This window comes from Dromaius novaehollandiae, chromosome 2 (genome assembly GCF_036370855.1).
Source record: "Dromaius novaehollandiae isolate bDroNov1 chromosome 2, bDroNov1.hap1, whole genome shotgun sequence".
Lineage (NCBI taxonomy): Eukaryota > Metazoa > Chordata > Aves > Casuariiformes > Dromaiidae > Dromaius > Dromaius novaehollandiae.
In genome coordinates this window covers 119,254,400-119,325,749 of record NC_088099.1, presented here as the reverse complement: position 1 = coordinate 119,325,749, position 71,350 = coordinate 119,254,400, and the positions used below count along the sequence as shown (strand labels likewise).

Sequence of the window (71,350 nt, the reverse complement as noted above, 5' to 3'; positions counted from 1 at the left end):
ATTGTATGGAGCTTCATTTCATGGACTGGTATGGCCACTGTTCAAGCTTCTCTTTGCTGGTTGTGCTAAAAACCCCCATGAGCCCTGCAGCAAAGGAAAATCCAGCAGGCATATAAAACAAACAATGCTACAAGATCTCCTCTGCCTAATTTCCAGGCCACAACTCTTTAGGGATTGCTCTGCATTCTTCTGTTGGCCTGCCTCTCTGGTATCCTCCCTGCTCTGCTCATCTTGGGAGAAAGAGGGCTTGTTTCTACACAAGAAAAGCATGTGGGACACACCAAAAGGGGCATTTCCACCAAAGATCTAAGAGCTTTACAGACATCATTCTTTGGTAGAAAAGGGAACCCTTATATTCCTTTCCCAGATTATTGCTCATTTGATTCCTGTGTTTACAAATCATAGGAAACTTATGTTCTAGGCTGAACCAGGAAAGGGTCCAGTTGGTCCTGTGACAGGTCCAATGCCAGAAAACAAGAAAATAGCTTTAATCAGCAAGAAGTTTTGGCGACATCATTTGCAATGAATAGGCCTCTTTCTTGTATTTTTTCCAGGCCAGACTGGGCTCTCAAACAGGTAGGGACACAGATTCAGTAAGGGCTGGGTTAACAGTTTAGGGATGAATAACTGACTGACCCCAGGGACTGTTGCACAAATGACTCTCTGTCAACATGTTGGATGAGAAGACATTAATGTGGTCAAGCTTGGAAGAACAAATAAGAAAAATAGCTTATCGTGTGCTAGCCAGCACCCTGGTACTAGGCTACAGAAAAGAGAAAGCAAACACCTGTCTCTTGGGCCTCAGAAGCACTTAGTTTTCATTGGGAGGTTGCCTTCAAGAAGTTTGAAAGCTCCTTAATCACATACTCCCTGGTTTTAATGCAAGTAGTGTGCATCCAAGGGAGCACTATATTGTACAGTGTGAAGGAGGACATGACCTAGTGATCCTGCTGGGCTACTGTTCCCCATCTATTCGCAAGGCGACCTTCAAACCTGATGATTTTGAGCAGATCATTTGTTTACATCCTGCAGCAATTTCTCAATACATTCCAATTCTTGCACACTTTGAGCTGTCACTCTACACGAGAGCAGCAGGAGACTGAGGAGCTGAAGTGGCTCTTGAGTGGGCAGTTTGCAGGAATTCTCCTCAGTGCTACTTTACTCGCAATTGCTCCTGCTGGAGTGAGTCTGAGAATGTTCCTCGTGGCAAGGCAGGAAAAACTCAGCTTTGCTCTCAGTGCTGAAAAATTTCACAACAAAGAACTCGTAACTGGCTTCTGGCATTTAAAAGAGTTGAGGGATAGGATTTTTCAAAACTAACTAGGCTAATTTGGATGTCCCATGAATGGGTCCTGTCATTCTAGTGTGCTAGCAGACTTTGGCTAGCTCATATTAACTAACCAACTTATTATGTAATACGGTGTTTTGAGCGTTATTGTCTTGTTGCACTGCATGTTGAGATAGAGCTGGGCCCTGTGAATAATCTTAATGAAGCAAATGTCTGAGGTCCTCGTCTGCTTTGTAAACACTTCGCCTATTTTTAATGTATCACAGTATGCTAGTTGGAGCCTCTGGGTTTTGAAGACAAAAGGATAGGTTTCCTAGGAAGAGTTTGGATTTTGCTGGCCTTCTTAAATGATATAAATTCCACATTTCACAACAATCATCACCACTATACTTAGGTGACAAAACAAAAACAAAACCTCAAAATATTCAGAGAAATCCATCAAATCTAAGCAAAAAAAATGGCTGCCATCTAATTGATGAGACAAAGAAGAATGCAGCAAAAGCATTTTCTGGATCTGACCCTTAATCACAATAAATCATTAGTGCCTTATTATACCAGATTATCCCATTGTCTTTTAGCAAGGAAATTATACTGTAGTGGGGTTGGGTTGCTTTTTTACTCTATTACTACTACAATTAAATCCCACACATACCTGAAGACCCTAGACTGCACATCAGAAAATGATCAAGCTGCGGAAAAAGAAGACACAACTGTGGAGAAGGGAGTCATTCTTCCAAGACAAGTCTTCCTCGGTTTTACCCAACAAAACTCCTTGGTTTTCAGAAGTCCCCTGGCAGACCCATCCTCCCTCAATTTCTCTAATCCCTCCCTGGGCCCATGTAGACCTCAGACCTCCATTTCATGCTGAGGGGAACAAGTACCACCATTTCGTTCTGCACGCCTGCAGTAAAAAAGAAGGATCTCCTTTTGTTTGTTCGACACTGGACTTTACACTGGGTTTGTTTTACAGCGGGTTCGTGCTGCCGGCTACCCAGCAATCTCGCTGCCTGCCAGGGAAGGGCAGGTCCCCCCAAGGTTCGAAGGGAGAGGTACCGGGGCTGCACCATCCTGCCACCTGCCTGGCCCGGGCACAGCCTCGCGCTGAGCTGCTTCACGCAGCGAGACCAGCAGATGTTAGTCCCTCGATTTGATTTCCAACCTAGCGGGGGAGGACAGGATGGCCGAGGCCTGCCTTAGATCCACTGCTGTGGAAATGTAACTTTCAGTCTGGTAACGTGATACTTGTTCCCTATTCACTTTCTTCACACTGATCATGATTTTATAGACTGTTTTCATCTCACTTTCAGTTGCCTGTGTTCCCACTGGATGCAAGCCGGTTTCCGAGCAAAATTCTTCTGAGGAGACATTGCTGGTCTAACCTCAGTACTTCCAATTTTTAATGGGCTTTGGTCCCAACAGCTGAAAATAGCCTCCTGAAGTTGGTGGAGTTCCCTGCAGGATTGAGCACAGCCTTCGTCAACATGTCACTCACAAACGCCATGAGCAGCCTCAGAGGTCCGGCTGCATGGCCTCACTGAAGCCGGTGACGCAGGACCAGGGACGAGCCTTGGAGCTTGCTCTGGCCTTTTCTGCCATCAGTGGTAACATGTGGTGAGGCTGCATCACTACTGCTTCGGGGAAAATCTGAAGACCATGGGGTGGCACACGTGTGCAGAAGAAGACTGGCTAGCAGACTCTCCATTTCCAGATGTAGCAGACAGAAAGTGCCCAGCTGGGACTCAAATCTCATTTTGAGCTTGCAATAGCTTTCCCTGCCTCCCCTCCACCTTTAAATTATAAAAAGAGAGAGTCTCCTGTGGAAGTAACCCCTTTCCAAAATCACAGGGTGACACCCCAGACCTCCTAATCTGTCTCTGTAGTTACTTTGCACCCCTGGGCTCACAGCAGCTGGATGGAGAGGAACATCATGAATTCCCAGACACCCTGAGAGCCTCTATGTCCTTACAGTCCAGAACCCGGTATTTTCAGGGGAGTTTTGCCAGCTTTCTGGGCCAGGCCTGTGGCTTTGGGAGAGGAAACATTATTTGTCTCATAATACAGACATCAAATACAAACAAGGGAGCTGCAGTTCCTGGCATGAAAGCTTTTCATAGCAATTTACTATCCAACATCCTTATAATTAATGAGGGCTATAACCACTATTTTTAGTACAGCTAAAATGAGCTGTAAGTTACTGGAGAAAGACATATTGTGTAATATATGACTCATGTATCATTTCACCAAGAATTTGTATTAGATTGCTGAAAATTGCAGGGAAATGATTTCCAGAGTATTCCAAATGCTCTTTGATACGTAAAGTATAAAGCAAGCTACAGCTTAGCTTGCCTGATTGGCTAATTATGTCCGAACCTTTAGAGAACTAAATCACTACAATGCAAATCCAGTTTACATATTGCAAGAGAGATGCGGCCAAATGTACTTCGGGTGTGACAAGATTACAATAATTGGAATTAATTTGGGCATGAGGTGGAAAACGGAGACGTAGAGAAGACTGATGATGGCGGAATTGATGATGTCTTCTTAAATGTGGGATTAGCATAGCTGTTAGAGCATGCTGAAGATTGTTTTAGAAACATGGGGAAGGCAAGGTAATAACGATGGGCCTAGCCTACTGCGAGCTCTGGGCAGGGGGATGGACCCTCGCATGGCAGTGTCATTCATCATCTTTCCTGCCCCAAATGCTGCCAAAACTGAAAACTTTGTGTAAAACTCACTAGCACACCAGGTAGATATTGCAGCCCCCACGTACACGCCTGAGCCTGAGGGAGCAGGGAGCCCCGCTGCCTCTCCCGAGCAACACGTAGGACCCACAACTCACATTTTTCTCTACCGAGGGGGCTTCGCCGGATCTCGCGTGGGGGCACCCAGGCGCTGCAGGCAGCGCGGCCCGCGAGAAGGCGGCGCCTCCCCGCCGCGCCAGCAGGGGGCGCGGGAAAGGCGGGTGGGCGCGGGAAGGCGGTGGCTGGGCGCGGAGGAAGCGCGGAGCTCGCGGCGCCTCCGAGGCAAAGGCAGCAGTGAAGGGCGCTCGTGGGAAAGCCGCGGAGGGGAGGCGACTGAAACGCCGCTTTGGCACCAGGAGAGCGCGACTTTCTCAGCGTGCGTTTAATTCAGGCCGCTGAGGTTTTCATCTGTCCGCCCCTGCTCTGGCAGCTGGATCGCTTCCAGCCGTCCAGGACGAGCCTCGCACCCGCCTTCGCCCGACTGCGCTGCCACACAGTGTTCGCACTGGGTGGCCACTCCGGAAGCTGGAGAACCAGAGTCTGGCTTTCCAGGTCTCTGCCCCATAGTTTCAGCGCTGCCTCCCTAGAGCATAAGAAAAAAAGAATAACTAACACCCTGCTTTTAAGAGATGTAGTGTAAAACTTTGTTGCTCTTCTCTTGAGCTGGGGCACATTCTTCCCCACATAATGATGTTTTCTTCCCTGGCAACAATGTACTCACTGTCACAGCTGTTTGCTATGTAATCCAGTTCGTAAAAATCAGCAGCCTGTTGTAGCGATTAGACGTATTTGCTTAAGAGATGCCCAGTACTGGAATTGCTGGGAGAGTGTTTTACAAGTCAGAATTACAGTATTGGCTAGGATCTGGGAGGAAGCTTGTGTAGTCGTATTAACTTTGGTACTATTAGCTCTTCTCATTTATAACTCTAAGTTAATCTAAAGTCAGATGCTGTTAAGAAATACAGGTGAGAAGTAACTCTATATAAAGTTTATGTGCAGCCAGGTCGAAGATGGGAAGGTGGGGGAGTGGGTCCTTGAGATGCAAGTGACTTAAGCTGCTCTGCAAAGTTGATGGCGCTGGCTGGCGCATTGCACATCCCAGGCCAGACATTAGCAGGTTCTCGAGGGAGCACTCCAGCAAGGCATATACAGTCACCTGCGCTGCCTTGGTACCTCACCATCCAGAGGGAATGTCCATCCGCATCTTCCGGGCACTTCCAGGTGTCACAAAGTGCTGCCAAAGCATATTTTGCGCAAGTGTAAAAGGCAAAACATGCTGGAATGCAGCAGGGAATCAGCATGATTCTTTAGCTTTGCCAGAAAATAAGGGAAGGGTAAAAAGAGCTACTACACTCTATATTCATTATGGGGGGGGGGGTCTCCGTGATGGAGCATAACCCTCCGAACACAAAGTGGACAATGGAATCTGCAATGGGATTTTTCAAAGCCTGAAAGTAGCTTAGCAACATATATTTATTTCCTGTTTTAGAAAAGGTGTTATGAAGACATGAATTCCTAGGAGATGAATCGTATATAAAAGACATTCTTTGTTTTGCTTTGAAATTGCAGACAGAATACAAGTGAGATAATTTAGCATATGCTTTCCTCCATTCATAAAGACCTTGCATATTGATCACCTAACATGCATGCATCCAAACACATTGTAAGGTTGGAAAGTCCTTGCAAGAAGCATTTAATGTCTTTGCCCTCACATTTCCGGCAGCGGCACAATAAGTAGCAGATACAGATGCATCTTCTAGAAAACCAGATCCTGCTCAAGAGATTATGTTGGTACCTGAGAAGGCTGAAATTAGAAATTTCCTCTGTGTTCCTACTTCAGTAAGTAATTATATATTAAGGTACTTCCAGGAGTCAACATCTAAAGAAAATGTGTTTTACAGTGTTATTTCTAAGCACGGAGATTCAAGAATTATGTTCAAGTGAAATCAAAAGAAAAAACAATCAAACTTTATTATCTGCAATTTTTTCTTTACTCAAAAGCCTTTTCTGTTTCATGGTGATCTTCAATTTTCAAAACCAGCAATACTGTTTCTAAAAAAAAGCAAGTCTGAGTGGGCATAGTTCTAAAGGTTGCATTGATGGCATTTATTGTTCATCTATACGCATGAGATCTTTAATAGTCTTGAGCAAGCTAAACTCTATAGCTCTGTCCATAACCATGCAAATACTGTTCCACCTGTGCTGAAAGATATTTATTGACACTTGGCAATTTATATGAGGTCATGGACCTTTCAAACAGGTCTCTTGATGGAAAATTTTATTGCCGTGCTACACTGCTTGACTAAAAATAATTAACTTTCTATAACATTATTTAACGACACTGCCAAACTAGCAATAATAAAGTGAAACAGAAATATGAGACCGTGGAAAACTCTACCTCCTGTCCACTGTGCTTTTTTTTTTTAAAAAAAGTGATTTATTTTAAAATCACGAAGCTATAAAAATGTCCTAGTTCTGTTACTGAGGGATTTATGTGATCCAGTAACTGCAATATCCACACCACCTCCTAATCTATGATATATTTGTCCTCACAACACCTTTGTGAGATGGTAAAAGACATTTTTCCTTTCAATAGATGGATGTCTGAGATGTGGAATAAATAGGTGACTTTCTTGAGATATTATACAGAAGTACTTATATACAGAAGTACTATCAATAAGCAGGAAAACATTCCAGAAAATAGTTCTTCCTTTTTTTCAGCAATATGCCCAGGTATGTTACTATTTGTCCCCCTGACAGGCAATATGAAAAGCAACTCTTGAAAATCGCTGTTACAGTGATTATAAAATAAATTTGTCTACACACACAACTCCATATAGCTGTGTGTATCTTTGCACACCTGTCAGATGCCTTTAGTCCTCTCAAAAACTGCTCTCTGTGACATTGCCTTAATGGAAAACTTTTACGCTTTCACCACCACATGCTGGAGCATTGCTGAAAGAATCAAGTGCTGCAGCCTCCTGAGCCTCTGCAGGAGGGAAGAATAGTCAGCAGTAAGACTACACGCAGGAGTTTTAGCAATTGATCAGGAATAAATGAGAGACAAAAGAGGGTGAGGAATAACATACTTTTTAAAACGCCCCAGGTGGCTCAGCCTCAATACCTGTCTTGAAGCGCATCAGAAAATGGGGTCTTTTTGTCTTTTCCCCTTCCTTATAGTCAGCTTTGGTAAACCTGTGCTTAAAATGAAAATAGTAGTTTAACCAGCCGTCTTTTATAATTCCATCTCACCTGCAGAATTAATACCCTGATCTTAAGTAACAAATGCTAAGTCCCCCCTGGGCACCTTCAGCTCCCTGCGGCCAGTGGAAGGAGGGAGATAGTCGAGTCCAGAGAGAAAGATGCTGGAGAGTGCTAACACTTCCCCTGGATGCTGCGAGCAGGTGCTGGAAGCAAAACTGGACATTATTCTGGTTTCTTTTCTTACCCTAGGACCCATGTCAACCCTGTCTGTCACTAGCTAGGTTTCCAGAGCTCATCACCTACTAAGAAGGTCCATTCGCCATGTTTCTGTCTAGCACAGTTCTCTGCAAATCGATGCGCACACAGTTTCATGGCCAGTTTCCAGCCAAGCCACCAAAGATGGGAATAAATGCCTTCCAGTTGTATTCAATTAGCTCAGTCAGATGTAATCTGTCATTTCAAAGGAATGAGATGAACATGACAGATTAAATCTATGAAAATATGAGACTAAATTGTGCTTTCATTTGTAGCAGCCCCATCTGAGCTTCAGAATTGATGTCTGTATACTACTGATCTTTATATATCAGTAAATCAAATATCTGTGCATGTATGTAATAAACCTTGTTATTTTTTAAAGCAGAGTTTGCCTTGTTCTTGAAGGAAGTGTGAATTCATCACTCTGTTCACACACATCCCAAATGCAGCGGCAAGTACTTTATCTGGGAGGTGTTCCTCGCTCTGGCCACTTTCCGCTCTGTCTGTGCTCATCACTTGGAGAACATTTACAAAATGAAAGTCATTCTCTTTGAATGAGATTAAGGGGAAATAAATCCAAACACAGATTCTGCACATGCTTGCATAAGATGGACAACATTGCTCTGCCTGTAAAGTAGGCTTTGAATGAAAGAGAAGGCAGTGTGTGTGTGTGTGTGTGTGTGTGTGTGTGCGCGCGCGCAGGAAGGGATTTAAAATGGGCTTTTGGATATGGGAAGACACTCTATGCCTCTTCATCCTTCCTATCCATGTGGAGAGCACCTTTCCAGCAACTACACATTATCTACTGGCTACATACTGCAGAAACCCCAACACATGCCTGTCTCCTGAGGAATAAAACATTACAAAAGACAGATGGATGAGACAGGGAAAAAAGAACAAATAAATGTTAACTTTGGGACTGAAAGAATTTTGACTGGAAGTTACAGTGAAACAACACCAGTCACTGAAGTAAAAGCATGAAACATTTATAATATGTTAATAGAAGCGCTACACACAAATAAAGAAATCAAATGATGGGATTGGGATTTAATGGGGTTGACTATTTGGTGGACCATGAAAATATTGATAGCTGTGAAAGCTAAGGTAAAGATAATTTAACCACGTAGTTTGTGACAGAAGCTAATCACATTCAGATGTGAGGAAAGCCCTGCACGGCATATAATGCCCACGTACATTGTGAGAGAGTCACATCCTAGACCCACAGGATCGGCCAGGCTGGAGGGGACCCCGGAGGCTGCCTGGCCCAGCCTCCTGCTCAAAGCAGGGCCACTGAAGCTTTTGCCTGTAGGAAGGAATCAAGATTGGACAAACCAATAGCTTGTTCCACTGAGGAAAATCCCAGGTTCCCTGAAAAACTACAGCATAATCATAAAGCATATCAATTAATAGAATCATTACACAAATTTAAATAAGAAAGTTGGGAACTACTGACTTTAGCAGACTGAAAAGTAAATGGAGCAGTAAGTGTAGCTGTTGCTTGAACTGGGATGCTATTGTGCAGGGCAGCAGAGACCATAGGCTCGCCCGCACAGGCTTCCTGCACAGGTGTGAGTCTCTACTGCCAGGTGAAAAAAACAAGAAAGATGAAAGTGCTCAAGCAAATACCCAGTGTAACTGCTGCGGCAGTCTGCCTGACAGTGAGACAGAGCAACTGCTTTCAGAGGGACTGGCTAGCTCACCTAAAGTTTAATCATAGAAACCTCCATCAAGGTTCTTTAATTTTCAAGACTATGAATTATTTGAGAGAGTGTCAAAAAAGAGAGGCTTGTACAGTGGAATTTAGATCATCCCTTATCAGCTCCATTTTAGTGTCTCAAGTGGGGAGGACTTACTATCACTGTGTTTTCCCTCAAACAAGGACAAAGACTGAAGACTCCCAGTACTGCTCAGCAGGAAATCTGAATGCCTCTATAGGAAACGTCTCAAGGAGTCTGACAGCAGATCAATATCAGATTCTGAGTATCTGCCCAGCTCCTTGTAAGTTTTTATGATTTCAAACATCCACAACTTATCAGAAGAATAGCTAGGAACTGTACAGCTACTTTTTCCACAGTGTTTCATTTTGACCACTGATTTGATGTGGCACATGCACGGATTTGTATTGTTAATGTCCTAGAGCACCTTGATTCATATGGGAGTGGGAGATGAATCCTGCAAGGTTCTGTACTAAATTCAAGCTAGTTAAAATTTTTGCAGTGTGAGGAAAAAAAAATCTGCAAAGTTGAGTGCTTAAAAGACTGAACACTTTGTTCCTCTTCCCCTAGCACGAGCTGCTCTAGCCAGCAACATTAGCATGAGTAACAAAAGGGATGGCTGAAGGGGAAGTGCAAGATGAGGCTTAACATCCTCCATGACTGAACCTAAAGTACTTCATGCAGCTGAAACTGCTGTGATTGCTAACAAGAATATTGTCAGTTCGGGGATACATGAGCAAGCTTGCCTACACTGCTTAAAATTCAGTGATAGTAAATTACTGGAGCAAAAATGTGAAAAAGGCATCATCTTGAAAGACACAGAAGAAGATGATCTTGTATATGTCTGTATCAACATCCGTATTTTCCTAGATGTTAAGGATTCACTCCTTCAAAGCCCTGAAAATGTCAAAAGTGCTTATAGCCAGGCCATTAAACAGCTGAGCTGTCCAGAGGAGTTGGAAGGAGCAAAGTGGCCAGCCTCACTGGCTTGCAGTGCCCTGCTCGCCCCGAATACCCGAGCCTTATGAAACTGCCAAGCAGAGAAAGTGTTCTCAGCACACCCTTCCTCCCCTGAGTGACAGGGGCATCTTTCCATTCCCCATGGAAAAATTCAGAGCCTTTGTTCAGGCCTGGTTATTGCTTTGTCGATATTCCATAAAGTGCCAAGTCACCCACTGGCCAAAGACCTGCCTGATGTAATTTTGCTGACATCAAATCACACAGGTGTCCATCCTGATGTGAGCCCGCTGATGTCCGGGTTGCAGCGCTGAACGCTTCTGGGGATGCTCACGGGCCTGCTGAAATGGGAAAAATTGTAGCTCATGCAAGTAACAGCTGGCCATTCAGTCAGAAAAGCCCAGTGATTACCGTTCACAAGCTGACACTCTCATGCATGCCCTTTTTTTCACTCCCTCCCATGCACTGAAGCAAGTGATATAACATTCAGCTATCCCATTCAGTCTCATTAAGGCAGTGGGAGGTGGGAGGGCAGCGGGGTAGGTTAGTGGCTTCCTTCCTCCTGGGGCTGGACTCAGGCCCGTGTTGAGAGGCTCCATCGGGCAGTGCCGTGGCAGGGAGCGCTCAAGGAAGGAAATGGAGAGCAACCTGCCCTTCTGTGCACACGGAGGGGTGGAGGAAGAGTTAATGGCTGTGAACTGTGAATATCCGGGTTGAAGAATAAAGCCGTGTGACACTGAACTCCACATGGGGCCCAGGCTCCCCCAACATCACAGGCTGCTGGGTCTGTGGGAACCACTCAGGAGTTGAGGCTCTTCTGCATGCCTTGGTCAGCGCCTGCCATACTGTTCCCAATCTCAGCCACAAGCTAATTGATTCAGGTTGGGAAAAAGTATGTAAAGAGCATAGCCCAGGCCAGCAATATGGTCCTGAGAGTCTTTAGCAGACCCCTCGAGGCATTGGGGTGGTTGCTTCATATTGTGTTGTGATGGAAGAAACCTGAGCAGAAGATGGAGGGAGAAACCTCAAAACAGAGCTCATTGGCCAAAAGGTGCCAAAACAAAAAAATCCGGGACTCTAGTCATGTCCAGCCAGCACTGTTTTTTCTCTCTATCTTGTTAAAATTAAAGTCTAGTTAAGGTTAAATATCTATAACTTAACTTGAAAACAAGTGGTGTTGTCAGGTCAATGTACCATATATTATTTTCCACACATAAACTTGCTCCTGTGTTCAGCCTTACTGCTAAAAAAGCAGGAAAGCAAGTGCCACTGGTTTTGATGGGAAGCCTATAGATTCCTTATAGCTTAAAACATTTGTCATGTTTTTTAAATAATACATACAATAAGAAAAATGCAATGCCCAAGATGCAGGGAAAATTACTAACTATCGTTTCAGGATCTAATTATAATGAAGTCAGAAGGAAATGAGATAACACCTGGGTCAGCTGAATTCATCAGCAAGACTCTCGTTCACTCTGGTGGCAGGTCTTTCCCCCAAAATGTAACTGTTTAACTAAAGATGCATCTTAAAAGCAAGGAAGAGGAAGAAAAATAGTGGGTAGAAGTGGCAGCAGATGAACAAAAAAGGAAAGATATTATGGCTTTGTTCCTGAATAAAGCCTTCCACCAAGCCCCAACTTGGTGGGAGGGAGACTGAGAATACTTTTTCTTCATTAGTCATATAGCTCATGGTTGAAAGGTGAAACACTGGGAACATCTGTGCTCTTCCCTACCCTATTTAAATCACTTCAGGACAAATTCAGCCCAGTTATAAGTGGGTGGGTGTAACGGTGTTCAAGCCTGTGGACCTGCACCTGCTTACACTGAGATGAAGTTTGGCTCACTTTGGATCCAAATTAACTCAGCATTTGGAAACAAAAATAAGAAGCTTGGCATATTCCAGTATTTCATCTGGAATCTCATAAAACTTGAGATTAGTTTATCTAATAGATTTACAGCCTTACAAATATTTTATTCTGCTGTCAACTCATTCCAAAGCCTCCCTCTCCCTGCCCCCTCAGCCTTCCTCCCTCCCCAGGCAGGAATATCAGTCCTGCCTTGCCCTGTTTCAACCTACTGCAGCCAGCAGGGAACACAGCTAATAACAGCACATCCTTTTTTGATCCCCAAAGTGCTCCACAATAGGCAAATAGGTTGTTCCTGTTGGCAAAGCTGGCCTTGCCACGTTCATCTGCCCACTTATCCTCAGATTATAAGGATGTGAGTGTCTGAGGATGAGAGATGTTTCCTGTACCAGCACTGCCAAGGACTGAGCTAGCAATGTCTGCCATAGCCGGGGAAGGAGGAAGTCTGGTTTCCTCTCTTAATTACTGAAGAACTGGTACAGAGGGTTGTGGAGGAAAAAGAGTAATTTCTTGATTTTTTTTTTTTTTTTTTGCTACATTGTACACCTACCACATTTCTTTTGAAGACATAAGCAATAAGTAAGCCTTGAAACCAATGTGAGTATCGATGAGTATCTTTCAAAGGAATGAAAGCAGAAGAGAATTTCAAAGACCCTCCACACCAAATTCACCCCTTCAGAAAAAGCCTGAATGGATAGCCCACGCAATGTGTTGGAAAAGTCAACAAACTTGGGCTCTCTTACACAAAGGGGAGAAGTGGATTCCTCAGTCAAGGATTCTCCAGTGAGAAGACCCTGCCCACAACCCTGGAAAGCACAGAATTCCAACCTGTTAGTGCAATTTCTTCATTAGCTCTCCAAAAAGAGCAATCTTAGAAAACACCCTTGAGCCTAAGAGAAGCTGGCTCTACAGAGCAAAGTCACTTGAATTACACTTAGAAATGAGCTACAAGACAGATCAGTCTTCGCATTACATTTTTGTTGTTTGAACATTTTTATATGATATATGCACGATACCCCAGCGATAGCCTGTTGGGGAGAACCAAGGTGAGCACACCATCACAATCCAAGTGGGGCTGAAAAAAACACTAGTAATGATAGCAAAATCAGTAGGTTGTAGGAAAAGCTGCTTAGAGAAGATGAAAAACATATGTGTCTCAGCTGCAAAGGCAGCAGTCTCTTGGATTAAGTACTGCCCAGTGGTTCCTCACAGCCAGCCAGCGTCTCTCTATCTAAATCACAGGATTGTTGTTTCAGCCCTGTCTTAGCCAAGCTATACATGGTATAGGCAGATGGGTCATGTGAAGGGTCAGCAGGGTGCTGGTCCCACCATAGGTCAAATTGTCCCATTATTTCCCTTTGCAGCTTCACATTCATATTAACATGAGGCCTCTGGTGGAGTATATCCATCCAGAGCACAGCACAAACCACACAACTGAAAACTAATCATCTAGATTCTCTTCAAGTGGAAAGAAGGAAGCCACTCACATAAACTTTATCTAGTGTTCATTAATAGACATGTTCTTGTCAGGTTCAAGAGCAGCATCTCTTGATAGATGTTTGAGAATCAGTGTTCCCACCTCATCTTCATCTCTCACCAGAGGGAAATCAAATGTGTGCAACAGCAGGACTCCTTGTCTATCCCAAATCTCCAGCAGAGTACAAGCTGGCCAAATGAACGGAAAGACTCTCTCTGCCTTGTCTTGGCTTGTGTGCTGTTTTTACCACTATATGTTTTTACAGAGACTGCTTTTTAAGTCTTTTTTATTGAGCTGAAGACAGAAGCTTGCTGATAGGATTGCCCATGTCAGGATAAGACCGAACCTAAGCAGACATTATTTGTAAAATGGTGAGGCTTGGCTTTTCTGAAGGAAACTGTCAACAGTTGCCATGAAAGCAGCTTGAATGAAATAGCTATTTGCCTTAACAATTTCATCGGTCAAGAAGAACCTACTTCCAAACCACAAACAACAACCAGTTCACCATCCAGTCCTTTCATGGGTTTTACTATTTAAAGCACACTGGATTATTTTCTAGTAGCTTGCAAATAACAGAGCTTGGGTAAACAATGAGCTACAGAAGAGCACAAGGAAACAGCAAACTATACACCTTAGATAAGGGCAGCAACAACCAAGAAGCCTTTTATTAAAGCAGAAGTAAATTCCTGGTTTGGTGAAGATCAGTGGAGACTTTGCCATTGACTTCAGAATGCTATAATCTGATCCATAAGAGTTTGAATCTAAACTGACATTTTGAACACCTAGGAGAATAAGATAAATTAGACAATCAGCAGAAATGAGAAATTCTTACATCTTTTTTGGCTCTCTTTAGAATCTTTTGGAGAACTTTTGTAAGTAAGTATCTCTTTTAGTCGTCATCAGCTTATCTTTTACTTCTTGCAAGAAACAAGATAGTTCTTCATTTCCCCTTCAAATGTTCAGAAGTGATCTTTACATGCAGTAAGTCTGCACACTTACTAAAGGAGGATGAAAAGTTGAGCCTGTTGTGGTGTGCCTTGTGTAAATGATTAGCCAGGGTGAGCAAAGATTTTTTTAAAGACTATCATCAGATTATGAATGTTATGATAATTCATAACTGGCAGCTAACTTGTGCCACCAAGAAATTAATAACCTCTTATTATCAACGTCTGTAACATCTCTGATCTCTTTCCCTATCATGTGGATTGATGGCAAGATCCAGCCCGCATAACTCATTACACTGACAGTTTGTGTCACACTTAGATACTAATATGTAAAATCTAGTGAAGAATTACATCATCTTGATTTCTGATGACACTTAGATCAGACATGTCATATACCTTGAGTTCAATTTTTTTTTAATCTTTCACCAGCATGTGAAATAGAGCCACCAAATCTCCTTTGTCATTGGAGTCCTGATTCCATTGAAATCAGAGAGACTTTTTACATATAGTCTGCATTTTACCCAGAAAGCAGGAGTAGTATTTTTATCTTTCCCACAGATGGCTGTAAGACAAGCCTATCAATATGTACAATGGCTTGTGATTCTATGTGCTTGTAAAAATGAGTAATTCTCACAGCTGGCTGTTGTAGTTGCTCTCTGTGTTTTGACTTTCTCTATTATTTACTTTCTTTTGTGTCCCATTCAGAGAAAAACAAAATCGCTGATAAAGAATGCTATAGTGCGATATAAAGTATTTGGAATTGTGAATGAAAGAAGCTGGCAGGGGGTGGTGAATTACAGAGAATAATTTTATTATATCTCTCTGACCTGAAGCAGTAATAAACATGAAGTCACTATATGATCATAGGTGATGTTTTTATATACGTGTCATATTTTAGATGGGTTTGGGAGAGAAACACATAAAATTGATTGACTAGTAATGTGGCAGTAATTATGCAAATGGAGCAACTTGACCATAAAACACTTTAAAGAGAAAAAGGTAGCTAAGTAACAAGTAAGCACAAAAAATGTGATTACTGTATCTGTTCTAGTGCCCTAGCATCTCTCCTGCCAAAGCATGAAAGGAATGGATGTTGTGTAACAAAATTAAAACCACATAAAGTATCTGATGAAGGTCATAAATAACTTGTCCTTATAAAAAACATGTCTTTAATTGTCGACTGTGGGTCTTTCTTACAATTTTGTTCAGTCTTGGGCAAAGTTCAGTTTTATGAGACCAACCTTGTGCAGCAAACACACCTTTGCTCTGCTACTTTACTGCAGTGTTAATAGTTCGTTTGCCTGTGGGGGTAGGGGAAGGTAAGTGCTGCTATTCTAGCCTTTAGCTTATGCTGCTCAAAACGGAACCATGAAGCAATGTTAATCAAATAATTCCATGAGTTATTCTCAATTGCAAAATCAGCTGCGATGGCAAGTCCAAGAAGAGTGTCTCTGCATTTCCCACTCTGCAGTCCCTGTATTTTTGCAGCCGCGTGAAATGCAAGTTATGGTGAATGCTTGAGAAGAGGGGGAAAGAAAAGGAATGATGCTCATTTTCATCCCAATCCCAAGCAAAGCCTGAACAATAGTACTGTCTGCTCACTTCTTTCTTTCAACTCACTTTCCTGTGTCTGAGACGTTTTGGCCATACTCCAAGCCATACCTGTCTCCATATCCTATCACCCGCCTAAACAAACACAACCCCTTTCTGCAGTGCCTGCACCAACCCCCCCAGGCCACTCCAGCCCTCCCCAGGGTCAGCCATGCCCTTGGGGAGAAGGGTTTGTCCAGCAGCTGCTGCTTCAGCAAGTGCCTGACGGAGCCGTCTCTTCAGGCAGGCCTAGCATGTGGACCTGATACAGTCCCTGTGTGCCTGTGCTCTTGGCCTGACACTTCCCAGATGTGCGCAAGAGACTTGCCTGTGCATAAGCATGCCAATTCTGCAGCACGGATTTCTTTCTAGAGAAAATGACTTCTCTCCATCGTCTATCAACTAACTTTCCCAGGCAGAAGATAGCTATTATGTGTACTCTCTGGAGCATCATATAACTCTGCATCAAGGCAACAGTACTGCTCTGAAATACCAATAAGCAAAAGCTTCACAGAGCATGAGTGTCAGCATGATGTGGGCTGCAGACTGTCAGGGGACCTGGCTCTGAGACATTAGAAGAGACTTCGCTGGGTATAGGAGAGTGGTTTATCAGGAGCGGCCTGGAGAAGGCAGACAGGGATCAGCTGTCCACAATATCTTCCAAAAGATGACCTACAGACCATCAAATGAAGCTAAGAGGAATGAATTTCAAAACAAACCAGAGGAGGTGGTTCTTTGTGCAACAGATTCTAGATCTGTGGACTTCTTTGTCAAAGGCCACTGTGGATGCACAAAGTTTACTTTGGTTCTAAGGGAGACAGGAGCACTGGGAGAGATGAGCCGAAATGGTTGGAGAGTGGGAGAAATTTACAGGAATTTGCATTTTTCCCTGTTCTCATGCTTCTCAAGGCATCTTTTTGTAGCCAGTATTGGAGACAGAGTATTGGGCTAGGAGGATCTTTGGTCTGAACTCGTACCTTAACTCTGAAGTTCTCCCTCAAGAGAGATCAGCTTGCCAAGTCCTTTTCCCCATCTAGACAGGACATAGTAGTTATCCTCTCAAAATAAAAAAGAAGGATTAAATCTTGAACCTTTTACTCTCTTGACACATGTTTCATACTCCTTTTTCAACAGAAAGTTCGTACCACCCCAGTTATTTCACAACAGCTAGTCTAGAGACTGAAATTAGCTGAAACTGAGACTGAAAAGGTGCAGATAAGGAATCTCAGCTGCTCTCAACAGTGTTTTAAGGCAAGAACATAATAGAACATTAGAAATGGTCATGATCATGTAATCTGATAGTCATCATGAAATCAACAGGTGTTGAAATGAGGATCAGGGTTCACATCCTTTCTCCCATGTGCAGAAACTGTGATTTTCATACTATGTGACAAGATCAATAGGTCATCAAACAGCAAACATCATGTCATGATACATGAAGGTCTGTCTGCTCTGGGAAACCAGAGCTCCTGCCCTGTACAGCTTTAATGGTGACTGTGTACACACACATTTTTTTCTTATTTGGTTATTGTGCGGACTTCAGGAGCCTTGGCCAAGCATCAAATAGAGTTAGCCACAGTGGTGCCAACTTACATAGCTCCAGTAAAGGCAGTAACTTAACATTACAGGGTGAGATGAGTAGGACTGGATAAGGTCACGCTGCTTAGTCCTAGTGTGGTTGTCTGCATCTGCAGCGTCCACTTGGACTAACACAGAATTAGCTAGAGATGGGAAAGACATATTTACTGACTAATGCAAATAGCATACATACCCAGGAGATAGACCCTCAACACGTGACACATAAGACACCAGAAAAAATGCTACATTTCAGCCCATTTCTTGTAGCTAGTCCTAACACAGAAGCAAAGTTCCCACTGGGGTCATTTAGCACTTCAAGGTAACCAGTAGGCAAATGAGAAAAAAAAAGCCCATCCCTGATTTAAAAGCAATGTTTCAACCTGGCATGGCAGAAACAATAGGCTGTTTCCCAAGTGGAGATCAGGTATGTTTATTTTACTGAAATATATGAGTTTGTGACAATCAAAAGCAGATGTTCATTAACAGGCAGAGGTGTAGGTAGGTTTCCGAGGCATAAAGCATAAGGAGGGCAAAGAGGCAAAACATTCAATCTCCTGCCTCACACCTGAATCCACCCAGCCCTTTAAATCAGTTTTCAACAGTGGTTTTCAATTTTCAAGGTTTTTTTAAGTAACAGCTATGGAGGTGCAGTCCCTGATAGCCTTGCAGAACAAGCACTTTGAACAACATTTTGATTCCTATTTCAGGATATTTCCCCTTTGTTTGCCTTTAACTTAACTCAGGATCCAGAACTAATTTGAAATTTGATGCCTGAAGATGTGCAGAGCTGAGAGACTTCTCTCATAAACCCACTGCAATCTTTAGTCTGGAGCTGAATTCCTTCAGCCTGCGTGCACTCGGATCCCATGTTCAGTACAGAGAAGTGCCTGTGGATGTTACTCCTTGTATTGCTCTTACATGTCCCCTAACGGTTTGAAAGTCCATTGCTGAAGGTGAGTGATGTTGCACCAGACCAGGGCAACCTTATTTCAAGCAGTAAGTGTCAGCAGAATCAGTGCAAGGTCAGCCACTCTGGTTGTTCCTTTCAGGAAACTACTCCTCCTACAGACGCGCTTATACTAAACAAACCCCCTTAAATACGTGTGCTGCAGCATATACTTCCATTTGCTGGCGTCATGAAGACTGGCAAAAAAAAAGCCATGGCAGCAAATGTTAGCACAGAGTGCCAGACCAAATCAAACCCCATTTTCCCCTGTACAAGGACAACTCCAAGAAAACTTTGCAGTTGGCTGAGTTTCTTTTTCCAAACAGTGCAGTGGAGTATCAGCAAAAGAAAATTTCAGAAGTGTTTCTGCCAGGGAAGTTGAGCCATGGAACCTGTAACTGCATTCAACACACAGACAGAAGAATTATTCTTATCAGCTGAACCTGAGCATGCTTATAAGATTATGGTTTTTAATTATTGTCTACAAATGTGTCTGAACCACACAGTTCCAAACCAAACTGAGGTCTACACATTGTAGATCAGTCACTTGAGTGCTTTAGAAATGAATAACAAGCAAAAGAAACAGGATGGCTTTTGACTTATGAAAATGCCCCAAATGGCATTCTGCATTAACTTTCCTTTGTCAAACAGCCTGAGATATCTCTATCCACCTGTCCATCTGGTTTATGCTCCCAGAACATATTTGCTCCCAGACCAAGCCCGTTGGTTGCCCAATAGACTCTACAGTCTATGAGTTATCCTCAGTGGAAATGCTCATAAACGAGTCTTGCAAAACAGCTCTGAAGGAAAGGGGACCAGACTCAGCTGCTGCATTTTAGGGGTGCTACTCATAGTAGCAGGACCTGGCCCAAATGCCTGCAAAAATCTTCTAGCTACTATTCTATTGAAATTACACAATATATGATACATTTGACATGAAAGACAACAATATTGTCTATCTCAAGTGATAACAACTAACTAGAGATTAAAGGCTGAGTCCTGGTTCTTCTCTTCCATTTGTAGCCGGGAGTCAGACATCAGCAGAGGCTCCTGGGTGTCTGCCACCCTGAGAGGGAGTTGGAAGATGGAGGACAGTCTGGAGAAAGACTCCAGGGGTGCTACACGGAGCTCCTCAGTGACCCCTTAGACCTGGTGCATTTTGACAAGGTCAGGGAGCAACGGGCACATAGGTTGTGTGTCCCCACCTGGCGCAGACCTTGAGGCCATATGAGCAGCGTATAGGTCTATGGACTGCATCCATGTGGGACACGGCAGCTGGAGTCTGATCTGCAGATAGGTCTCAACAGCCCTGGCCCAGCCCTGCTCCGTTGCTGAATCCCTGCCGCACAGACTGGGCACTGGAGGCTGTGGGATGGGGTAACAAAGTTAAAACAGGTATTTGACACCACAAACCTTATTTCATCGTGTTATGAAAAGTCACACAGGGCAGTCTTTATTCCCCAGGCTCAGCATGCAGAGCAAACATGCTGCTGTAATCTTTAGCAAACACATTTTTGCTTGCACAATAAATCTGTTCAGAAATCACACATTTCCATTCAAACTAGTCACTAAAGAGTCACGTGTTAGGGCCTATCTCTGTTTTGTGCTGACACTGCATTGGCAGAGAATCACGTGCCTTCATGAAAAAATAGCCTCAGTCTTAAGGCAGGACTTGGCTCGGGGTCACATAAGATTCATCCACATTTCATATCATGTTTCCTTTTTTTTTCCTCACTGACCAGTCTTGAACTATGCAACTTCCATGCAAGCAGATGGACACACACTGCAAATACACACCAAGTGGCTATATCTAGACTGGGAAACAAAACAGGCCAAAGAACAGCAAAAGAGGAGTAATGGCAAACCACAGCTTATGTCCATTCAGCTAAACTCTCTTGCCCTCCAAACCAGGGTGGCAGCAAGCCAAACTATCTCCTAGGCACAGTCTGTGGCCTGCGCTATTCCCTAACCCTTCCTGGGGGTTATCTGGGACACTGCTAGTGGACCCTGACCAAAACCATGCCCAGAAATAGGCCAAGAATTTGCCAAAATAAGTTGTCCTATACCATCGCCCGCACCAATGCTCCGACCCTGGGGAGATGCTGCCATGGAGCCTGCCAGCTGGGACATTACCTGGCCCTGGAAGAGCTGTAGTAAAATGTCTTCTCTACTAGGAGATGCCTGTGGAATTTCAGGCAAACCACCGAGTCTTTCTTGTTGTCTCTGTTGATCCATAAAAGGGGAATAATAGCCCTACTGTATTTCTGGGTGGTGGTGGGAGAATAAAGCATTGGCCAGCTTGTATAGTAATAGGAAAGCACTGGAGTACCACAGCCATACAAGTGGGTTTATCCTATTTTGTTTGATAATTTTCATTTTAACAGAGAGCACATACTGGTGTAAGTGGGTCTGCTAACACAAATCAAATTAACAGGATTCGTATTCACAATAGAATTTTGGCTATTGGGCACTGCTTCAAATCATGCATGAAGCCCATCATCTGCACTGAAAACAGGCATATTCAAAATAAGCAGGAACATACACCTTTAAAATATAAAGTTAATATTTTTGGGTCATATTCTGAAATGAAGTATCTTGCATTTTATTTCCTATTGATATATATCTTTTTTCTTCTTTCATTTGTATGAGTGAAAGATGGTTATCCATTCCATTTTTATGACCTATTTGTTTCTTATCTGAAATGATATCACTACCTGAACTTCAGTAAAGATAGGCTACCACTTCCTTATGTAGAGGAATCTAATAAATGGGAGAGAAGAAAATCAGGAAATGGTTTTATTCACTGCTGTGGATTTGAAGATTTTGCTAACTGCTCAATTGTCCAGAAATATAAGAAAGACATAATGATATAGCTTGGAAGAAACAAAACAAAATGCAGAGGATAAGAGGCAGGGAGAGAGAGAAAGGGAGAGAGGAAGAAAGAGAGAGAGGGAGACAGAGACAGAGAGAAAGAAAGACTAGAAGAGAAGGAAAGAAGGAAGAGAAGGAAAGAGAAAGAAAATTAAAGAATATGTACAAATGAGAAAGAACGAACAAACGAATGAATGGAGCCCATTTTGAATGTCCTTGTGCTTTCTCATGCACACACCTGCCAGGGCAGCACTAGAAGCCTGCAGCTCTGTTGGATGCAAAGCACCCCCATTTTCAGACTTCGGTACTAAAGATCCTCCACATTTTGCAGCCCATATGTAGCACTATATAGAGATGGTATGTTTTAAATATTTAGTTTTGCTACAGTTCTTCCAAACTACCTCAGCTGTCCCATGTACGTGCAGTAGAAGATCTGTGACTGAAAACCTGAAAGGCATATACTAGCTGTAGTGTCCAGCCAGGGACTATACATACTGCTTCAGAAAATTCACTTGTAGGTGAAAGGGAAGCATGGTGGAAATCTATTATTTTCCAAAGTCTTCACCACCCCCAGCAAGGCTTTACCTTGGGGTTACATAGGCATAACCTTCTCCTGTGAAACTCATGCACAAGACCCATTCGGAGAAAAAGCTTGTACACAGCAGTGATGCTTTTGCAAAGACTGATATACGAAAGACTTCCAAACACACGTACTCCATGGTCGTGGGAAGCCATCGTCCACTGCTGTGGATTTACAAAACCACAGCGGAGCCAGGGGATGGTGAATCCTTGACACCAGGTAAGGGTCAGCTGCAAAAAATCTGTTTTTCCACGTGGCAGAGTTAACTGCAAAGACAGTCAAAGAACAATATTCCATGACGTCAGTGACATTTATGACATGCCTTTTAATTACCCTTACCAGTAAATCAGTGTGTGCACTTTAGTACAGTAGAGTAGGGCATACTTCAAAGAAAATAATAGCTCTGATGATTAGCTAATGAATATGCTATCAGAGAACTCAAGGAGCTTTTTTACCTTACTACTCACTTTAAATAATAATGCTAATTAAAAACATACTGCATGCCTCAGGTCCTCTGCTCAGTTATTGAAATAATGAAACTCTTATATGATTTTTTTAAAGATCTGTTCTGTATTTATCGATAGACAGATGCTGTCCAGTCCCCGGCTATACATTTAATTCCTAGAAGCACAATAATACACACAGCACAAAGAAATGAATGTAATCATCTCTGTGCTTGGTAAATGAACCCCTTTCCCTGCAAGGCTGGGGAAGCCCTCTGTGCCCCCCTCTCCAGCCAAAACTGCTGGCTGAGAAACAGCACTGGCATTCATGTAACACATCCCAGAGCTGAGGGTGACCCCACAGAAATAAAAATATTTTGGGAGATGCCAGCCCAGCTTCTCCTCTTTGACAGGGATTACCTGGAGCAACCCTGGCCAGGAACCCCGTGGGGTCCCTCCCTGCTCCCAGTGGGACAAGAAGATGCTGCTCCCACGCCGGCAGTGCTCTCCCAGCTGAGCTGGGCTGCCTCGAGACGCGCACCCGACATGGCCTTTGGGGCAAGGGAAAGAGCACATCCACCTAGCGCTGTGATCCCTGCAGACAGCAGTCCTGCATGCAGGATAATGCACCCACAACAGCCTGGGAAACACATGCAATAAAAATAGCAAGGCCAGGGCTTCCTGTGGATCTGAAATCTCTTGGCCCACCATGACATTTTTCAGACCTTTGGAAAAATCATGTACTGGGGACCCTTGTTCAGAAAGGGCTCAGGGCCAGATAGGCACTGAGGTACCCCACAGAGCTTTACTCGCTCCTCAGCTGTAGCTGGGAACGTGGGCTGCGGTGCCTGAAGCCAAGAACTGCAGTTGGCCCACTAACGGTGTCATTTATTTAATGTAAATCAGAATCATCTCCACTGTGGTCATTGTTATTATATCCCTATCTCTGGTGCATGCAAAGGGCAAAACTGGGACCTTTATTTTCTGCTGATATAACCGAGCTCTCGGGGATGGCTGGGATTTGCTCCCCTTGTTGTTCACCTGGGGACTGTTGGGCAGAGCCGGGCTGCAGACAAAGAGATTTTAATAAGGGGATTGCCACTCCTGAAACCTTCAGGAGTTAACACCCAAATCACAAGACTGTCTTCAAAATATTTTCTGAAAATAAGAAATAGATGCCAGGCACATTACCTTTGCTGCCTTGTTTGTAAGCTCTTAGCTTGTGCCTAGATTGCATTTTCTAATTTTCTCCTTTACTGTGAGGGCCATACTGCTTTAGGTTACTTTTTTAAGGAGATGTGACTGGAGCACAGCTAAGGGCAGCAGGCCCCCCAGAGCTAGGAAATTTCTCTGGGACACAGGGTAATATGCATCAGTTAGAGAGGCTTGGGGAATATAAGGGGAATATAGCAGCTTGGCCAGACCCACAGGTCTAATCACAGAAACCTTGTATTTTGCGGGGGGCATTTCTTGTATTTTTTAAATGGCCACAGCAAATGATGATAGTAAACAGGCAGACAGACAGGTGCCCTTTTAAAACAGGCTGATGAAATGCCCAGGGGTCACTCAGAGCCATTCCTATGGGGGCACCAGAGAAGAACACTGATAAAGTCTCAGAGGATTCAAAGAGTCTTATGGAGACCAAGAACTTATTTTTATTTCTAATCCCAAAGACATCGGTTTCCCCCATACTATTTGCTCCAGCACTCAGACTGTGATGCTGACACAGACATGGCTGCAAAACCTCAAGTTACCATTTCCAGGTGTGTTGAAGGCTTCCTTTTTTCCCCCCATTCAACTGCTGATTAGGCTGAAACCAGCCTGGCTAAAGAGATCAAGTGGTCAAGACAGCTCAGTCACTGCTGTCTGTCCCCAATACTTTTATCTGGTCATCTTCCAGAGTGAAGTTCCTTCTCTGCTCAGAGTAAATTTACCTAAAAGATTCATTTAATCAAGGCACTTTTCTCTTTGCGCATCTCAAAACCCTTGTAGATGTTATGGGCCAGGCCTTGCTCTTCTGGAGCCCCCCTCCTCTCTTGGGGGCCACTGTCTTCAGGGCCCCGTGTAGCCACAGTCCCCATCAGTGCCTAGAAGTATTCTCTGATACAAGCAGGGCAAGCGAAGACCATGCTGAAATTACTGCAACGAGTTTGGCAAATTGCAAGTTTCCCTTAGATCCAATAAAATGTTTGCCATCAGAAAATGGAAGGTTTAAAATAGAACCAAAAATTCTAGAACAATTTCTAGGACCAAAAGTGTTGTGCATAACATTCATATTTCTACCAAAGGAGATTGGTTGTGATGAAAATTAAATACAATTGAAAAACAGATAGATTTGACTTATAGATTTAGAACAACAAATAGAACCTCTTTAGGAAGTTTTGCAGAAAAGACTGGGTTTTCTGATCATACTACAGCTTCTAGTTAGTCCTGCTTTTCTCCTGTGCTGCAGCTGTCCTTGATTTTAGGTCTTTTCCTTAAATAGGCATGCAGCCGTTGCCTTCTGTTGTGACAGCTCAGTAATACATTTTATCAGCAGAGCTCCACCCAGACCTACAGTACCTTGCTTCCTTGCCACCCATGCTGAGCAGGTAGCGCACACTCTTTTCTTTCTTCAGTCCTCCATTAAGCAGGCCATTTTTGCTCAAGATAGATTTGCTGGGCCCAACACCGAAGTGCAAATTCTCTCTACAACATCCGAGATCAACACTGCTGTCGTGGCACCATCACTCATGGGTGGAGATGCCACCTGGCATCCCAGCTGCAAGGGGTTAACATGCCTCCCCTGACACAGGTGGTAGCCAGGGCTTTTGATGGCCGAGATTGCCTGATAGCTCCGGCACCTGGCAAGCCTCTGAAACACAGACTGCCCCCTCAAACTGTCTGGAAAAGCTAGCTGAAGCCTGTCTGAATTCCTCTGCATTTTACAAGGCTCCTCCCGATGGCTGGGGTTTGATCTAGGTGGCTGCTTTAGGTGATCTCATTAATTACAAAGGCGTCAAACACATACTCCTCGCCTTTGTAGCTAACACATCTCTCACAGCTAACACAGCCTTGTATTTTGGGGGGGGGGGGAGCATTTCTTGTATTTTTTAAATGGCCACAGCAAATGATGATAGTAAACAGGCAGACAGACAGGTGCCCTTTTAAAACAGGCTGATGAAATGCCCAGCTGTTGTTAAATCTTATGCAAATGATTTAACACATTGCACCCAGACTACTTCCCAGGTGCTTGCCCGCTTTAGCCTACTGTAATGTAGGTCTGGGGCTCGTCCTTCAAAAGGGCTTTATAAACCAGAGCTCACCTCTGTCACTGAACTGAGAGGTGTTTCCCCTTGGCTGTAAGGGGAGTGAGAGCAGGCCTGGTGCTGGCAGAGTCATGGAAGATCTCTGAGTAAACCTTCATGGGCAAAGAGGCAGAGTTAAAATTTCTCAGAGCCTGTGCATGGCTGAAACCTTGGCCTTCGCATTTCCCTTGCGCAGCTTTCCCTACTGGTAAAGAAAACTAAATCACAAGTGAAGCATCCTGACCGTCATTTTAGTTGCCTGGAATAGGAAAAGCATGGTGAACGTAAAGACCACGGTGCCTTGTCTTGGTACGTAACAGGTGTGAAGTTTCTTTAACTTGTTTCTTTTTAATGAGTTTCTTTAAGCTTTACTTTTTTTTTTCAGTGTGGTTCATTTCAGAAGTACTAATCCTTCACTTTAGATAAGGAAGGGTTTCTCAGTGTGACAAATTTGACCCTATCGCACGATCTTGAAGCGAGCAGCACACCTAGCTACTTATACAAGGAAAAATTACTCACATCAGTAAGGGCAGAGGGATCAAGACCAATTTACTTCACAGTAGGGATAGGGTATATAGATGTGAGTGTCTATACACATCTTCCTTGATTAATTCATCCTCAGAGAAATGGTAAGATACTGGTGTCTTGCTTACAAAGCCTGAGTCTGCTGGGATCTGTACTTGAAGTTTTTCTGCTTTTGCTGAAAACTGATCAGGAAGGCTTAGAAAGACAAGCTGTTTTTCCTGAATTTCCTGCTTATACAAAGCTTTCGTTTAGTCCCAGGAATTTTGTCGCTACTCTGAGGAAAGCATGGGATTGGGTCATAAAGTGGGAGCCCTAACTTTAAAGATGCCACTGACCTCCTTCTATTAAGTGCACAGTTAATCCTAACAGTGCTTTAGGAGAAGCTACATTTTTAAATTTTCTAAGAGTCTCTGAATTTCACGGAGAGTATAATTTCTCCATATTTATTTGGACTGTAGCCACGGTGCTTTTTAAGACCTTGAAGGAATCACCTGGTTGTTGCAATGAAAAATAAACCTTTCATTGAACATACTTCCAAGTAACTTTTTTTCTCAATAATGTTATTTTCCAGCCTCCAGGTTCTCATCTTGACCTGAAAAAAAGCATGCAGTTTAGCAAGTCAAAGTTCGTGAAAACTACAGGGCATCATCTTGTCTTAAGGAAGGGAGTATTGCTGTCTTCAGGAGACCATTCCAGGCTGGATGAAATGGTCCTAGTAGTTTCAAATAAAATAAAATAAACCTTATAAAGTACTTAATTTATTCACCAAAGAAAAGAGAGTATAGCACCTTTCTTGTCCAAATCATGGAAGCTCCCCGCGGTGCCCAGTACCCTCAGCCTGTCCCAGTAGGCACAGAGCTGGGACAGGGGAGCAGCTGCCCAGGGTTTACAGGCTCTGCTCCTCCCACCTGCCAGGGAGCCCCCCACATGGCTTGCAATCCCTGCGCTTACTCTTCATAAACTTTCAAGTAAAATGGAACTAATATAGACAGCTGTGAACTTTTGCAGCGAAGTTTGGGCACAGCAGGTCTCGGCTCCACCAGATATCCCTTCCTTTCCAGTCCCCTTGCAAAATATACACACCCTCTCCTAACATCAAGGCAACTCAAAGCCTTTGGGGCAGGAGGCAGGAGAGTCACATCTGCCAAGCATATGCAAAACCCCCTCAGAGCATGAAGTCTCATCAGGATCGGCCCCACTGTTTTAGGGTCACTTGTACTGCTGAGGGGTCAGAGAACTGAGCAGATATACAAGGAACGTCCCCTCCCATTGACTCTTATGCCATAAGATTGGGTCCTGTGCAAGCAAGGCCCAAAAAGCATCAAATTGTGTTTTCTGTTGTTCATCCCCATAAGTAAAACAAGTAGGACTGAGTTCTTGACTGGAGTTCGGTGTGCTAAAGAAACCTACTATTGCTCTCAATTTTTAAAATCCCCATATTTGCAAGATGCTCCATGCACTTCTCTTCATTCTTCAGCCTGTGGTCTTTGTAGCATCAAAAGATCACAGAGTAAAGACCTGCAGGCCACGGTCTTCAGAAAATGTTTCCTTTCCACTTCTCCGAGAACAGCAAACTGCTTAGCAGGCCCTGCCCGTGTGTCCTAGCAGAAGAGGTCAGAGATTTCCAAGTTTTGTTTGCTCACCTTTAAAACATGGCCTTTTCTTCCACGAAACTCGGGACATATTTAACAGGAAACAATAAAGATACAGGACAGTTTTGGACAGGAAGTAGAACATTTTAGGTCGGCAAAAAAAAATTACTTATGCTGAAACTGGGTCAAGACGCCACAGTGTTTACCACGACTCTTAGGAAAAGTGCCATGGGGTTTATAATAATGACAAAAATTCAAGCTCTCAGCATTGGGTCTCATCCCAAAAATTAATGCAGTTTCAGGCCAGATGGAAACTAATCTGGCCTATAAATCACAATGCAGCGGATGTAACCCACTTAGTCCTGAGCCCGGTCACTTTTTTTCGGCTAAAGCGGATATTGGAGCCTTCCAGCCATTCTGATCCAAAGGAGACCAGGCATTTGTCTTCTTCCCTTAACATTGCTCCTAGCGCTAATTATGGTCATTGTTTTCTGGCTTCACCTTCCAGCCACTAGACCTTGTTAGGTCTTCTCTGCAAGTTCAAAAGCCTTTTAGTACCTAGCATTTTCTCCCCATGAAGGGACTCACTAAACCAGTCACCTTTTAGTCTTCTCTTGGATACTGTAAACACACTGTGATCTTTAAATTTCTCAAGGCCATACATTTCCCCCAGTCCTTAAATCATTTCTGTGGTTCTTTTCCCTACCCTCTCCAATTTTTCAATGTCCTTTTCAACTGTGGATGCCAGGTCTGGATGCAGCATCCCAAAGTAAAATTACCTCCTTACTCCTACTCACTATTTTCCTGTTTATTTGTCCAAAGAGTACATTAGCACTTTTGGTTACCACAGTGCTCTGATAGCTCTTATTTGATTGCACGTCCACTTGGGGCACCTAAATCCTACTCCCCTCTCCCACATATTATCCCAACTTTCATGAGGTATCTTTGAGGAAAGAGAGTAAGAAGTGATTCCAAAACACATCATAAACATATAGTGAAGACCTCATGCTTTTTGCAACATATGCAGCAGAGGCCACTTGAAACTGCCCCTCAAGTCCTCAATTTCCTTCTCTCCAGGCCCACTACAATAACCCTTGTCCTATATATTAATAATGAATTCAGTGTGTTTGACACAAGCCTGGAATTTCCAATGTATACAGATTTAGGAACTGACAGATCTGTCAGGAATGAAGTTCAGAACAGCTGGATGAGAAAGATTTGGAGTTCTGAGCACACAGCAAGGCTTGAACTCTGCTTTGGGTTTTTGCATCCTGCATTCAACCAATGCAGGACAGAACATATCTCCTAAATCCCTTCTTTTCTTGGAAAGAAGCAGAAGTGACATTATGTTGACGCGGGAATGGACAGTAGATTACCCAAGTTCTTTATAGCAAATGTCACAGGACTGGCACAAGGTCTGGTTTTGCAGTAAGAACACCAGCTACTTTGGCTCCTCATTTCACACCCAGATGCTGGGCATCTGATCATCCACATGTAACAAAACCCAATTATGAGTCTGGAAATAGCCAGGCACCTCTTTCTTTAGGCAACATGTGCAAGTCGCTACCAAGTCTGGTTGTCTCTGCTTTGCACAGTTCACCAGCCCAGTCCCAGCAGTTGTTACACCCTCAGATGCCTCCACTGCATTCATACACACCTGCTTATGCTCTCAATGCCCTGGTGAAAAATACCACTTTGGATTACAATACTTCTTTCAAGCACTTTGAGTAGAAAAAAACATAATTATGGTTGAGGGTCACAGGAGCACTACTAAGGGAAAGACCCTGGGAGCCAGGGAAGATTGAATCCCAGAGTAAGGCACATGGCCAGGACCAGTCTGCTCTTGAGGGGCCACCTGAGCCACGTGGATGTGAGCCTTTCAGCATTACTTGCCCTGGGAGCCTGAAGCAAATGCCTTGAGCCATTGGCCATTTAATTTTGGTTATTTCAAGAGAAAAGGTGCTAAGGTCACATTGTGCTTTTTTCTCCAAATATCATCTCTGAGCTTCATTCCGGTACTAGAGAGCCACTCTGGGGTCTTCCTGGCTTATCCAGCCTCACAAGTAATCTAGACCAGCAGTCAAACTCTTTCTTTGTTCTCCCTCAGCCCATTCCAGGGGCTGTCACTGAAGAGAAACAGGGCTAAGTAAGGAAAGCATCTGGCTGGGCAGTCTATCAGTATCAGCGCTATTAATGATGTATGAGCCAGAGCAAAGTCCAGCTCGCATACCCAGAGCTGCACCAGCTCAGCAGGACTAAAAGGCAAAATTTAAAAAGGGAAACCTTTATTTTGTCAAGCAGTCACAGCTCTAGCAATCAGTATGCTTGGAGAGCAGTGCTGGTGAGGAGGGAGGTGCTGTCTTTATAAACATTTTTCTGTGTAAAATCATCTTATAACACGGAACCTGGCTTTGAGCTCCTTGGCATCTATAGAGTAAAGCAACATGGTACTGCATTCCCCCTACCTCCTGCAGAGGGATAAAAAGCTTGATTTAGCCCTGCTTCTGGTCCAAGGAGACAAAGCATTTCATCCTGATAAGAATTAATGGGAAACACCTTCTCTGTGAAAGGTTTTGGGTTTTTTTTTTTTTCTGATATCACCTAAAGGAGCATTTTCAGCCTCAGATCCAAGAAGACTATTTTTACATAGGGCATCTTTTTATGTCTTCCAAGACTCAGTATCTGCAAGAACCACCAGAAGTTAGGCCCTAGGTTAAGGTGATGCTGAGAGCTAGGAGGGAGCCTTCTTGGGTTGTGCCACAGAGTGTCAAAGACACGTGGCCTTTCACAGGTTGCTGGCCATGGTGTCAGCATCCAGCTGCCTTGCTCTGTTGGGCCAGCAGCCCAAAACTGGGATACACTGGTCTAAAACTCCAGTTCTAAGGTAACCTCAAACAATGCAGCTCCAAAACATGCAGCCCTCTCCTCCTGCCTGGCAGCAAGTTGTGTGCAACACCTTTCAGAAGTGGCACAGCAAATTTCACCCCTCTCCATAAAAAAAAGAGAGAACTCAGGCCCCAGCTAAGGCTGAGCACTTGTCATCACCAGTGAGCAACAGCTTTTTTATCCATTTAAGTGTCAACAAAGGTTTACCACAAGCAGGGGCATTTCAGCCAACAAATGCCTCAAAGGGAAAGAGATCCACCCTCTTCTCCGCATTGTTTGCTTTTTAAACCCCCTGATTCCCTGCATGTCCCTCTTGGAGCTTGGACAGGGCTTTACATTTGTAAGTCACCAGAGCCAAGCCCACGCGGCCCCCAAGGCTGGTGTGGCGCAGGTACATGGCCCCAACAGCCCCAGGGAGCAAGGACGTGAGATGGCCCAGCACCAAGTCTGGACAAGCAGACACCACTCACGCAAGGCTTGGCCGGACCCCGCGTCCATCCCTCGGTCCTCCCAGTGCCCCCATGGTGCAAGAAGGTGGCCATGACTCTCCCAGTTTTACAGGCTGGAAAATATATGGGCAGATTCTCAGCTGGTGCAAATCAGCAAAGCTTCACTGCAGGCAAAGGAGCTATCCCAATTCATGCCAAATGAAAGTCTGGGTCGAAGAGGCGAAGAGACGAGGCCGCGGACGCTTCACGGGTCGGCAGCAGCACCAGGCACGGAGGTTGGGCGTCCTAGCTTCCTGGTCCGACAGTGCTGCCGACGTGACTGGAAATCACATACAGCATTAAGTCTTTCTCTGGTCAGCAAAGCAATGCGGAGGCCTGGTCCTCAGAGCCAGCAAGAGGTTTTCCACTCCCCTAGGTAGCTAAACATTTACATCTTCCCTTTTTTAGCAGCGGTACCTTCAGTTTTTGCTGCCCTTCACATTTTGCCAGTACACACACCATGGCTCTGCCACACTGTTTGGCTTCAGGCAGCCAAATCTGCAGTGGGTGGCAGGAGGTTTTTGTTTTGTTTTGTTTTTTTAACACAGAGGACCTTTACCTATGGTGTAAAGGCCAACTAAAATTACAACAGTCCGCAAAAGGTGTGAGATCAGTTTCCCAGGCTTTCATCAGAAAAACCTCTTGTGTGCTAAGGAGAGGCTTGTGTTGGTAGGTATGGGGCCCAATTTTTACACACTGCTAGAAGGCCCCATGAGGGCGGCTAGAGAAATGTCATATACAATACAGACTCATCTAGACAGAGTGGACATTTCCACTTGAGAACTTCATTGCAGCCCTCAGGCATGCTGTCTGGATCAGGTACATTTCTATAGCTTTTAATATACCTTAACAACTGCATTTGAGACAAAGGAGAAGGCACAGTGTACAGAAAAAAAAATGATACCCTTTTATTTGTAAAGCTCTGATGAAACAACAACTTTCCAAATGACATCCCATTTAAAAAAAAACAATGGAAACCAACCTAACTATGCGTCAGTCACACTATACAGATTGCATCCTAAATTTTAAAGATGCCTAAATATCTTATGGAGTATTTACATATGTATCAGTTAGGTAGTAAAGTTTCATTGCAATTTGTTTCTTTCCAGCACATACATATTCAATGGCTAAAAAAGCCTGGGGATGCATTTGCATTTTAGTACAAAACTTAGGAGCACATGGCTAGGGCAATTTTCCTGAGAGAAGGCTTGTTCTTTGAAACTCTTGCTTTAACAACTGGAAATACAGAAAGTGGATGGTTTTTGTTGCGCTAAAAAGCCTAAGGATGCCTAGTTAAGTTTTTCTTTTAAATTATTTACGTACCATTAAGTTAAAATGTTTACATTCATTCATTCGTATAAAAACTGTTGTTAAATCTTATGCAAATGATTTAACACTGATTGCTGCAACGCAAATTGCACTTCTTTAAAAAAATTATTGTATATATGGAAGAAAAATATCTGATTGCTACCCTGTTTACAAATTTTGACTGACTCTATACAGTTCAGCCACAAAATATGAACTTTCATAAATCTCAGTCACAGTGTACTTTAAAAGTTATAATGCAGTCTTGCAAAGTGAGTAAATATTTTAAACAACAACAAAAAAAATCTCCTTAACCAGCTCGACCTTGTGAGACTTGTACCAAACATCGTGATTTCCTCCAAAAAGGCATATTTGGGCTCCGACGCAGGAGCGCAGAGCCACGCAGGCACACTGGAGACGGAGGGCGCCCAGCGGGAGAACCGGTGGGGCGAAGGCACCAAACGTTCGGTTTGAGACGTCTGAGCTGGCTCAAGCAGTAGGCACCTCGGACGCGCTTTCAAATGCATCTCACTGTCTCTAATAATTAAAGCCTCTGCTGCCCCCTCCCCAACACTGACTGCTTCAGTCAGATGCTTGGAGGAGAAGGTGGTGAGAGAGTGAAAACAAATATACAATCAGAAAGGCAGCACTGCTGGGTAAATTGAGGATGTATTTCTGGAATCTATCAACAGGTCTAGGTTTCTCTCTTCTTTTTCTCTTTTTTTTTCCTTTTTCTTTTTTTTTCTTTTCTTCTTTTTTTTTTTTTTTTTTTTTTTTTTTGAGTGTCTATGGCTGTATTAGCTTTCCCCCGGTGGGCATTTGCTTTCCCTATATTTTTTTCTTGCATAGATGAGGAACTGGATGCTTCAGCAGAGCCTCTTTTGGGGGTGAAAAAACACCTCTGCCGCCGAGGCACGGAAACGGTGTGAAGGGAATGGTCTTTGCCGGCACGCTCGCTGCCGCCTGGGCCGCTCCGCCGGAGCCACCATGCGCGGGCACCTGCAGGCCGCCGCGCCATGCTGGTGGCCAGCTTCGTCCGCGCCAAATCACGCCAGAGCCAGGGCGCACCAGGAATCCTGTCTCACCGATGCCGTGACTTCGGCTGTGGAGGTCAGGCTGACTCCTGTGTACAGCCCGTCTTGACCCGAATACTTAAGGTTGCTGCTTTCGGGACTGGTGCTCTCTCCTGGGCCGGACATCACTGAAGAGCTCGCCTGGAGAGGGGGGAAAAGAAAAGAGAAATGTAGCTAAGTCTGCCGGCTTTGCACCCCCCTGGTGACGGTCTCCGCGGCGGGGAGGGAGCCACAGGATGCATGCGGGCATCTCTCACGACTCAATATTTGCTAAGTTAACAAAAATCTCATGGGGGCAGCCAGCTCCTCCTCCCCGTTGCTGTGTCGGCATGGTCTAACTACAGTGAGAGCAGTGTTCGGAAAATGTTACGTGACTTTCTTAATAGCAACGGAAAAGAAAAATCTTCAGAAAGATCTGGAAGTGAGACCGGCCGGACTGCGATGACAGAGCTCACGTGCATGTGTCCCACTGCCCCCTAACGGAGGCAAGCAGATGCCAATGCCGTAAACGTGACCCGGCACTGGCAGCACCGATAATTTTGGTTCAGCGGCCACAGAAGCCGGGTGTGTCCCGGTTTTCTGGCAGTGGGTGCTTAGCACCGCCTGGAAATCAGACTTAGTTGGGTCCCTCGAAACTCAAAACCTCTAAAATCGTTCTTCGCCTTGCAAAACGCTAGTCACAGCCATGTCACCTCTGTAAGGCCACTGAATGAGTTTCCCCTCTTATCTCAAGCGGAGAAACGCTGTGCCTTTGAACCAAGAGCGTTTCAGTCCCTCGCGCTGCCACCTACATGCACAAGACACAGTGCAGGGGAGCCTTGGTCGACGTGAAGACGAAATTCTGAAATGTGCTGTAATCAGTCCATGTATTTTAACAGAGAAATGGAGAGTTGCAAAGACAAAGAAACAATCATTTTTTCCATGAGGCTGAGCAGATCCACTAAAGAGGAAAAATTTGCAGTGCCAGACAGAGAAGGGGCAACATTTTCACCTGATAAAGGAAATGTTTAAGAGCTGACTTCATGCAAAATTAACTCTTGGATATGTCAACTTTAAAACCTTAATTTACTTGTTAATGGATAGTCTTCGGACAAGATTCCTTAAAAAGAAAAAAAAAAGAGAGACTATCCTTAAATCGTGACTGCAGAAGTTTCCTGCCTGCTGTTTAAGTGAAAAGTATACATATTTAATCATTTTACAAGAGTAGAGCTCTTGGCTCTGCTGGAGCCATGCCAACCTAGCTGTTCTTACATAGGAAAAGCAGGGCTTCGCTTCTTCAAAGGCAACTCCAAACAGTGCTTTACAGAGCCGTGTTTAACCCAGGTAAAACTTCACCTTCTGAAAACGCAGATACTCATTGCCAGTGATCGTTTTTTTCTGAAATAACCTGGAGTCCAGCATTTCCTTTATCTTTTTTCAAAATGTATGATCTCTACTATTCTCACACCTAGCCATGCACCAGGACCCCGCTTCACCAGTCGCTACCCAAAAACGCAGAGACTGAAGAAACAACAGCTTCCCCAAAAGACAGCCAAAGTAGCTCCATTCCCAAGAAGGATGTTTTATGTCTTATCTCTCTATCAGATACCCAATTATCATCCACTAATGAAAAATCTGTATTTCCTCTTTTTCTGTGACTATGCCCAGAGCATTCATTGAGGCAGATTTCATGCTAACCTTTGGGTCCATTTTTGGTCTTTCACCAGGCTAGGTTTTCAAAGAGGCTTTTTTATTTCTAACGTGTAAAATGGACTCCCATTAATACAAAAGACACAATTTTTAACAGACTGAGTGTCTCCACAGTGGAAAAAAGGTTTAAATTACAGTGGAGCAGTGTTTGCTCAACCTAAGCTAAAAATACTAGAAGCTGCTTTGAAAGGTTCCCGTTTGCCCATATTTGCCCCTGTTGTTCCGGGAGGCAAATATCTTATCACTACCTGTTTTTTTCCTGGCTTGGAAAATGTAATTCGCCCTTTTCCTGAGTCAGTCCCGCGAAGGTGGGGCACAGCGATCTGCCGTTTCCCTGCCAGGCTATCAGCCACCCCTCCCGCCGGCACCCCAGAAGGGAGTCCGCGGCGGCATGTCCCGTTTGCAGCCTGCCAGCCCACGGCCGGAGCTGGGCGCCACCAAGCAGCGCGGGCAGGACCTGGGCAGGACCGCCGGGCCTGGAAACCCCACCCCGGCAATGTCATGACAAAGCCAGTCAGCTTGGGCAGCTCCCAAAGTGAGACATGGAAAACAAACTTGAGCTGGCACAAAGGACACGGCTGAATCAGTCAATTGCTCGGCCCCGCTCACGCGCCTGCCTACCTCCGCCGCGAGGTCTCCGGCTTTCACGGAGGAAAGACGACAGAAGTTACAGTCACTTAGGAGAGGACATTTGTCAGCTGGCATAAGTAAGCTGAACAAGGCTCCTGAAGTCAATGAGCTATTCTAATTCACAACAGCTGGCTCCATCAATAAAAAGGCAATGGATTTATTTTTATTGCCGAAATCTGATAATAAGATAGATAATTAACTGGACCTCAACTTCCTGAGGAAAAAATGAATGAAGTCTGTTAGGAAGGACTTGTGCCCCCAGCAAATAAAGCAAGTTTGGATATATATCTGCAAAGATGGTTTAAGGATTCGACCTTCTTCCTACACCAACCAACAGGAGCATGTCATGGAGCTCAGCCCCGGGGGGTTGTCTGGCTCAAAGGTGCCGTTTCTGCAGTGGACCTGCCCACCACGCTCCCAGGGACATCTCAGCTAAAGGCATAGAGGGATCTGGACCCCTGTCTCCTCCCTAATCCCTATGTCAGCACCCCTGAACCAAAATTGCACCCACTAAAGACTGCCGTGAGGTCAGAGATGGGCTGTTCAGCCTGTGCTGGCCAGTGCTGGGGGAAGAGTACCAGCATCTCTGGCTGAAACACTCCCGCTTTCTTCCACCCACTCCTTCCTCTGCCGCCCGCCTGACACGGAGCCTGGTGCACAAGGAGAGACGCCAGCCCTCTGCCTCACCCCCCCCCGCCTTGGCAAGTGAGATGCAAAAGCTCCAGACAAGAAGTTGCGCTAACAGTTGGAGGTGGTGGCTGAGAGCCTTGATCTAGACCTTTGCTCTGTCAGATGGACCTTTGCTCCATCTGCTTTGAAAGTTCAAAATGCTCCATGAATTTTGGACATAACATTAGGTCTGTAGCAAGCTAAGTCTCAGCTGATAAACTGCTCTCTCCCTTTTCTATTTGCATAATTTAATTTTGCTACACTTAAATGGTAACTGTAGTCGGCTGAAACACACTTGCAAAAAATGCTTTCACATATAACATATTTTGGCAAACCTCAGTGAGGTCCTTAATTTTCCAGCCTCTGTCTCCCTTCAGTAACTGCCATCGCCACTAAGCGCACTGTCTCCAAATACTGTCACTCCCTGTTTTCTTAAGAACAAGTCTCAATACTGCAAAACCAAAGCTTTTTCTCTGATTTAGTGACCATCTTCCTACATAAAGTTGTAATTTCTCACTGGTCCAATTGATCCTTTTGTTTATCTCACAGATGCATAAGTTTATATATCTTCTAATCTCTCCTTTGTATTATAGCAACATAAATCTGTGGATAATACTTCATTAATTTCCTAAGGGAGGCAACTTCCAGCGTGGCTTGGGAAAGCTGATGACCCAACTGCTGTCGAGGGCTGTGTGAGTAATTGACTTTATTGCTTTGGCAATAAAACAAAGCAAAACAAAATGTATGTGTCCATATGCATATATGTTTTGGGTGGAACCAAAAGTACTCTTTTTCCTTGTTTTTCCTTGCTGAAACAAAAAAAAAGTAATTACTTTGTTCCGTTTGATACAAAATGAACTGCTTCCTTTTGGATACATGTATAAGCAGCAAAGCAAATGAATGACTAAATTTATGAAACTGAAGAGGGAGAAGAAAGCAGCATCCTATTTTGTCCAAGATTTGAGACTAGCAGGGAAGAGGTAGGAGACTGAGATTCATTTCCATTCTCTGCCAGAGAGAATTTTAAACTGGCATATCACATCTGCAGGCATAATGCCTTGACTACCAGACTATTTGGTATTTTAGGTTGCCATGTTCCTCATGCCTCCTGTTGATCTTATTCCACCTGGTTTAAATAAATATTTATTCATACCAAGACTGAGGCACCGTGTTCCCATTTTCCAGGTGAAAGTCCTAACACCCGCATTTGGTGAGTCTTTCCCACGGATGCTCTGTCCCGACGACTACTAAATTATTCTATACCAACTGAAATCTTATCATCAGACAGTCTGAAGGACCCTCGGCCATTCAGCTTTCCAGTATCCAGGCGGTTAGGAGGTTTCTTTTCTTTAAGAGGTCAAGCGTATGAGTTTATCCACACTCTGGCAGATACTGTACTGAGGCTGATTACCCTATATCCTGCATGAACATCCTACCAATCCACTGCCTGAAAGGGAGCAAATGGCAACACCTCTGACAATCTCATGAACCTAGTTCAGAAAAAAACAAAACAAATGCACACAAATTCACATATTCAGTGAATTCAACCCAGATCGTCAATAAATTTGGGGACAGATAGAACTGTATTTTCCTCCCAGCTCACCACCTGCCAGGATCATTTCAGTCATCTTTCTCACTTTCCATACTACGCCACTGAAGATCCAGTCCTGAACCACTTCCAAAAGTAAATGTCCAAAGGAAGTAAATACTAGTGTTACCCGCAACACAACTGTCCCAAGTTACTATAGATTATGGTCCTTCTGAGAAAGCTCCAAACTGGAGGCAATGGGCGCAGTATAGCCTTCAGAAGGAAGAGCTCCTCTGGCACTGCTGTGCCCTTACTGACATCAGCTCTGGCTCATGGAGCCTCCATGTCCTGCCATAAAAAGCAGATTTTACAGCAGTTTTCTTACTGCCTTTTAGCCTAATAAGGGAATAAAGCACTTGTGGTAATCACAGCAATTGCAGCCCCTGCATGGAAATGCATGGGTGTGCACCAAAGACTGCGTCCTTCGTTTAGCAAATTTTTCCGCATAGCTTTTTTCTGTACAGTTTCAGCAGCATCAAAGGCAGAGCAGGTATAGATACAGATGCAGGCTATCTGAAACCTTCAAATTTTCTTTTTATGGGGATGTTAAGCAACTTCATATATCACAGAGCTGGACCTTTTCCATATTAGTAACACAGGACACCCAGTACTTATACTGCTTAGGAAAACAGAAATAGGCCAAAATCCTGGATCCAGATGTGAATTTGGCAAATAGCCCTTTTACAATGGGACAACAAAATATCTCCGATCCAAACGCTTCTACATTTTGGGATCTCTGAAATCAACTTTGTGCCCGTAGCAATTCATTAATCATATCTTTTAAATGTTTAAACTTCAGCTGGAACATAAAATCAACATTTAAGGTTCTTGCTAATTTGTCTCAAAATTGGCATCATATAAAATTCCCTTCATAAAATGGACAGTCTCAAAGACATTTCACTGAGTAATTGCTGCCCTTCTCTCTTTCTGCCCTCTCCTCTTTATTTTACTTTTAAGAGAGATAAAAAAGGTAGGGCAAAAAGTGAATATTACTGACACAAATGAATTCTGCTGAATTTCATTTCCATCAGATTTCTACATAACAAGGGACTCTTTTGGCAGCCTCCCATAAAAGGCATAATAAATTACTTTTGTACCAGTAAAGGAATTCGTTTTCTCTGATTCATTTAGTAACAACATTGCTGTGAATTTCAGACAACAGTTTCTAAAACGTCATCATATTTTTTCTGCCTAATGTCAACTTGGCATTTTTCCCCTCCTTACAGAATAAGGACAGGAGAAATAAGAACAAAACCCAACAAAAACAAACTACCCGGCCAGCTGCATGACGCGCAGGGGAAGAGCCAGGGCCGCTCTTCGAGCAGGTGCCCACGTTTCGGGAACATCACCAGCGCCGCTGGTGGGAATCGACACCCTTCTTGTTAAAGCCACCAAAGACTAGAGAGCAGGAGCTCATCCATCCCCCTCGATATGGCCGGGGGAAGTTTGTTTTCCTAGCGCAAAGCCATTGCCTGTTCTAAGAATAAATACAGACCTTCGGGCTATTGACGCGTCAACTTGGAAATCAAGGCAAATAGAAGTCTAGTGTAGTATCTAGTCTAGCGTTTCAGCATGTGACCAGATTAAAGGCTCCATCACTCTAAAACGCTGAAATCCCTTTCGGGGGAAGTCACCGCTCCCGACAACTTCAATGGGCCTCACGAGCACTCGCCTCCCCCCAGCACCGAGGCCCAAAGCGATGATTTCACTTCCTTTGCAGCTAGCGACCGTCTTCCAAAAGGATGTTAGCGGCGACAGCATCGCGTCTTAACGGCTGCCGCTTCCCACCGTCAGCCCCCCGTCTCCCCCTTCCCCATGCCATGGAGCTGGGACGCAAGAGCAGCCTCGGGGTTTCTCTGAGCTGCTCTCAATTGCTAAGTTGTGCTCAGTTGCAACTGTAAAAATTATATTATAAATTGTGTTGCTGCAAATTAAAGATTGTTAATACCAGTTTTGATACAGTCCCCTACGGAGAAGGCAGACAGCAAGGGAGGCAGACTCGAACCGGACAGGAAAGCAATGGGAAGGTCAGGAAAACTGCATCTCCTCTAAACAGCCTCTCCTTCCTTGAGCAACATTGAGCTGTGCTACCTACAGCCCTGCCCCGGGACGTGGTTTGGATTTTGCTTATCATTCTGCCCATTGTACAAATCTCACTACACCCCTCAGATCAGTAGGCCTGTTTAAGGCAATCAAAGAAAAATTTAAGGTGAATTTGGCTGCATTTTTTTCTTTGCAAATACTAGGCAGAGGTTAAAACAGTGAATAGTTGTTCGCTGGGGGGAGCCTGAAACCCAGTAATAGTTCACTTTTTGGTTAATGTTTCTCTTTTTTTGATGTGATCCGTTTATTTTATTGGACTGACAGGATTTTTTCACGTCAAAGACAAGCCCTGTTAATAATATCCTTGCCTGGCAGCATCAGAACCAAAAACCCAGTGCCTCTGAAAGTGGGTGGCCCTGTCAGTCCACGAACAATCACGTTTGCTAAAAATGGTTTTTCTCCCCTCGTACAATGAAACTTTGTAGGTCAGGAATTAAACCAGTGAAAGGAATTTGGATGTGGGAACGCTGAGACATATTGAAAAATAGTTATTATAAACAATGTCTTCTTTTTATTAATAAAGGAGTAAAGAAAGCCACATTAGGAAACCTTTTCAAAGAAATTATGTGGCAGATTAAAGGATACAGAAGGCCAAAGGAGTGAGTGTGGATATGGATATGTACAGGCAAGAGGTCAGAAATTAATCTATATTAAGCTATGCAACCTTAACAGTAGTATTTGTTATCACACATGCTAACTGAGTGAAGAAAGGAAGTTTGCAATGGCGTGAATATGTGGTGTAAAATAAGGGTAAAAGCAAAGCAGGAGATGCCAGGTGCTCCTCTGGAGCTTGATACAGCCAGATGCTGAGCATCTGTAATCAACGGGCTTCCCTCACTTAACTTGCCCTGGGTCTGCATCAGGGTTTAGGCGCAAAACAAAAGCCACTTTGCTTCCCTCAAGGCAGCGGGATAACGTTTTTCTGGTTTTCGCTAGTCATTTGGGATGACGCATGCAAATGCATATATATATGTGTGTGTGTGTGTGTGTGTGTGTGTGTAAAAAAAACAGCTTTTGGAAAACAGGAGAGTGGCAGTGCCTTGAACTACAAATTCTCATCAGAGCATATCTGAAAAAATGAGGTAGGTGCACAATAGTTTCTTTAAATGACCAGTTGGGCATGATATATTATCTTTGCCCCAAAAGAAAACTTCTGAAAGAGAAGAATCTAAACTTTTCAAAACAAAATGTCTTGGGTTAAGCCATGGCTAGCTTAATCATAAAAATTATATAGGTCTTAATTAAGGGGTTTGTAAAGTACTTCAGCTTGTCGTTCTGTTTACAATTATATGTAATATCCTCCGAAAATCTTGTTCCAGTATCAGCTAACAAAACTGAAGTTTGTTTAGATTATTGTTCTGCTAGATAAGATAAAAGCTGTGATAACACTGCACAGTGATCAGCTTGCTTACAAATACAGATACTGTGTTACTACTTACCCCTGAGGCTGCAGTTTGTGTGCTTGGAGAAGCATTTTTGCTACAGTCATCTGAGTTAGTAGACGACGTGGATGTTGGAGTCATAGGAACTGCAGTAGTACTGTTACCTGAAAGATCAGGAACTGACATTAAAAACAAATATTTTCCAGTCAGGAAAAACACTCTCACAGCTCAACTGCCTTATCTTTTTATATTTACCAGAGCATGCCTTTGACTTATTTATGTTCTTAGGTTTTCGCTTCCTGGTCTGAATTCCTTCTTTTTTCATAGCAAGGGGTCGGGGAACCTGAAAAAATTAAATTTCCACAGCAATCATAAGGTTGCATATCTACTCTAATCGACAAAAATCAAAACTATACTGTAAGGTCAAACAGTGATGCTGAAAATGTCCGTTAAGTCATGTATAGCAAGTCATTTTTCCTTTGTGGTGGTCGTGATTCCAAAAAAACCTTCAGATTTTATTTGGGCAAAGCAATGAGTTGCTTCAAGGGGTGTTTAATCTGCATAAAGAAAGCAGGAAAGCTTTTTTCCTGATGCTGGCTAAATAGTTTTTCAAGCACCTCTGTCAGGCCACACGTTAACAACACTTTTACGGAAAAAAAGGCATTGTGTGGCCATAGGACATACGAAATTAAGTTGGATGGCACATATCTGGCCCCTGATTCCTGATTCTGGTGGGTTAGCAATTATCTTCAGTGGCTGCTCCAGGAAAGCAAGAATGCATAAGAGGAAAAAAAAAAGCTCTGCTCTTCTTCCTGTGGGCCAGCTATGCAAACCAGACCAATACCCATAAGCGCTTTAGGACAGAAGCTTTAGGACATGATCAGCTTAATATTTGTTCTTATAAGTAGCTCTGCCCCGATACAGCTTCATAGTGTCCAACTTACATTTATAGAGAAATGCGCTCAAAAATCTGCTTTGTGTTCTGCAACATCACAACTATTATACTGGTTTACTGGTATACTAAAACACTGGTTTAAAATATATTTTAACTTAATGATAACATAAGTTTGGGGAAATACAAGTCAGGTATACGCTCACTACAGTTATAATGTTTACAACTGTGGTATAATTTACTTTTTCCTCAAGGACTAGACCAAGTACCAATCATTTCTAATGCCCGAGCTCTTCAAACACTTGTGCTCGGCTGTAACTTAATCCACAGGGGCATAACAAATTCCAGGTCTCACCCAAAACATATTCCATCATATTCAAGATAGAGTTATTTTCCTCCCATATTATTACCCGTCAAAGGCTGGAATTACATTTAAAGTTTTGCTGCCATAGCTATGTCTGTCTGGACTATGAAAAAATGTCCTTTTGGAGGTCTAGGGCTTTTTTCCTGCTAAAGAGCTGGTTTAAATCGCAGCGGCAAGAAGAGCTCTGCCGCGTTTCCAGGGGCAGCTTCCCAGTGCAGATCCATCGGGGCCGCTGCGACAGCAAACCCACCGTCAGCCCCGCAACTTGCTAAAAAGGTCTAACCGTTTTCTAACGACGGGCATTTTCAGGCATTTTATTGATTTTTCAACCCATTTGTCATTTCCTAGCGCCTCGGTCCCAAACCGCGAGCCGGCACCATGAGAGTCAACAGAAACTTTGCCCCGGCGCTCGGGCCGGCGGGTGCCGCCGGCGCCGCGCATCAACCCGCCGGCGCCGGAGGCTCCCGCGGGCTCGCGCCGCGGCCGCTTACCCCGTGCAGCTTCATGTAGAGGCCGCAGGCGTTGCAGACGGGCTCGCCCTCGGCGTTCCTGCGCCACAGCGTGGTGGTGGTGGTGTGGCAGTTGGCACAGGACAAGCCGAGCCGCCGCGACGAGGGCTAGGGGCAAGCACAGGGACACACCAGCGTCAGCGGGCCGACGGCACCCAGCCGTCCGCAGCGTTAGCGGTCGCGAGCACGAGAAAGGAGCCGAAAACACCGCGGGGGTGAGAGGAGCTTTTTTTACAGCATTTCTCGGCGACGTCCCCGAACTGAAAACTTATCACCCCCATTTCGGAGACAGGAAAACTGACGTTAGGAGGCTGCAACTCTGGACAGCCGTCAAGACCAGCAGGCATTAGCCCTTTCTCCGGTATGAAATATCCTCACCACAATCCCGTCAAACTGGAAAAAGGCAGATTATTTCTGTGCTTCTCCCCTAGACTTTTTAAAGCCCTCTCCCCCTTACACGACACAGCACCGAGCTGCGCCTCAGGGCTGCACGCTTTTCTTCGGACAGGCCATAGGGGCCGAGGACAGCTTTCGGGGCAGAGAGCGCATAAAACGGCGTCAACTTCATAAAACGCTATTTTTTTTTATCATGGCGCAATTTTATCGTCGTGCGAACGCCAGCATGCCCCAGGAATGTGCTTCACCGAGCCGAGCTCTCGCGGCCGTCAGGAAAGCTGGGGTGCGACAGCAAGGGCCGTACTGCAAACACACCGTTTATGACACTCTTCCGTGGAGTTTGGAGCCAAGGTGAAGCAACCTTGTATCAGAAACAACCATATAACCTGGAGCTTTATGGCTGCAAGCTGTATATCATAAGTGAAGGCAGTCCTCATAAACATGTGAAATGAAGGTGACTGGGTTATAAAAGTTCCTGTAACAAGTGATCTCTTTTACGTTCATCTCCAGCAAAGAATTCCAGCTACATCATAAATCTATTATTTTTCAAAGTATCGCAGCGTCAAAAAAGAGTAAAAAACTCGGTCACTAGCTCGGAGTCTGGCAGCCGAACAAGTTTACATGGTGAAGTCAGTTGTGGAGAATTGCGTTAAGCTTACTCTGGCTATAAAGCGCCTGTAACTGAAATTACTGACTTATGGGTACTATGCCCTTCCTCTTGAATCATTTACTGCTGGGCTGTTAGACATACTCGGTCACCTTTGATACCACAGCGCTGACTGCCACTTGGGAAACTGATAAAAATGTTTTAAGAATGAAGAATATTCCAGTGTAATAACCACATTTCTTCAAGCTTATGTGTTCGACTTTCTGTCACAGCAAACTGTCATTTTACACTGCAGCTCAAAAAGAACCCAGGACAAAAAACATTTATTTTAATTTTGAATCAGTAAGTCATTAGTAAGTGCACGGAGATAAAAATGGCCAAATGTAATACAGGCTGAAGTATATGGATTTATTTTTTAATCTTAAAAATCCAATTCATGTTAAAATAGAATGTTTGCTCTCATTAATAAATATACATGCATGCCGTGTCAAAACCGTGCTCCTCAAATCAACACAAGTGTCGTATGGATCAGGTAGAAAAAAGTCGGTCTTAACACATATGCTTCATTTTCTTTCTTTACGAGTAAAATGCTGTCAGATGATTCACTCTGTTAAATCTTTCTTTCTTTTTTATGCAATCTGGTATAAATCTTGATGTATTTTATTTCTACAGCTTTTGTCCGTTCCTGTATCTAAGCAAATTTTTTTTTTCTGGCAAGTTTCGAAGCTGGAATGACTTTTCTGCTGCAGGAATTTTATCAGAAACTTCAGGGAAATCCAAACATGTTTAGCATTTTCAAAACATTTTCCCTTCTCACCTACATATTTGCAACTGTACGAACACTCAGTCATGCTTGATTTATAGTTACAGCCAGTATACTTGGAATGGGTTGTTACACAGGACTATTTCAGATGTATTTAGCCGAGGTGTCAGACCAAAATCAGGCTGCAGTTTGACTGCATTTTAGCCTCCTTATCCCGATTAAAGAAAAGGAAAGGAAACAAGCACGGAGCCGCCAGAGCCGGGTATCAGCTAGCTGAAATCTGCATCGGGCCGAGGTGCTGCAAGCAGTCGAGCTCTGACACTTCCCGCGAGCGGCAGACCTGGCCCGGCTGCGGCATTTGTCCCTGTTAATTAGGTAACACCTAGCGTAATGAAGCTTGCTGGATGGCCGGCTGCAAAAAAAAAGGGGCACCCAGCAGTAATCAGCTTCTGGCTTAAAGTTAAATTAACTCTCGGGCTTGAAGGCACAGCTTGGAGCAGACGCGGGGCTGCCCTGTAGGCGCTTACTGCCTGTCCCGATTATCTGGTGTTTGGTTTTCTCTGCGCCCCCGTAACAAGGCTAAATCCAAACTGTCGTGAAATAAAGGACGGGACATGTCTCAATGCTACGAAAACAGGGCCGGAGCGAAGCAGCCGGCGCGACTGAAAGGGTCTTGAAAGGCTGATCAGCTTGGTACAATGCCTCCGCGCATGAGGGTCCAAACATCAGCTCGGATTATACCGGCATGATTTATTGTAACTCGCTCGGCAACAGCCATTACTGAAGAGGGTATTCTTCTCCTCTGCTGACCTCCTCCCAGATTTGCTAAACATAATGCGCAGTTCCCACTTGTTAAATTTTCCCCTTGCCTATTCAGTGCCAGCCCGAGTTATAAACAGGGGTTCTGGTTTGTACTATTTATTTCCCCCCCTAGTTTTAGGCGTATATTTTTAGACAAATTGCCTCTCGTTTCTTCGGAGTGAAACAAAACAAAGGCTATTATCATTGTTTAAACAATTGGTTTTCTTTGAATTATATACAAAACTTGCTTACATTCCCAAGGATCGAGCTCTCGGCAAACAAAGCAGGTCTGGAGAAATTCCTAGCCCACTGAACAAACAATATCCAACCTTGGATTTTTTTTTTTTTGGAAACTTCCAACATCTGCAGCACGAATCCCTTCAAACCCAGCGACGGGGCCTGCCAGCTCGGCAAGCGAGACCGCGCGTTGCTGACCCACGGGGCAGAGCCCGATTTGGCCAGCCCACACGTGGCCTAGCCGCGAGCCTGGGGCTGAGCACGGCTGGCGGCTCCCTCACCTGCGCTGCGAGCATTTGCTTTTGCAGCCAGGCAGCGGGGAGGATCACCAGGATGCTGCGCCCCGAGCACGTCCGTCGCGGCCCGACCCGCTGCCCCAGCCGGGGGCTGCCTCCTGCACTCAGGCTGCCCCTTTCCTGCACTCACCACTCTCTTCTGGGGCTTGATGAGGGGCCGGCTGAGGCCGTTCATTTTGGTGTACAGCCCGCAGGCGTTGCACAGGTAGTTGCCGGTGCCGTCCCTCCTCCACAGCGGGGTCTGGATGGAGCCGCAGTTGACGCACTCCCGGCTCTCGGACAGGTCCTCCAGCAGCTCTGTGCGGGCAGGGAGCAGAGAGGACGTGGGGTCAGGCAGGGCTGGCACCGCTGCGCCCCGCGCAACACCCCGCGCAGCCCCCGCGCGTCCCTGGCCCCACCGGCACAGGATGCAGGCAAGCGCTGGGAAACTGGCACCAGCTCGAGCAACAGGCACCGACAACCCTGGGAAAAGTCATCCCCCGATGCTGGTCACAGCATATTGATCGTTATTAAAAATCCCCCCCCCTTTTTTTTTTAACCACACCAGGTTCGGTCCTGTTGAAAATCAGAGTGGCACCAGTGCTCTGCCGGCTCCGGAGGGGCTCAGGGAAAGGACTCTGCAGCCCCCCGATCCGCAGCCCCCCGGGCGCCCCTCTTGCTCCCGGCACAGGATTTTGCCCATCGAAAATCTGGCCAAAGTTGCCCCGGGGCAGATCCCCCGGGGCTGTTTCGAGCAGAGCTGGTGGCAATGGCCAGTCCCAGAAAAGAGCAGCAAAGACAAGCAAGGAGTGAAAAGCCCAAGGTGGTGCCCTCCGAGCAGAGGGGGTTTTTTGTACTTTACTGTTTTGGAGGTTACCCCAAAATTCTCAGGTTTCCTGTCAAATTACCCAGTATTTAAAGCCCACCTGGGGGCTGAACTGCACCACCACTGAAAGTGGCCTTTTTGCTAACTATTTCTGCAGGTCAGGGCTGGACAAAGAGTTTTGTTGTATGAGATTCTTATTTTCAATGCTTTGCCACTAGTAAAACTTCAGTTCAAGGAGCATGTTTTGTGAATCTGCCTTTGCTAAGTCAGCAATGGGAACGACCACTTCAGCTCGTTTATTTGTTCAAATTCAACCTCGTTGTTAGGAAGCAGAGGAAATGGAAAAATATGTAGTATTCTACCACCCTGCTCTGATAGCTCCTGGACACTGAAAAAAAGGTCTGCATGTACGGCAAAGAATAAAGAGAACCCACCTATAAAAGCAAACACCTTCCCCCCGCAAATCTTTATATTCTTGTTCTGACTCACCTCTCCATATTTTGGAGGAAAAATAAGTGAGCATTTTACATATACCATTCTAGGCTGTGCAGCAATTTAAAGGGAGTGTTTTAATTTCCACAACAGCCTTCAAGTCGAGGAGGAGAGAGTCTGTTACAGAATTATAGCTTGGCGGTCGCTTTTTGCTTCCTTTATCCCCTCCGCTACCTGACTTAATTCATCATTAGTTTTTCCTTTATGTTTCGCTTATTAGCTTTGGGCGCTGTAAAGTGAAAGAGTTCTTGTAAATGTCAAGCAGCTTTCGCTACAGAAGCCTGATGACAGGGCACGTATTGAGCTCAGAGAGAAACACGGGTTTGTCCGTGCCCGCCAGCATACGCTTCTCTCGTCCCTTCATTTGCAAAATATTACATGCTAAACGGGAATCAGGACACGGCAGAGTCCAGAGAGCACAGTTCAAATTACGTTGTCAGCTTGTAACTCCTAACACATCACTAAGATTTATTAATCTTTGCACTAAAAGCGCCGTTGAATACTGTAATCAGTAAAATGCTTAGGGCTTCAAGGACGCGGGAAGTTAAACAGTTATTTGTCTCGACTATTTACTTTAAAACATTACCTTCGTGCCCACAGAAAGAAATCCTGCCACGGTAATATTTCTCGGGCCTTTTTTAGTATTTTCCCTTGGGGGCGAGAAACATACTTTTCCCAAAGGAAAGCAAAATACAGCGTTAATTTTGGACAAATATTTAGTACTTCTGCGAATACCGTTAAGAGCGCTGCTCAAACCGCCCGACACTTCGCCTTAAAAACCCTGCGGGGGATCGCAGCGATCCGCACCGTCCCTGGCCGCTGACACCGCTACGGAAACCGCGTTAGCGCGGCGCCGGCTCCGCTGCCGCGGTCTCCCTCGCGGAAACGGCGCGGCGGCCGGGGCTGCCCCGACCCCGCGGAGGGTCACGCACCGCGAGCAGCGCCGTCCGCGGACAGCGGCGCCGATACTGGAAAGCGCCGGCACAATAAGCGTCATTATTATTCTTGCAGCGTTACAAACGCGCGTCCACGGGGAACCTCCGCCGGAAACCTCGCAATAAAAGGGCGTTTGTCTCCGAGGGAAAGTCTCCGGGAGAAGCCCTGGGGCTACGCGCGTTATTGTACCCTCGCTTCTGCTTTATCAGGCGAGAGGCACCGTGACAGCGCCCGGGACGGCGCAGGGAGCCGGCGCGGGGCTGGGGGCGGCCGCCCGCGGCTCATGCGACCTCCTGCCCCGGCCTCCGCCAGCGCCGCGCTGTGCCTTCCCGCTGCTCCCCCGCTGCCTTCCGCCAGCCCCTGCAACCGCCTCTCTGCCCCCAGAGCCTTTCTTTTTTCTTTTTCTAACTCGCAGACTCCAGCCTCGACAGTCCGCCTCCTAATTTCACACTCTGACTTTCGGAGGTCGAGTTAAAAACTCGACTTTCCTGCCGCCAGGGCTTCTCAGCTTTGCTCCGCTCTTCCTCAAAAACGGAGCCGTCTTCCCTCCCTCTGTCATGTCAGCAAACGCCAAGTGCCTAAGCACCAACGCCTGCATCAGCCAGGTAGCATCAAGCGACAGCAGGACCGTCGCTTATATTCGTACAGAAAGACGGAAAGAGCCCAGGTAATTTTCTACTACACTATACTGAAGGAGAAAATTACACTGTGTATAAAATATACCTTCCTGGTGGGCAGCTGATGATTAAAGCAAACGTGGACCAAATGCATGTGTGCGCGCTTGTGTGTGTATACACATACACACAAACACATATATACGTGTGTGTGCATATATATACACATATCCCCGCACACATCTATTTCTCGATATATACATACATATTTGTATTTGCACATATTTTCTAAAGCTGAAGAGGCTGCAATAATCGTTAATCTTTCTATATTTTGTTAAAGCATTGCAGACCAGCCTCCACTCCTACCATTAACGCAATGACATGGAGAATTTCCTTAACTAAAAAAAGAATGTGACAACCATAAAGCGAAAGTAAAATTCCATCAGTGGGTGCCCTCTTTTAGCATCGGTTTTTGAACGGGATTTCTCACTCGCATGAGGCGGAAGGGGGGCGGTTTTGCTTTGCTAGGCTTCTTTTCTTTTTTTCTTAAACGAAGCCACGAGCAGGTTTGCATTCGAAATATCAGAAACCGGGGAAGGAACCCCCCGCAATTTTGCTGAGCAGAGAGGAAGGGTTAAATCGCGGCGAATTTCTCCCCGTTTCGTCACCAGATTGTCTTATTTAGGGAAAGCAGAAATGTTCGTTTGGGGAGGCGGGGGGGGGGGGGGGGGTTTAAAGCGAGGCGATGCGTTTTGGAAATGCCGGCTTCGCAACACGGACTGCAATACGGCTAACGACGCCGCTTTGGCGGGTTGGGGATTTTAGTGTCCTCCCAAGGCAGCGCAAACGAGGAGAGCCGCTTCCAGCCCGGAGGAGAGGAGAAAAAGCCGCTTTCGCGAGCGCCCGAGCCGCAGCGCCCCGCGCGCGAAACGCGGCGGCCGAGCCCCCCCGGGCCGCCGCTCCCGCCCCCGCCCGCCGCCGCCTCCCCGGGCCGCGCCGTCGGGGCGCGGGCTCCTACCTGCGCTGGGCGCCCGCACGGGGAGCGGCGCGGCGCGGCTCTGCAGGCAGTGCAGCATGGAGTTCTCGAAGGGCGCCGTGGGCCAGGCCGGGGCCAGCTGCGGCCCCACGTAGGACGTGTAGTGGCCCGGGTAGGATCCGTTCAGCGGCCGCGCCAGCGGGCTGTACTGGTCGCGGGCGCCCAGGGCGTTGCTGTAGCCGCCGGGCTCCCGGGAGGCGCCGTTGGCCACCGGCGGGCTGGGGGAGTAGGGGAAGCGGCCCGAGGGGTGGGAGCCGCCGGCGGCGCTGTACGAGGGGCTCTCGGCGGCCGGCTGGGACCAGACGGCGTGGCCGCCGCCCGGGTGGCTGGGCTGCGCCGCGCCGCTGCCCTGCAGGTAGGGCAGCGTGGGCAGCATGGAGCCCACGCGCGTCGTGGGCACGTAGACGGGCGAGCTGGGCGTGGAGTGCATGAAGCCGCCCGGAGATCCGTCGTAGGGCGTGGGGCCCTGGGCGGCCGAGATGGCCAAGGTCTGGTACATCTCCTCGGGCTGCTCGGCGCCGAAGGCGCTCAGCTTGGCGCCGCGGCTGGACCAGATCAGCTTGTTGGTTTGGTCCAAATCCGTGAAGAGCAGGATGTCCTCCCAGCTGGGCAGGCTGGAGGCGTGGGGGGCTCCGAAGTGCACGTAGGGGGCGAGCAGCGACCTGCCCTCGGCGCCGGCGGGAGGCCGGCGGCCGCCGTCGGGCTCCGGCAGAGGAGTCTTGGAGGAGCCGCGCTCGCCCTGCGAGCAGCCGGAGGAGGAGGACGGCGACGGGGGGGCCGGGCCCGGCGCCCCGGCCGTGAAGGGGCAGGAGGAGCCGCCGGCGTCCGCAGCGCACCGCTTCACCACGCACCAGCCGCCTTCAGCCACGGCCATCCAGGTCCCCTTCTAGCCGCTGGGCGCGGATGGGTCGGGGAGGAGGGCGAGAGGAGGAGGAGGAGGAGGAGGAGTGCGAGAGGGGTCCGCAGGGCAGGGCAGGGCAGGGCGGGGAGGAGGACACAAAAGAGCAGGGCAGAGAAGGGAGGGAGGGGGGGAATAATAATAACAAAGTTAGCAAACGGGACAGCGAGTCTCCCTCCTTTAACGAGATTCATCAGGGCTTATCTGGACCCTCTGAACGCCTAATCAGTCATGTCGCCTCGGCGCTGCTGTCCCTAGCCCCGGCGGGATAGGATCAGGCACCGCAGGTCAGCACGGCCGAGACACCCCGGGCCTGCCCCCCGCGCCCCCCCGCTCCCCTTTCCCTCCTTATCTCGGGCTGCAGATTTGGGAACGAAGCACGCCGGGGGGGGGGGGGGGGAGGCCGCGGGGAGGGAGGGGGCGAGCGGCAGAGAGCCGCGTTTCTCTGTGGTCTCCACCAAAGCCCCTTCCTTAGCTGTAGTTGTTGTTGTTATTATCATTACTATTATTATTATTATTATTATTTCAATGAATGAGTCATCTGACTCGGTTCCACGGCGAAAGCAATCAGCAAGGCGATCTCTTTAAGGTTACTTCTCCGGGGAGAGAGGTTCCCTTTTCCGTGCATCGCCTCGCTTGTTTGCTTGCTTCCAGCCCAAGGTCACGGAAAGGAGGAGCAGGAGAAGGGAAAGGCACCCGCCAGCCGCGGAGATGCACTCGGCCAGGCCGGGCCGGGCCGGGGGGGCTGTGCTTGGGGCCGGGCGGCAGCCCCGAGCACACCTCCCGGGGGGGCGGCAGCCGTCCGCGGCCGGCGCCGGGGCCCCCGGGGAGCGCAGCCGCATCCCGGAGCCGCCAGCGGCAGGGAGGCCCGGCGCGCACACACACACACACACACACACACACACACACACACACACACACACACGCACACAGCCCCGGGACCAGGCCGCCGGGAGAGGCGGCCGAAAGCGAAAGGGACGCAGAGCAGTGACAGCGAGGGAAGCGGGCGCCGAGGGTCTCCCCCGCCGCCCGGGGCTCCGCGGCGCGCACAGGCGTCCGAAGCCCGGCGCGCACACGCGCCGCCGCGCAGCCCCCCGCGGGCAGAGGCAGGGGCAGGCAGGGGGGCGGCTCTGCCTGCGGCCGGCAGCCGGGAGATAAGGCCCCCGCAGATAAGGCTGCAGGCAGAGGGGTCGGGGGGTTGCCTGCAGGGGCTGCCCGGGCTGCCCCAGCGCCGCGCAGCCGCCGCTGCGCTGGTTTCCTCCTAGAGCAGCCGGGGCAGAAAGGCAGAAGCGAAAGAGCTGGGGGGGTGGGGGGGGAGGAAAAAAAGAGCGGCGAAATCGCGGGGAAAAAATAAGAAGCGACGGGCCAAACCTCCTGCCAGCTCCCCGCATCGGGCCGGTCGCGCTGGGTCGCCGCAGGCTTTAATCCAGTGGAGAGGGGGAGAGCGGCGAAGGCGAGTCCAGCGGCTGCTGCGGGCGGCTCATGTATAAAAAGGAGAGAGGAGGCGCCTCTCGCAGCCGTGCCGGAAAACTGCAGGCAGCCGGCCCTGATTGGGCTCGGCGAGCCCTAAACAAACACGGGCGCCGCAGGGGTGCCAGGCCCGGCGGCAGCGCGGCCGCGGCGGGGGCGGGCGCGGGCGCAGCGCGCAGCGGCCGCCGCGCCGCGGGGGTGCGCGCCGGGGGGGGGGGGGGGGGGCGCAGGGCGCCGGGGGGCAGGCGGCCACCCAGACCCACTTTTGGGGGGAGGAGTGGGGGCCCTCGGCCTCCGAGATACCCGTGTTTCTTTTTTTTTTTTTTTGCTCCCCCCCCGCCCAAGGAATGATGCCCCGCTCACCCGAGCTCGGAGCAGACCAGTTTTTTCAGGGGAAATATTCACCTTCTTGCATGCTCGTGCCGTCCGCCCCCGCGGGTGCTGCCCCGCCGCCCGCACCTCCCGGCCTCGCAGCGCGGCGGCCTCTCTCGCGCCCTGCTCTCGCCTCCGAAACTCAGGTGAATGTTCTCTTCCTCCCCCCCCCCCCCCCCCAAGTCTCTTTATTTTTGCTCGTTAAATCAGAGCTATGGGGGGGGGGGGGGGGAAACAGTGCCACCTCCTTGAGTTGCCCCAATCATCAGGTGAAGCCAAAGCAAGCTCTAGGATGAGTCCAGCCCAGCAGCAGGCGGGTAGGCATTTTTCCTCCGTTTCTTTCTTATTCTTCTCTTTTTCTTCCCACCTCCCCCCCCATACACACACACCCCGTCCTCTTATCTCAGCTGTGTACAAACTGATATGGTACTTAGCAGGAAAGTGACTGGAAATTAAAATAACTTCGTTCACCAGAGGTTATCAGCTGGATATCTGTCATCATCAGTTTGTACAGAAAGAGTCCTCCGCGGCAAGGGCTGGACTAGAGCGGGGCCGGGCTCCCCGCCGCCGGCCGCGCTGCGCCCCTGGCAGACGCCGCTCCGCAGCCGCGGGGCTGCTGCGGGGCCCGGAGCCCCTGCCCCGGCTCTCCCCAGGCAAGGCGGGGGGAGCGCTCGCGTTGCGCGGGGGCTGCAAAGCGCTGCCCGGGGGCGTCCGCGCTGCCGGCGCCGGGGAGCCTCTTCCGAGCGCCGCGCTCTCCCGTGCCGGCTCATTTTGCGGCGTGTCGCGGTGGGGGTTTGGGTCGGAAACGGCCAGATACGCGAGGAACCGTTTCTCTTTTGAATCGTATAATTAAAGGCGATACGTTTTTCTTCTCGATACTGCTTAACTAACATTGTTCTTTTTGTGGCTTTGTCAGACTGAAATGATTTTCTTTTTCTTTTCTGTTTTTAGATATATATTAGCGGCGTAATATTAAGTAGAAGAGACGCGGTTGCAAGCGGTAGGCGAGGGCAGTGATTCGTTCGTTGTCTCGAAACGCGCTGAGTTTCTTGCGATCCAAATTTGTAACTTCAACATTTTTTCCGAGATGGTATCTGCGAAAGCGCGACAGGAGCAGGGGAAGCCGCGGCGCAAGGCTGTTTCGCAGACACCGCTTCTTTCCCGCTTGGTTGCTATCACGGGAAATTTCTCTGCTGAAATGCGTCGAGGTACCGGCTTTAAACTGCGTATTTCGTTTGAGTGTTTCAGATGCCCCCCGCCGAGCCAAGCCAGAGAGGCTTTGGGGCGGAGGGAAGGGGCGATCCAGGTGGATGTATCGCGACGTGTGGCAGACGCGTGGGGCGGACTCGGGGGGGATTTAGCGTGCCTTTGGCCCAGGGTCGCTCCAGACCGAGCCTCGCACGGGCCGGGAGCGCGGTCGCCCCGCGCCCCCCCGGCGGCGGCGCTTTCCCCGCGGCGCCGGGGGAGGAGGCGTGCGTGTGCCTGGAGGTGAGGATGGCCGGGAGGAAGGGCAGGCTCCCCGGCCTGGCAGCGCCTCTTGCCGTGGCTCCGAAGTGACCTGTAATTTACACTCCGGGCGCCTTTTTTTTGCCTTTCCCCACCGCTGATGAGTGTGTTCGGTTTGTAACCAGGCTGCAGGTTTCGTTTTATTTCCTCGGGTTGGGACCAGCGTGCAAAACCGTTTCTGAACAACCTTTTCGGATCGAGCTCCCTCTCGCTTCCCCTTTGCCCCCGCACCACTCCACGCGCATAGCCTTCATCGGCTAAAATGACGTCACTGCCTTCCCCAAACGCACACTTCTGACGTAACTTCGGCTCAGGGGCAAAACGAGCGCTTGCGGGGCGGTGGGGCCAGAGGAGCCCGCGGTGCCCCAGGACCCCCTGGGGTGCCTCCTGCCCGGCGGGGGGGGGTGCCCGGGGGCAGGGTGCTCTGGCGCTTTGAAGGCGGGTAGCCGGGCGGGGGGATGCTGCTGGCGGCACCGCCGGGCAGGGGGTGGTTAGCCCACCCTTCCTACCCGGCTCATCAGCAAGGCCACCTTTGCTCCCGCTCGTTGCGGCCGGTCAGAGGAGGAGAGGAATTACAAGCACTGAAAAAAGCGGGTTTGCGTCCAACTGAGGCAAATCTCCGCGTTGAACGCTCCCGACGCCCGGGAGAGATTTGGAGGAAGCCCGTGTGCGGGCGCAGTGCGGACCCGCCTCCCCCTCGGTCTTGCAAATCTGGTGGTTTCGCACGGGGGGATCCGGTGGGGGGGCAGGGGCAGCGAGCTGCGAGGGGGTCACTTTGGTGGCTATCGCGGGATGGAGTGTATTCTTTTCCGAGCCGTGTTTATGTAACTTAATGTACTTTAGGAACTGCCGGAGAGTTTAGGCCAGGCTGATAAGCATAGCGGTTATTACAGGCGACGTGCCGGGCAATTCTCCCCCTCTCTGCTCTCGCTCCCTTATCCGAGCTCCTTAAAATATACTTTTATCAAGGCCACCCCATGATACGGAGTGTTTCCATTCCCCGGCGGCTGTGACATTGAAGCGGACTTATCGATCGGGGCATCAGCGACATTCACGGCGTGTCCAGCCCGGCGGGGGAATGGCTGGGCCGCCCCTGCTGCCCCCCGCTGCCCCCCGCCGCCGGCTGCGCGGGTCCCACCCCTTGCCTGCCGCCCACCACCGCCCCCTCGGGCCTGGCGGGACAGCCGGGAGCAGGGGCGGGACAGCCGGGAGCAGGGGGAGCCTCCGAGGGGCGATCCGCGCAGCTCGGCCCCAAAAGCCGCAGGGTTTTGTCCACAGCAGAGCAAGGAGGGGGGCGCTGGGGCGGGGGGGGGGGGCTGTGCAAGCGGTCACGCGTGTCCCAGGGAGGGCGGCGAGCCGCAAGGACGAGGAGGGCTGTTCTGTCCCTCCCCAAAACTCCTCGCCAAGGGCAGCCGGGCGCTCAGAGGCCGGCCTTTAGCTCCAGCCTCTCTTGACGGCCGCAGCCCGGAGGCCCTGGGGTGGCGCGGCCCCCCGGGTGCCCCCAGCTGGGCAGGACACCCTGCCCCGGCTCCGCCGCCCTCCGCACTCCGCGCCCGCCTCAGCTCCCGCCGGCGACGGCCCTGCCGGGGAGCGGCGGCGGCAGGTTGTCCCCCCCCCCGGCAGCCAGCGGCCTCCCCGGCGCCGGCGACCTGCTGCCGCCGGGCTTTTCGGTGATTTCCACCGTGACTTTCAACCCCGTGCGTCCGAACAGGCTGCAGAATGCCCGCGCGGGCTTTTATGCAGTAGGTGGCTGGGAGTATTTTTTTTTTTTTAAATAATGATCGGCAGCTTCTTTTTATTTGCCCTCCAGTCTCTGAGGTCCGCCTGGTTAATGATTTCAGCGTTAAAAAAAAAGAAAACTGTATTAAAATCAACAGCGCACGCCGAGGAGAGGCTCCTGCTCCTGCGTATCCTGACTCCGGGCGCCGGCGCTGCCCCCGCCGCCCCCGCACCGCGGGCCGGGCCGCGCATCCCGCCTCCGCGGCGGCGCAGGGCGCGGGGACGCCGCCGCCGCCGCCCGGGGCAGCAAACCCGAGCGGGAGCCAGCGCAGAGGCAGCACCCTAAAAAAACGCTGGAAGGTTTTGCTGGAAAAGCGCTGCTAGGATTTTGCTGCTCTCCCCCAACTTTGCTTTTCTGTTTTTTTCCTTCCTTCCTTTTTCTTTTCTTTTTAATTTTAAGGGTGGTTGCTAAAACGGCCTGTTTCGCATCCGTGTTGTACCGAAGCGCTGAGGCATCTCCGTGCCGTCGCTGCGAAGCGGAGGGGCTCGGCGCCACGCACCCCTGGCTGCGACGGTCGTCATTCCCCGCTTCAGGCCGCGGCCGCGCGCGGGGCGCCCGCCGGTGCGGGGCGGCGCGGAGCAGCCCTGGCGCCGCGGCCCCGGGCCCCGCTCGGCAGCGCCGCGGCCGCGGCCGTCGGGGGAGGCTCCCGGGGTCCCGGCTCCGCCGTCGGACACGGGCGAAAGTTGCCCAGGCTTCTCCCTGCGAAAGCTCACGGTTTAGTGAGCTGGGGCTGCAGCTGCACGGAGCACAGGGGAGCTGTGCCCCCCCCCCCCCCACACACACACACACACCGCTTTCTGTAAAAGCATCTTCTCGTCATCTTGCCCCTCTCTCTGTTATCACGTGAAATTTGGTAATATCGCATCCGATCTGCACTTAGTTATCTTGCCTCCGCCTCCATCCACACAGCAGTGGTTGCAGAGACTTAATTCTCTTCTACTTAGGAAAAAAAAAGCCCAAAGCCCCTTTTAATAAGCGTTTTCAGGGTCGTCTGTTGGCGCTGCTGCACGTCATTCAGAAAATACCGTTTTGTGCCTGCCCATCCGTCAGACGAATCCACCGCCGATCACTGCGTTCTTATTTCTCTGCTAGGAAATCCAATAAATCCTCGGAAGTGGTCAGAGCCTTCCAGCGAACTGTTTTCCGTAGGATAATGTTAACTCTTCCACATGGAAGTATTACGCTGGAATAGGTCTGTTTCGCTACATTTTCATTTTGAACGCTATCAGAGCAAAGCACTGCGAGCACGTCTTTCCGTCTCTGTTGACAATATAATTAACACTTGACATCCATTTTGAAGCAATTTTTATTATAATTTACCTTGCTTCACCGAGCAGTCTAAGATCAAGTTCCAGACAAAAACGAAATTTGCGATCTTAACTAAGCAAAATGCTTCCGTTGATCCAAAACATTTTTTTTTCAATTGCCGTTCCATGAGAAATGTCAAAATTTGGACAGGTTGTTCCTATTTGGAATGAAAGCTCGTTTTAAAATTTAGACTATCTTCTAGAGCGAGTTTGACCAGTTCTGTAAATGAAAGTCACACTGGATTGGAAAAACGAATCAAAACAACCACATCACAGAATTAGAGACTTCAGAGTTAACACCTCAGGGTAGTTAGATAGCCTATTAATAGTCTCACCCCTCTTTGCTATAAAAAGAAGGCAGAGTGCTCCGGCTTCAGGACCAGGCTATGCGCAAGCAAACGGGGCGGGGGAGCTACCCTAAAATTTGAGGAACGACGGCTCTGAGCGCTCGTCCCTGGGGTGTCACGGCCACCAGATTCACATGCAGGCAGGACCGAGACCGAGCGCATCGCGGGAGGTTTCCGACGAGGTGTGCGGGGCAGACGGACACAGCGACACACCGATGGGCAAACTGCCCCCCCCGGATCCCCGCACCAAACCCCGGCACAGGGCGGGGGCACCCCCGGGACGGGGAAAAGGGGCGACATTTTTAATATTTAAAAAAATATTTTAATATTTTAAAATACGACAAAATGCTTAAAAGACCCGGCGGCGCCTGCGGGGCGGCGGGTGCAGCCGCCCCCGGTCCCAGCCCCGGCCGCGGCCCCGGCGCGGCTGCTGCGCGGAGGGCGCGGGCAGAGCGGCGGGGGCAGGTCGCGGCCAGGCACTGCGCAGCCCCCGAGACGGCGGGGGCATGACGGCTCCCTCACCTCCTAGCTCGGAAGAAAGGCAACGCCTCTCTCTTTTCTCTCTCTCTCTCTCTTTTTTTCTTTTTCTTTTTCTTTTTTTTTTCTCCCGGTGTCAGTGGCTCCGTGGACATAGCCCCGTGTTTGCAATTAAGCGCATAAATATGTACGTTCGCCGTGCGAATGCAGCAATTTCCATTTCGGTCGTGCAGTCGCTGTCAGTGTTTATCCGTCTCCCTTGAGCCTCCAGGACCAAAGGGGCTGTGCAAATCGTTTGCATTTTTCGATGATTTTAGGAAAACCTTGTTTTGTACTGCTGTTATTGCTGGTCACACCGAACATCTAATTAATTAATAAATAGCATCAATATTTTCAAATAATAGAAGCAACAAATTGAAAGTCTATTGCTTCAAAAGATGCTTATAACTAGATGACTATATTGTATTTTTCCACTGCTGTTATTGACGTATTAAAAAACCTCACAGATGACTGAATGTTAAGGACCCAAAGTACTCTATTTTAAGCCGGATTAGATGAATATGAGCAAAAGGTAGTGTAGTCTGGTGTATATAAGGACTTTTTTTTCACTCTTTCATTTTTTACATTCATCACCCTTGGTGGGCATAATACCTGCCTAAGAATTTAAACACATTAGTAGCATAGCAGATGGAAATAACTGAAATTTTATTGGTTATTTTCAGTATTCATAATATCAGCAGAGGTAGGAAGCCTTTTTCTTAAATAATCAATCCTCAGAGTAAATGAGTGTGAAGGTTGACATAAGGTACGTGTCACTATTTTCAAGAAAAAAAAATTATTTAGTCATTTTTGATACTCTGAACAACAAATATGCTCTAAACCAAGTAATTGTATTCCGAGATAACCTCAAGGATTTGCTGCTAACAAATGCTATTATGATTAGTAATCAGGATGGTATCTGGAGCATTTTGCATTTATTGAGGTCAATCAAACATAAGTTTAGCCATGTTCAACTCTAATATTCAGCTGTGAAATACTGCAGAAAAGTTTCATTATAGGTTTATATGTATAACTTGCTTTATTTCAGCCTTGCACCAGTGCACTTTTGATTTTTAGGACACTGCTGTACATTAGTTTTTCTGACAATGAAATTACAGGCTGACTCTAGTGCATGTGAACCAATGTTTATAAAGAAGCCCAGGCTCTGTATCTTTTCTCATTTACTTAGATCCTCAAATGGTCTAAGTCAACTTACTCAGCTGGAAATAGTCCCCATTCATGGTGACTTAAGTATGAAGTGTCAGTCCCAGAGACCTCCATGGAAACACCTATCGAAGCAGTAAACCTGGCTAATGGAGCCGTTCTGGGTTTAGCAATAGGAATTGCTGCACTGCCCTGGCATTTGCAATTGCAGCTTAACCAAGCTGGCTTTAAGCAGGTCCTGTCCCAGAAATGTTCGGACACCTAACATTGTTCTGTTACCACATCTGGGTAGCTATTGGTACCATACAAACCCATCCAGTGCTAACTTAGCAATTAAAATAGTTCCTGTAATGAACTTAACAACAGTAAGCGTAAGGTAGATGCTCCCTGTGCTTCATGTCAGGCTCTGTCAGGTTTGCCAGCATCCCTTCACGATGCTGTTGCCACCACTTGCAGGGGGCCAGTAACTCTAGTGGAAGTGTGAAAAGAGCAGTTAAGGCAGTGTCATGGCACGGCATCACCAGCAGAGATGGTCTATCGAAGCCCCGGGCGGGCTGGGAGACAAAAACACAGCGGCGCTCAGCTCAGCTGTGGGCGTTTCTCTAGGACTCAGTGTCCCAGCTGTGATTCAGTCCCCATGCGCACAGTGTCCTCCAGCTGACGTGAAGCCCAAACACGAAGCCTCTTGTTTTTCTGGTGCCGGCTCCAGGCAGCTTCCACAGTTAGGCACTTTCTTCTAGGACATGAAGTGCCTGCAGCACCCGGCAGGAGGTTGGAGACAGACACAAGGAAGCGAGGAGGCAGCAAACATTTGGATTCTCTCTTACTCATCGGCAGGTCTAAGGAGGGCATAAGAAAGTGTGCAAAGTGGGCTTTTGGGGGCATACAGTTCTGATGACTTCAAGGAGCATAGCTGAGGGTGAAGCTGAAGCTTTTCCCCCAAATGCCCTTAACAGGACACCGGTGCAGTACAACTCCCTGCAGGCCCCCAGCCTGTCTATAAATGAAAATGTTTCAATTTCTATGCACCGCTGAACTCCTTCCCTCCAAAACTCTCATGTCAGTCAAAACATTTCCTTTTATCCAAAATAAAGCCTTTCACTTTCTTTTGGAATCATTTAACTCTTCAAATAAAATGATCAGCTTTGAAGCAAGGAACCAAAAAGGTACTTTGAATTTTCCTCTCTTTTTCAATTTGGCTAACAGGGTCACCTCTGGAGTAGGAGGAAAAGTCTGTAACATCTGGCCTCTCTTCCCTTCACAGCCTGGACTAACACCCAAGATCTCTGCTCCTCATCCCTGCTCGGCTGCCAGAAATGATGGTGAAACCCACTGTTCTCCTGCTAGTGACAAGGGCACAGAGAAAGCAACAGCCTGCTGCCATCCCCAACTGCTCTGCTAGCTCAAGAGTCAGAAGTCTGTGCGTCGAGTTTCAAGTTTTTAATTTTGTTACTGAACAAGGTAGGGGCCGACATGAGTACTGTCCATGATAATTCACTCATGCAATTTCAGGGGGATGTAATTCAGCTTAAGACTAGAATTTAGGCTCTAACGCTAATTCTAGTACTTACTACCTACAAGAATAATTACACTTGCAAACCCAGTGTGCTGCCTGTGCTAAGTTTTCATGTCTCAGCTTTGCTTTTGATAGCTTCAACAGATTTGTTGAATGACGTCTCCTTTAGAGGGACTTTTCCAAACAAATTAAGTTCATTTCGGCTCACAAGAAATGGAAAAACATATTTTTTCTTGTGCCTGCTTGGAGCTGTGTGTGCTTCCGAGGTCCAGAAGGTGACACATCTCCCACAAGCATTCCCTCTAATACATGTATAGAGAAGAAATGAATAGTTGTGAGCTGTAATTACTAGACAGTTAAAAGATATTCTGGGCAAAAATATGTTAATCATAGCTAATCATATGGATTTGTGGGACATAGAGTTGACCAGGATGAGTTTACAAAGAGAATCAGAAAACAAATACATAAATCTGAACGGGCAAAGTAGGCACACTGAATGTAACAGGGTTACGTACTTGGACGAAATGAGCGGGATGGGCCCTGGAAGAGCTTAGCTGAACGTTAAATGAGAGCATTTAGGCTGAATTCTTCACCTTGGCTAGGCTATTTGGACAGAGCTGGTGTTAGCAGGATATGCTGTTTCTTTTGTTATGTTTAAGGTTAGAATTAGGGAGAAATGCTGGTGGACTGGAATGGGGGGCTGATAGGGACAGTCTTATTCAGGGCTTTTTTACTGCCTTGGAGAGGACTGAAAAAATAGAAACTAGGAGTTAGTAAGCTGGGCAAGAGCTGCAGCAAGAAGTGGGGTTTGCTGGTGCCCAGGCGGCAGAGAAGGGGAGAAGAAGCTGCCATGTCCATGCTGCCAGTGGGGCCCGTGTGTTCCCTGGCCCCAGAGCCCCGGGGGATGTTTGCACCCCGGCCCTGAATGTGCTCTGTTCTCTGCTCTCCGAAGTAAGAGCCGCTGCCTTGAATCCATGCCCCAAGGCAGGCATGAAGTGACTGCCGACCGCCCCATCGGGTTTTGGAGGCTGGGGCTGGCTCACCAGCTGCCTTGACGCCAACTCTTCATGTAAAGGCAGAATCCAGTAGAGCTAGCATCACCCTTTTCTAAAAGCAATAGCAATACATATCCTTCAGGGGATTCAGCATTACTGTTGTTCCCAGTATCTGTCAGTCTGAATGTTAAAATTGTATTGTTTAATGGTTTGAATTATTTTATCGGTCCTCTGTTTGGAAAGCAGAATCCTGCTGTGTAAAGCTCAAGAAGTAAATAAAATCCAACGATGAAGGACCGAATTCCAGCGGGAGTCCTGCTGGAGAAAGGGCTGCACAGGTTGACCTATTTAATTAAAATGTAATAAAATGCAATTTCCCTTACATCACCACTTTCTAGTGTCAACCTTAGTATCACAAACTTGTTAAAAGCTGAGCAACGTGGTTCATCTGCGGTTACCTCTCTGTAAAAAAAAAAGCAAAAAGATGTTTTTGAGGAAATGTGTTAATAATTAAAAATAAACTTAATGGCCTAAATGAACAGTACTGACAATATTAAAAAGGGTAATGACTTAATTACTTCTGTTATGTCAGTTATTAATTTGTGGCCCATCAAGCTATAAACCAGGATAATTTATTGACTGCAATATAAACTGGATATGTGCCATGTTATTCAACAAAAACAATACGCTGCAAAAACAATACAGAGAAGAGGTAATTTGTACAGAGTTCATGAGACAATTATATCATCTAATTACAAAACTGACTCACTATGCCCTTGGCTCTATTTATTAGAAGAACATTGAAGGACATCCTCAACATTCTCAGAGTCTAGCTATTTAAACTTAAATCCTGACCATATACACTCAAGCATCCAGGAGCTGGTGTGATCCAGGAGATAGACCAGGAGACCCAAAGGAATATGTCTTGATTTGGGATTAGGAATACTACTTAATTTTGCTATGTATCAGAAATTAAACTACCACCTCTTTTTTTTTTTTTTTCCCCCCTGAAAAGTGCTTTGAAACTCAATCAATATTACTAAAAGTGTTTTGGAAAACTTTGACAAATAATTCAACACAAAGAATACTACAGTAATCAATTAATTATCTCAAAAACTTTATAGCAGTTTGAAAGATGTCTTTTACATGCATGCACTTAACATGCTTCTCTGCTATTTCTGCTGGTATAGTGCCTCTCTGGTGTAATCTGGCAGTAGCACAGTATGCAAGGGCCTGTGTTTTGTGTTCAAACAAAAGCAAGTCATCAAGGTATCTGAGCTGTCACACATAACCAAGGCTCTGCGTATAACTTGCTTTCTCACAGGGAAGCTCATCAGAGCACAGAAACAACCAAGACCAAAACAACAGCAAGTTGCTGAATTATTTTTCAAATTGCCAAATCGTATCTGTGCCGCAACCTTTTGAACTCTTTTCGGATGTTTTTCCTTGAACATTTTATGTTATTTAAGGAATGTACAAATATTTTCTTAGTTGATCATGTAATAAACTTCACTAAATAAAACCCTTTTTGTATCTGTTGTGATGTTTCTTCTTATTCTCAGTTTACTGTGTATTTTATATTTGAACAGATTTCAATGGGCAACATCTAGCCATGCCATAGTAAAATGTGGAAGAGGCTAATACTCCTGCAGAATGATTATAACTAGTATTCATTTATAAAGTGGGAAAAAATCAGTTTCTCGTTACTTCTTTATCATTAATAATAATGTTGGCTTGCATGCAACACATTTTAAAACTAAGGCCTGTGAGGATCTATGAGCTGGATTAGCAAACAGAGAGCTTGGAAGACCGGCTTTAATTTTGACCCTTGTGGGGAAGGCGTAGTTCTATATATTGGAAGTATAATTCTACACTATATTGAATTTGGTGCAAAACTGGCTTTAGAAATCCTCTCCCCCTGCCTGGAGGGACTCCTCTGACTGGAAGAGTCACCACTGCCCCAGTGCAGCAACCCATGGCCTTCTCCCCATTGTGTTAGAGAAACTTCTTGTGGGACCATCTTGTAGAAGAAAGAGGACTGAAATGGTTAGGGTTAAAAATCTCCCTCCCTCTCCTCCTCCCCAGAAGAGGTTTATTTTTAACTTCCATCACTTCATGCACTGATTTAAGCATTGTCATACACACATTTGTTTTGGCACAATCGAGGAGGTGACAAACTGCAGGCCAGAGGTGGGAACAAGCATCTGGGGCAGGAGCTGGTTACAGCAGCTTAGCTGCCAAAGCCAGGGTATCATGGGACTACGGTGTGATAGTTCATTGTATGAACTTAAACTTTGCCTTTCCTGATTGTCTTCACAGCCGTATAGCTTCTCTGCTGCAAATCCATAGTACAGAAGTGCTGCACCAGTATGGCTTTTCTATCCCAGGCCAGTTCATTTACAGTAGGGATTTGCAGTCATGTGAGTTATTTCATGCAGAAACACAGTGTAGGCAAACCTTCGCCAAGTCACAAGGCCTGTATCCTTAAAGGGATTTATTTAGATGGCTACCATTCAGTCAGTGGAAGGCTTAAATGGACAAGGTTAGTAGCATACATGTAGTCAGAGACAATATCTTGGCCATAGGGCAACAGCTACCTACACTACTCAGCTGTGATCATCCACCACTTGCAACTCTCTGATCATATTCTTAGGTGTTTTGCTTACATGCTAAAGGTCAAGCTGTCTGCGTGATTCAGGGCTGAGTAAGAACTTCCTCCAAGTCTTTTTGGCCAGGATTTGTGGTTCTTCCATCTTTCCTCAATGCATGGGTCATGAGTCACGTGATGAAATTGTTCAGGCCTCCCTTCTTATCTCTCCAACTTCCTGACATTTCACGGACCTCAGGCAATGGTGGCTCTTTGATTCCTTCTGTCCTCTGCCTGTGAATTTCTCACCTAAGGACTCAAAAGCTATAATCTAATTCAAGTTTTTGGATACAGCTTTGTGAATACTCGGGCATACTTGAATAGCCTTTACCACACAGGAGGTCAGATAATATATAATCTTCTCCTCATTAGGGTAAAAGTATGTCCCTACCACGTTTCTAACCAACCGATTCTATTGGATACAACACAGTACATAGTACAACCCATCCTGTAGTTTCCTAGACCAAAAACAATGCAAGTAGTTTACCTGTAACAACATCACATCATGACATCTTAGCTGAGGGCTCCCATCCAAAGCCCGTTGAAGTCAATGGAAGAAATACCCAAAAATTCAGAGGGGGACTGGACCTCTCTGTACCTTCGGTGCTCCAGGTAACTCATCTTAAATATCACACTCTGGGTGTTGACCCTCCAGCGTGTTCATCAACTGTTATTTTTTTCTGCTGGTCTACTAGGGACCCAGAACATTTTGTTACTCAGGACCTGTACTTTTGCCAGGTTTAAGACTTCAGTGTCAAACTTTTCAACAAAAAGACTTTGTTTGACTGTATACACACGTTTCTTCTCTTCTGCTCCACATGTACTGTTACAGTCTCAGCTGAGCTTTGTGCATCTTATGTAATGCAAATATATCAAAAATGTGATAACATCACTACAGATCTAATGAAGCTCTTCCATGGCATTTTGCTGCACCTTAATGGCATAAACAAAATACCTGATAGTATGGGCAGGGAGTCACCCTTGAAAAATCAGGACTGATGCAAATGCAGGCTGGACCATGAGGACTTGCAGCCCTTCAAGAGCTTTATGGCATCTTAACCCTCCATCCTCTACAAAACTAGCCCTGGAACCATTTCTTCAAATTATGGTGAGATAATAAACCTCCTTATGTGTTCAGCTATTTTGTGTCTCCTTCCAATACACAAGGAGGACAGACTCTTGCTGCATCCTTGGTTTCAGTGACCTTACCTCCACTGGAGGTATCTTTTTATTTACCTATGAATCTCATTCAAGTTTCTCCTGTTCTCATTTCTCAGAGATGAAGCCTTGAACAACCTGTACAGAACATGACGAACTACAGCTCTTGGGCTGGGAAGGTTCCCTGCTGCAAATAAAGACACGCTTACTTTGGGGACCACACTATGGTATGTAAACAATTTTTTAAAATAATTTATTTTCCTAATAATCCTTACTTATCCATCAAGTTGGCAGTTATTTCTGAGATGACTCATGCTGTTCGTAAGAAACCATTGCCAAAGTCAGCCAAAATTCAAAGGAAAAAATATAAGGCTAGGCAGGTAAATAATCCATTTCAGAGCTGTCAGACTCTGACCTGAGGCATGCTTTTGTAAGGAAAGCAATAATCAGATTTTCTCTCAAATGAGGAACCATATAATGGTTTAAATACAGAATGGTAAATGATGAGCGTACATATTCTGCACACAGAGTATATCCAAGAAAAGGAGTGATCTGACTGTGGTCATAGTGCACAGCTACAGACTATGAGACAAGTTATACTGACTCAGAGTTCCCACTCTTGTGCTCTCGCTCCTGGTTGGAGCTCATATAAAATACTAGAAAGAAGGAATATCCATGGAGCAGTGAAGAGGAATGTGATAAATATACCTGAGCCTGTCTACTTGTTTTAGTGGTTAAAGCTGCTAAAGGAACCCTGCAGGGCTTTAAGCAATTCTTAGTGATGAAGATTTATGAAGCCCTTTTAAAATCTTCGTTAGGAGGTCAGAGAAATTTAAGTGGCTTTGCAGGCTTTGCACGGAGCCAAGAGATTCACTTAGCAGAAACTCAGCCAAAGACAGCCAGAGGATCATGCTTCAAAGAACTTCCTCACAAGTCCTGGCTGAATGACGATGGGCAGCCTGTGGGGTTAGACACTACAGCATGCCGCTGAAGTCCCACGTGGCGTTGTAGTAGGTAAAATAGTAAGAAAGCTGCTTAGAAAGCTAATTACTATGGATAGAGTTACTGACAGTGTATTCTGATAAGCAAACTAAGTCTGCATACACTGCATCACTACTCATAGATGGGATCGTTCTTCTTCTCCCAGCTTCCCCTAATCTGTTTTAAATATGGGAAGGCATTTTTAAAATATGGATGACACATATTCCCCTCCCTCTGGCTGTAAGCTCTGCTTGAATCTCTTCAAATCATAGCACAGAATCTTATCTTTCATGCTGATGCCTCCAAACAGTTGTTTAGGACTGTAATTATTTAGATAAAAATAGCAGCACTGATCGATCCAGCAGTCCCTTACTCCCAGCTATGAACATGCAAATGCAGTTGGCTTGTTTGTTTTTGAGAATGAGAAGGTGGTGGTGGTATTTGGGAGCGGGCATGTTCCCAGGGTGCTGCTGTTATCACCCTTTCTTCTCACCACAAGCCAGCGAACGTTTCATCCGCACCCTGCAGAGCTTTATTGTGCTTTATTCCACCGCCACTGATGTGGGTGTGCATCACGTGAACCTTGTAAAGACACTTCTCAGACTTATGAATTGGGTGGACCCCATAAAAACCAGCTCCTGGGCTTTTTTTTTATAAGCGTGAAGCAGGATAAGCTCTCGCTGCTCACAAAACCAGCAAGCCTTAACCGAGAGAGAGAGAGACGAAGGCTGCTCCGGTAGTGTCACAGGTAACACTACCATTCCCTTTTGCTTGCTGAAACCATCTGGCCATCAGGAAACAGCCATGATGGAGCAAATGCCATTAGTTGTTACACACTCTAGTACAAATTAAAGATGTAAATCACTTCCAGAAGCTATGTTTAAGCTTGACTGCCCACCTGAGACAAACACCCTTCACTAGGTCTGTTTTGCTTTGTTTTTTAATAGATGGCTTATGATCGATTACTCGGTGCTTCAGTGAAGTGAGAGGAGCATCCCACAGCCTTGCTGCCTAGCAAGCAAGGAAGCCAGGGACTCTCCCCTGGTGGTAGAAGCAAGCGAGGTAAAAGGAGGAAGAAAAAAGAGGGTGGAGAAAAGGAGAGACCTCAGAAATCCTGGATGAGAAGAGAGCTGCTGCCTGAGTCATCCAAGACCCACCGAGCCCCATTTCCTGTCCCTGACTGTAGCCAGGAGGAGGCATTTCCTGAAGCATATCTAAAAACATCTCTATCAAGTGATTCCCCCTCCTGTTTTCTTCTCCCATCCCCAGTATGTTAAACACCTTCAAACCTAAATGCTCTTAGCATGAGTTGAAAGGGGCAGAACCGGGATCCTGATTTTTAGCCACACACTGTTGAAGGGAGAATCTCCCAAGAGTTAGTTTAACAGTTTGTTTTCTTGGTTTCAGTAGAGTTTGTTCATATTAGCCCTGATTCAGAAATGCACTTTCATACTTGGTGAGCTTAAAGCACATGCTTTCACTAATTAAAGAATGGAAGGAATAACGTGCTTTCCAGAGTGGGATTCCTCCGTCACGTTTCATGGCAGAATGGCTCTAACCTGGGGTATCCTCTGGTAAGGGGTAATGAATGATGCAACAGGCAACAGTGGGTCACCTCTCTGGGTGACAACAATATCTGGCATTATTTTAACACCTGTTAGAAACGTAGCATTGGCTATAAAGTCTCCAGTGTCCATATCAAGCCATAGTAATATTTCCCAAACACTTATTCAAGAAAAATATCAATATTAATGAATTAGGCAGGGAAGCTTAGCTACCATTACCTACGTCCTGCAGTGTTTCTTAAAGGAGAAAAGGGCCTTACCTTGCTATCTTCATTTGAATACAAACATTTTTGATGCACATCTGATTGCTGCATTCCTGAAGCCAGAAACAAAGAAAGGAGGTATCATCCCATATGCAGGAGCAAGCAGAGATTTGGTAGTGAGTTGATGACAGCTAGCAGGAAGGAGAAGCCTCCCTCATGACAATGAGTCATGAGATCTCAGCATTGACAAGGAGAGCTACTATAGAAGAGCAAATTGCATAATAACTCAAGACGAGCAATAAACTGGCTTCATTGATACAAGCTTTGCATGAGCTACGTACTACAAATAGCAACTTCATTCAGGCCATTTCAATGACACATGCTAGAGATAGGAAAAGCCAAGATAATAATGTTTTGTGATAGAGTTTTGGGAAACTGAGGATCAGAAATTTTTTCCAGAGCAGCAAGCTCATTTTTCTCATTGAAGACTTCATCTTGATTTAAAGTACTGCTGACTATGTTCTATTGGTACTGTTTAAGATACCTTTAGATACCTCCTTGGATTCTAGGACATGGAAAGATTTTTTGCAGAAGACAAAGACATGCTACCAGAATGGAAGGGATCCGCTCCAGACCTTTCACAAATACAGGGCTAGCTCACTTTACCTAATTGCCTCTACATTATGAGCATTCCTCTCGCATACCCTACAGGGACGTGGGATACAGGGTGACAAAGAGAAGTGGCCGCAGGCTCAGCCACCCTGTGTCTGCATTCCCGATTGCCGGCATCACCCCGGGTCCCTCTGCAGCTCTGGGGTCTTTGAGCCTCCTGGCCAGCTGCCACTGCTTGTGAGAGGCTGCAAGAGCTTGGCCACACTAGCAAAGCTGTCCTGGGGGCTGCTACATATAAGGCCATGGCACTCTAGTGGGCAAAACCCTGGCCTGCGGTTTCGGGTGATAGAAACTGTGGTGAGTAAAAGCACTCAACAAGCTTAATGACAGCTCCAGAAAATAAATCCTCAGTGAAGTGTGCCCTGATCCTCCACCTGGAGCCAGATTCATAAGCTGCCAAAGTAGGAAATGTCTGAGGTGAGAGGAATCCATGAATCAGTGGCCCATTTGCCATTGTTTTTCGGTTTCTTTTTTTTTTCCATTTTCCACATGCAAAACAACTCGGGTTGTCATAAAATAAGTTAGAGGCTTGTGCTGATCCGCAATTAACACTCCTAAAACTTGTGTTCTCTTCAGGTTTCTGAGCAAAACAAACATAAAATGAAGCAGAACACAGTCCGGCTTTTCCTTAAGCCAGCGGGAACTTTGCCAGCATTTGATTTTTTAAATCTGGCTTCCTCAGCTGCTTTAATCACATAAAATCAGCTGCCTCGAAAAGGAAAGTACAATTGTGAGCGTGTTATGCTAGCTATACCCAAAAGCGGGTTGTATCTCTTAGCAGTTCCTCCACCAAAACCTGCCACAGGGAACCAGCAGGGCTGTTTCATCCTGTATTACTGTGACCAGATTTGCCAGGGAGCTTTTTTCATTGGAAAGGCAACAGAAAGCAAAAGTGTTGTGACTGCTTCTCTGCACGTGCACCCTTGGCTACATGTACAAAATTGGGTCGGCAGGGCTGGATCATTTCCAGCAGAAGATTATATGTGGCTCTCGCCTAACACCACAGCTCTGGGGGTCATCCAGGCACAAGCGGGAGTGACACCATGTGATACAGGCAGCAAAAGGCCACATCTAAACTGCCCACATCTACTCAGATCCCATCTGCTGCATCCTTTCAAATGAAATTGAGTATTTGGGGGCTCCTTCGTCCGACAAAGAAAAAACTCAGTGGGTCTTCAGGTAACAGGCTTCAAATGTGTAAGGTAGGCTGCTGCAAAGAGGAAAGGAATAATTTCTACTCCGTGTCTATGACAAATGTAGGTGGTGGGTCTCCTGTTCAGCAAGGACACAAGGTAACATCGGTGGACTACCTGAGAAGACTGGAGGATCCCCATTTCAAGTGCTTTTAAGAACAGATTAAAGAAATACCTGTGGGGAAGGACAGACCTCAGAAAAAAGGACCAGGTGGCCCTCTGAAATCCCTCCCGACAGCATACCTCTGTGGTCCTGCGAATGAGTGATTGTCCACATCTGCTGGTGGACAGTGCACAGTCTCAAAGGAGAAAAAAAAATTGCATTCATCAAACAAATGATTCACAGAAAATCACCAAACAGCTCCAGGAGCAATTCACTATCAAAGTTTTGCCTCAAACTTAGTCATGAAACCAAGAGGAATTAAAAAAGGAACTTCTGTGGATCAACAGTTCAACCCCTACAGCAATCAAACCCCGCCAATAAATACCAGAGAGTGCTGGAAAGAAGCTTTATTTCTAGAAATGATGTTAGCTCTGGAAAATATAAACTGTGTCTTCCCTGCAGGCACGGCCAAAACTAATCAAAATACTCCTACTAGTACAAAGGAAATACCTCTGAGCTGTGATAAGGAATATGAATG

General features: G+C 46.6%; 1 protein-coding gene and 1 long non-coding RNA gene across 5 annotated transcripts; one reads left to right on the top strand and one right to left on the bottom strand.

Annotated features, from left to right (window-relative positions):
* Positions 1–32,116: 32,116 nt before the first annotated feature.
* On the bottom strand, positions 32,117–51,293 carry GATA6 (GATA binding protein 6). The gene is made up of 6 exons (XM_026122856.2): positions 50,402–51,293; positions 46,667–46,833; positions 43,419–43,544; positions 41,927–42,014; positions 41,729–41,835; positions 32,117–33,751 (listed from the first exon to the last, which is right to left on the bottom strand). Exons 1-6 carry the CDS (start codon positions 51,291–51,293, stop codon positions 33,584–33,586), a joined length of 1,548 nt encoding a protein of 515 aa, XP_025978641.1. The 3' UTR covers positions 32,117–33,583.
* Positions 51,294–51,307: 14 nt separating this feature from the next.
* On the top strand, positions 51,308–68,591 carry LOC112997035 (uncharacterized). 4 transcript variants are annotated; one of them, XR_010387909.1, is made up of 3 exons: positions 51,308–51,604; positions 61,044–66,322; positions 68,024–68,591. It is a non-coding gene; the product is annotated as an uncharacterized LOC112997035 (long non-coding RNA). The 4 variants fall into 4 exon arrangements; XR_010387910.1 differs by lacking the exon at positions 51,308–51,604 and adding an exon at positions 53,072–53,305; XR_010387911.1 differs by lacking the exon at positions 51,308–51,604 and adding an exon at positions 53,382–54,367.
* The last annotated feature ends 2,759 nt before the right edge of the window (positions 68,592–71,350 follow it).

Excerpts from the sequence above, each read along its gene's own strand:
- GATA6 (XM_026122856.2), bottom strand. The coding sequence starts at position 51,293 with ATGGCCGTGGCTGAAGGCGGCTGGTGCGTGGTGAAGCGGTGCGCTGCG. Across the intron at positions 43,545-46,666 it reads TCAAGCCCCAGAAGAGAGTG|CCCTCGTCGCGGCGGCTCGG; the intron begins GTGAGTGCAGGA and ends GCTTGCCCCTAG. Across the intron at positions 33,752-41,728 it reads CACAAACTGCAGCCTCAGGG|GCGAGCTCTTCAGTGATGTC; the intron begins GTAAGTAGTAAC and ends CCCCCTCTCCAG.